This window comes from Musa acuminata, chromosome BXJ3-11 (genome assembly GCF_036884655.1).
Source record: "Musa acuminata AAA Group cultivar baxijiao chromosome BXJ3-11, Cavendish_Baxijiao_AAA, whole genome shotgun sequence".
In the NCBI taxonomy this organism is placed as follows: domain Eukaryota; kingdom Viridiplantae; phylum Streptophyta; class Magnoliopsida; order Zingiberales; family Musaceae; genus Musa; species Musa acuminata.
This window is the reverse complement of record NC_088359.1, coordinates 26,332,506-26,387,500: the sequence shown is the minus strand read 5'-3', so window position 1 is coordinate 26,387,500 and position 54,995 is coordinate 26,332,506. Positions and strand designations below refer to the sequence as shown.

The window sequence follows — 54,995 nt, the reverse complement described above, 5'->3', positions numbered from 1 at the left end:
TATATTTGCATGCGATGTAGATATATATTAAATATGTATATGTGTGACATGTCATATTAGGAGACCAAATCATAGAAACATCTCTCTCGATAATATTAAGTCGGTAAACGTGATGCAATTAGATTGACCCACGTGGCCTTCCATCGTTATAATGAGGAACCGATTCCCGGCGTAGGTTGAGTTGGTCGAGTCCCTCGAGACTCACCTATATCGTGATTCACTATCTTGCTTACGACATAGAGATGTCACCGGTGACTTGAGGACATGGTATGCTTGGTCGAGTCCTTCGAGGGTATATCATCAAATCAGACTCATCTTGTAACGAATGTGTTGACTTAACCGAGCATCATGGTTGGTCGAGTCCCTCGAGACCATGGTGATTCGGAGGCCGAACAGTACGAGAATCACATGGAGTTATGATCGGCAAGAGTTGCCTACCTTTTAGGCTTAGTGTGATTGGTCGAGTCCCTCAAGGTTACACTAAGACGTTGATTGGATCCTGATCCCAACTAGAAGTCTGCCAAAGACTTCCATTTCACATGCTGAGGGTGTCGCATGACTCGCTAGTAAAATAGTGGGAGCATATTAAGATAGAAGTCCATATCTTGATAGTTTATTTCTTATAAAATCTGCATGTTATTCATATTTGCTGCATCTTTATTTTCAGAAAATATCGCTTTCAAATCCCTTACGTGGCATACTTGATGTCAACCGCCTCACTGGTCCAAATTATACGGATTGGCTCCATAACTTGAGAATTGTTCTCACAACGGAGAAAATCGTGTACGTCCTTGATATAGTGATGCCTACACCCGAAGAAGGGGTAAGCGAGGATGAGATCGCTCGCTACGTGTAGTACATTGATGACTCCACTCTTGCTTAGTGCTATATGTTGGGCTCTATGACTCCTGAGTTACAGAGACAATATGAAAAGATGGATGCCGGATCCATTCTCCTATATGTTCGTAAATTGTTTGAGGAACAGGGAAGGACTCAGCGATATGAGATATCCAAGAGTCTCTTCCGTGCTAGGATGACTGAGGGGACACCGGTTCAGAATCATGTCCTAGAGATGATTGAGTGGCTAGAGAAACTCACAGGTCTAAGAATGGTCCTAGAGGATAACTTATGTGTGGATATTGTGCTTCAGTCCCTACCAGATTCCTTTTCACAGTTCATAATGAATTTTAATATGAACAAGCTTGAGATGACTCTCCCAGAGCTCCTCAATATGTTGAGGGAGGTAGAGAGTACTATTAAGAAAGAGAAGCCAGTTCTTTACACTGGTGAGACCAGAAAGAAAAGGAAAGCAGAAAGGTCCCTTAAGAAGGGAAAGGGCAAGGGCAGACCAGGTAAAGCAAAGGTTGCTAAGAAAGACCCAGCAAAGGACAAAGGCCAGTGCTTCCACTGTGGCAAAGATGAGCACTAGAAGAGGAACTGCAAAGAGTACCTTGCAGAAAAGGCGAAACAAAAGCTTGATGAAGCTTCAGGTATATTCATGATCAGTCTTCATTTGTCAAACTCTTATTATAACACATGGGTATTGGATACTGGTAGTGCTTATCATATATGCAATTCGTTGCAGGTTCTGGCAAGTCCTAGGAGACTAGAGAGAGGCGATATGGACCTTAAGATGGGTAATAGAGCAAAAGTTGCTATAGTAGCTGTTGGTGAGGTCGCCCTACATCTGCCTAGTGGAGCTTTTATTGCATTAGATGCATGTTATTTTGTTCCTTCTATTATCAAAAATATTATCTCAATTTCATGTTTGACAGTTAGTAGATATAAATTAGTTTTTGTGAATAATGGTTGTTCGATATTATTAGATGATAATATTATCATGAAAGGAACATTGCATAATGGTTTATTTATGTTAGACACTACTCCACATATCATGAATGTAAATGTATTCAAGAGGAAACGAGATGAGATGAACAGTGCATACTTGTGACATTATAGGCTAGGTCACATCCATGAAAGAGGGATTCAAAAGTTGCTAAATGATTGATATCTAGATCCATTCGACTATGTGTCATATGCAACTTGCGAGCCTTGCCTTCGTGGAAAATTAACCAACTCTCCATTTAGTGGAACTAGAGAGAGAGCCATTGAGCTGTTGGAACTCATACATAGTGATGTATGTGGACCCATGTCAACTCATGCCATTGGTGGACTTCATTACCTTTACTGATGATTTCTCAAGGCATGGATATGTGTACTTAATGAAGTACAAGTCTGAGGCCTTTGAGAAATTTAGAGAGTATAAGAATGAGGTGGAGAACCAGACTGGAAAGAGTATCAAAACTCTTCGATCAGATCGAGGAGGTGAGTACTTAAGTACATAGTTTACTAAGTTCCTCAAGGACCATGGGATATTATCCCAATAGACACCTCCTTATACACCTCAGCTTAATGGTGTCTCTGAAAGGAAAAATCGTACGCTATTAGATATGGTACGGTCCATGATGAGTTTCGCTAACCTACCCATCTCATTCTGGGGATATGCCCTAGAAACCGCAGCTTACCTTCTGAACAGAGTTCCAACTAAGTCGGTAGTGTCTACACCATATGAGATATGGAAAGGAAAGAAGCATGATCTTAAGGTTGTTAAGATTTGGGACTACCCTGCCAACGTTAAAAGACACAACCCCGGTAAGTTAGAATCACGGACAGAGCGATGCAAATTTATGGGATACCCCAAGGAAACTTGTGGGTATTATTTCTATCATCTCGAGGACCAAAAGGTCTTTGCAGTTAAGAGAGCAGTGTTCCTTCAGAAGGAACACATTTTTGGCAGAGATAGTGGGAGAATGATAGAGTTGAGCGAGGTTGGAGAACCAAGCTCAAGCACTACTCTACAACTCGAGTCTGTTCAGATACCTAATACACAAGTTTCAACTTTACGTAGGTCTGATAGAGTATCCCATCCTCCTAAGAGATATGTGGGACATATTAGATGAGAGGATGTTGAGGATATTGATCCTCAGACCTTCGAGGAGGCTATTATGAGTATAGACTCCAGGAAGTGGCAAAAAGCCATGAATTTTGAGATGGATTCGATGTACTCCAACAAGGTTTGGAACGTAGTTGATGCGCCCGAAGGTATTGTACCCATCGGTTGCAAGTGGATCTTTAAGAAAAAGATCAGAGTAGATGGAAAGGTAGAGACCTATAAAGCAAGGCTAGTGGCTAAGGGGTATCGTCAAAGGCAAGGTATTAACTACGACGAAACCTTCTCACCCGTAGCAATACTAAAATCCATCAGAATTCTATTGGCTATTGCAGCACACTATGATTATGAGATTTGACAGATGGGTGTGAAAACTGCATTCCTCAATGGGAACCTCGAGAAGGAGGTGTATATGATGCAACATGAGGGATTCGTGTCCAAGAACTGCCCAAATAAGGTATGTAGGTTGCTTAGATCCATTTATGGACTAAAGCAAGCTTCCCGAAGTTGGAACATAAGATTCGATGAGGCAATAAGATTTTATGACTTCGTTAAGAACGAAGATTATCCTTGTGTGTACAGGAAGGTAAGTGGGAGTGCTATCACCTTTTTGGTGTTATATGTGGATGACATCCTGATCATTGGGAATGACGTAGGAATGCTATCCACAGTAAAGGCTTGGTTATCTAGATACTTCTCCATGAAGGACTTAGGGGAAGCATCCTATATCTTGGGGATTAGAATCTATAGAGATAGATCTAAGAGGATGCTTGGCTTGTGTCAGTCTAGGTACATAGAAACCATTGTCAAAAGGTTTGGCATGGAAAATTCCAAGAGAGGTCTCATACCGATGAGACATGGGATATCGCTTTCTACGAGTATGTCCCCAAAGACTCCAGAAGAAAGGGCGAACATGGATATGATACCTTATGCCTCAACAATAGGGTCTATCATGTATGTCATGCTATGTACTAGGCCTGATATAGCGCATGCTCTGAGTGTCACGAGCAAGTATCAGGCGGATCCAGGCTTGGAGCACTGGAAAGCAGTAAAGTGTATCCTTAAGTACTTGAGAAGAACTAAGGATCTTTTACTAGTATATGGAGATAGTAGCCTTACGGTTGAAGGCTACGCAGACTCATGTTTTCAGTCTGATGTCGATGATAGCAAGTCGAATTCGGGGTACGTGTATACCTTGAATGGAGGAGCAGTGTGTTGGAAGAGTTCCAAGCAAGATACTACTACTAACTCGACCATAGAGGCGGAGTACATTTCTACATCAGATGCAGTAAAGGAGGGAGTCTAGGTGAAGAAGTTCATCATAGATTTGGGAGTCGTGCCGGGTAGCGAGAAGCCGACTTCCTTATATTACGACAACTATGGGGTGATTACTTAAATAACGGAACCCAGATCTCATCAGAAGTATTCTGAGGAGGTTCCAGCTTATCAAAGAGATCGTAACCCGAGGAGATGTAGTAGTGGAAAGAGTTCCATCCGAAGATAACATTGTAGATCCATTGACAAAACCGTTGTCACAAATTATCTTTGAGCATTACAGGGGTCTGATGGGGATCAGACACATAGGTGATTGGCTTTAAGTCAAGTGAGAGATTGCTAGTCATAGGTGCCCAGCAAGCCAATCACGTGAGTGATGGCACGTGTGACTTGATAAATAATCTTTTTGCTTATTATATTTTGGCATATATCACTTTATAACTATTGCACATATATATATATATATATATATATATATATATATATATATATATATATATATATATATATATATATATATATATATATATATATATATATATATATATATATATATAGTGATGTCTTTGGATTTGTGCAATGGGAATCGAATCGTGATGAGATCACAAAAATGAGATCGATTCACCTTTAAACACATATCCTAAATAATCCAGTACAGGTGCTCATTAGAGAATGAGTTCACTTATTTATCCGCTTACGGAATGTTGGATGGTTGATGATGCCTTATTATCAGACAGTGATTCCGTAGTCCTAGCAGTATATCTGGTCCTTAGACTTGAGACACCAAGGATGTCCTGTATGAGTGCTCCACTCTTTGATACCAGACTTATAGGTTTGACTGTCCCAGATCTAGTACAGCTGGTCATTGGGAGTGGTAGTCGACCTTACGAGGGCTATTGAGTGTCGATAGAGGATCATTCACTCTCGACGTCATGAGAGGAATATCCCATGTATTCTTGCTTAGACAAATCCCTAGCCATGGTCATTCGGGTTGAGAGAGAAAGAATTCTCCGGGAGAATCCGATTAGAGCGAGACTCGAGTAGAAACCGTATAGTTCTGACAGCACAATGCTCGATATACGCTCTCTGGGATATTAGATAGATGAGGGACTATAGGTACATGGTAACTGAGGACAGACATGTTCAATGGATTGGATTCCCCTGTATCGTCTGGGGACTACGACGTAGTGGCCTAGTACGTCCGTAGTCGATGAGTCGAGTGAATTATTACAGAGATAATAATTCACTGAGTTAGAAGGAGTTCTGACAGGTATGACTCATGGCCAGCTCGATATTGGGCCTAGGGGGTCACACACATATGATAGGCATTGCAATGAGTAGAGGTTCGGATATGAGATATCCGACGACGCTCTTGTCTTATTGGATATCCAATAAGCCCATGAATTGTTGGATCCCATGGATGAGATCCAATAAGAGCCCATAAGAGATTATTGGATAGAGATCCACTAATCTAAAAGGCTTGGGTTATTGGATGCAGATCTAATACCCACTACGGGAGGATCCATTAAGGTTTGACAGAGGACCTCTATAAATAGGAGGGATTCAGAGCCTCATAGGCTAGAGTCTTTGCTTGCCTCTCCTATTCTCCTTCCCCTCTCCACCTTAGAGTAGGCTTGGAATTTTGAGGAGCGTCATCGCAGCCCTGCTGTGTGGTTCACCGCTAGAGAGGAGGACGCTTGACCTCCTTCACCCTCTCATAAAGATATGCAAGGAAACAAGGATATACGATCTCCCTAGGTAACACAATCTACTATATACGTAGTTTTTTAGTTTCGCGGATTTTGCGCACCAATCTTTGCACGACGATGAACATCTCTTTGGGAATCGGGAATTTTTGTTTTCTTGTTGTGCTGCGTATGTGATGTCGCCCCCAAAGATTTTTCCAACATTTATTTCTTAAGAAAGTTGTTCGAGAAAGATTAATTCAAATTATTAAGCTAAATGTATGGATCAAGTAGGAGAATGTAACTGTTATTATTAAATATCTTATTTAATAATAATATAACCACTCATTAAGATTCATAATTCATTATCATGAATTTCTTCATTTATTATGGTTTAAATGATTTCAGTTTTTTATTCATTATACATGAAATCGTTATTATTAAATTAAATATTTAATATAATTAAAGTGTTTCATTATGGTCCAAATGTTACAAATTTAAATTAATTCTTGAATGTTGTGAGTTGGTGATGATAAATGTTCTTGATGGGAGAACATATATATATATATATATATATATATATATATATATATATATATATATATATATATATATATATATATATATATATATATATATGATGATTTTGGTTCCTGGACTCAATCATCTCTTTGAAACAAAAAGACTTTCCTATATCATCTAAAGCGAGCGTTCTGAGTCGAGAAGTGTCAAAGTTCAAGAAGAAACCTCTATAGAAATTCTTGACAACAATGACTAGAAATATACTATTTCGTTTTCGCATCAGTTTTTATTATATTTTTATTATAATAATTTAAAAACACAAATTGACTTCAATGATTTCTTACCAGAAACTCTTTCGGATCCACCTATCTTACTGTCAACAATGATTTTCTCCTTTCGTTGCCACGAGGGTTGCATTGGATGATCCTGTGCCTTTTGTAGTAGATCGAGCTATGACAAACCTCGGTTGACTGCATATAAGGCAACAACAATAAGAATTCGAACTCCAATGATGGATCATTATTCTTTTAATATTATAAAATAATAAATTTCAATTTTAGTCAGAAGGGAACACTAAAAAAAATTCATGTGACAGAACATAGAGAAGGGGAAGAAGGCAAGCTACTCAAATCCTATCTTGAACTCTCTCTCAGACACTTTTCTATTCTCTCAATCATAGAGCTCACGTAGCTCATGTTTCTCTCGTCAATATATTTTAACTTGAGAATAAAAAGACAATCATAAAAAAATCTCACATGGATGATTTTTCTGATAGTAAAATCGACTTGATCCTTTCTTAGTCGAACAAACGATCAACATATTATCTCATCAACCTTGAGTCTCTATAAGTGGATGAATATATATATATATATATATACAAATTAATGCATGTTTAATTTGTTACACTGTATTTATTACTAGTGAAATCTAAAGAGAAATCATGTTTAGAGAAGTGTTTTATTTTTAGTTTGACTTAAAAAGTAGGATAGTAGGATAGTAGTATTTATTACATATCATCTCTTTCATTCGACGGTAGGATAGTAACTTGTCGACCACTATAGACCTCGAACTGTGATAAGCGGTATAGCTCAGTCGTTGAGGGCAATGGTCTCCGGGTAACTGAGCTGACTTGTGCTTCCCTCTAGTCGGGCCCTACGTGTGATAGCACGTAGGAAAGTCACTCGGTTCGATGTTGGTAGGTGACACTCTTGTTGACACCTTTTGTTGATGGTAGATCGCAAGGGAGTTATATAAGCCAACCGTTCATATACATAAGGCATAGGAGAAGAATGTACGAAAGAGCTGTTTATCAGTCGTGATCACCCTCGGTCTCCCAAATATAAGGGTTGGATCCCTAGTACTTTAGAGCCGAAGATTCATTATCTAACAAATAATAATAATAATTTGATCGTTGAAGGATCAAGTTAAAAAATCTCTCCCAATAACCCGAGGAGATCAGTTTCGGATCTACATCAGCCACCTCGCTCTCAACAATGATATTCTCCTTCCATTGTCATGAGGGTTGGATTGGATGACTCAGTACTTTTTGTATTAGACCGAGCTGTGACAATCCTAAGTTGACTACAACAACAATAGGAATGATGAATCATCAACAACAACAATACGAGGCAACAACAATAGGAATGATGAATCATTATTCTTTTGATATTATAAAATAATAAGTTTCAATTTTAGTCAGAAGGGGAACACTAAAAAAAATTCATGTGACAGAACATAGGGAAAGGGAAGACGGCAAGTTACTGAAATCCTATCTTGAACTCTCTCTCATACACTTTTCTATTCTCTCAATCATTAGAGCTCGCGTAGCTCTTGTTTCTCCCATCAATATCTTTTAACTTGAGAATCAAGAAACAATCATAAAAAACTCTCACATGGATGATTTTTCTGATACTAAAATCGACTCGTTCCTTTCTTTGTCGGACAAACGATCAACATATTATTATCTCATCAACCTTGAGTCTGTATCAATTGGACGAATTTTGAGATCAAATATATATATTAATGCATGTTTAATTTGCTACAATGTATTTATTACAAGTGAAATCTAAAGAGAAATAGAAGTGTTGATTTTTAGTTGACTCAAAAAAGTTGTGGCCGCCGGTAATAACATTGTGACTGATGATGGCAAAATACGGCTGTCTCCGAATAATATATATTGTCGCCACAAGGAAAAAATGCATTCGCATACATCCCAGCTAAGCGGATATTTGGTCAACCCGTTGACATTGACCCGCGCTCTTTCCCGCCGGCTGCACGTAAACGCCAGCTCCCATCGAGCAAGAAGCGGGAACAGCGTTCGCTGTGGGAGCACACGTAGCTGACTCGGCGTCGGGTTACGGCCCACGTATCTGTCGCATAGAAGTGGCATCATACATAGGGATTCCCTGCCATTAAAAGGGACAGGCGGAGGCGGCTCTTATCCATCCCAATCTCCGCCTCTCCTGTCGCGGTTCCCCTTCTCGGCTTCTCCTCGTCTTGTAGAAATTTGGGTGCTTGTTGATCTAATTCGAGCAATGGGCGAAGCTGGAGGCATCGCGAAGGACGTCACCGAAGTAAGCTCTGGGATTCTCTTCCTACCTTCTCTTGTTGTTGGGTGTTGATTTGATGAATCGCTTCGGAACGCATAGTTGATCGGCAAGACTCCGTTGGTCTACCTCAACAAAGTCACCGATGGCTGCGTGGCTCGCGTTGCTGCCAAATTGGAGAGCATGGAGCCCTGCTCCAGTGTCAAGGACAGGTATTAACAAGCTCATCGTCTTTGTGATTATCTCGATTCCTGTAACCGGCAATCTTTTCGCGCAGAATTGGGTATAGTATGATATCTGATGCAGAGGAGCGTGGGGTTATCCAACCCGGCAAGGTTAGAATCAATCTGAGACATCATTGCCTTTGTCATCTAACCTGCCGAGAGATTGAGACAAAAGCTAACACAATATACCTTGTGTCATTTGCTTTCCATGGTTGTCTTTGTCAGAGCATCCTGATTGAACCTACCAGTGGAAACACCGGAATAGGGCTGGCATTCATGGCGGCTGCCAAGGGCTACAAGCTTGTGCTAACCATGCCAGCCTCCATGAGCCTCGAGAGGAGGATCATTCTCAAAGCTTTTGGTGCCGAGTTAGTCCTCACTGATCCCAGCTCGGGCATGAAGGGAGCTGTCAAGAAGGCAGAAGAGTTGGCCGCCAAGACACCAAATTCTTACATCCTCCAACAGTTTGAGAATCCAGCAAACCCGAAGGTATTCTTCTACAGATTCTGCCCATGTAGGCTGACATTGATGCACATTTCATGCTCTTGCAGATTCATTACGAGACAACTGGACCTGAGATATGGAAAGGAACAGGCGGTAAGATTGATGCTCTGGTGTCTGGTATCGGAACTGGGGGTACGATCACTGGAGCTGGGAGGTATCTCAAAGAGAAAAATCCTGATATCAAGGTCAGTTGCAGTATCAACAGGTTCATGACCACAGGCCACTAAGAGTTCACTAATTTTGGATTGGTATGTTGTGTTCTTCATTGTTCCAGCTATATGGTGTAGAACCAGTTGAGAGCGCGGTTTTATGTGGAGGGAAACCTGGTGGTTTATTTATTCTCTTGTTTGTTCTTTTGTACTTTCCTGGTAACCTGCTGAAACTTTGATCCATTTGTGTCTGATAAGAACTGGATTTGTGGCACAGGACCACATAAAATTCAGGGACTTGGAGCTGGCTTTATTCCTGATGTGCTAGATGTGCATCTGATTGATGAAGTTATACAAGTAAGCCTATTTTTTTTTTCTTTCTTTTTTTAGATTTTCTCAGATAGTTAAGTTATATTAGTCAGGCTGGTTGATGACTCACTATGATCACTTGTTAAAAGACAGTTCTAATTTGTGATCATCTACTTGTGTGATTGATTAGGTTTCAAGTGATGAGGCCATTGAGACAGCAAAGCTTCTTGCTCTCAAAGAAGGGCTGCTGGTGAGTCTTGCCAAATGGTTGGTGTTTATGTCAATACTTGTTCTGCTATGAACATGAATTCTGTGTGATGCTTCTTTGTTTGGTCAACCTTTTCGATGCAAATTTGACTCTCATTGTGTGCTCATTGTAGGTTGGAATCTCTTCTGGGGCTGCTGCTGTTGCTGCTGTTAAGCTTGCACAGAGACCAGAGAATGAGGGGAAGCTGATTGTTGTGAGTGTTGAATTCTTTCCTCTCTTTGTGTGTTCTTTGTTCTTGTTTCACCATATACAAGAAAATAAGTCTTGTGATTTAATTCATTTAAACGATCTGTCTCTGCATGACGAATAGCAATTTCACAATTTTCTTCACTTCTGGGAGTATTTGAATCAGAAGTTTAGTGATTGCAGCTTTGATGCATTTCCTTTTAGTGCTTTTAGAATTCATTTCATTGTTTCCGCAACTTTGTCTCAATTTATTTCACTGTGGTAAAAAGAAAAAAGGTAATATGATCCTAATAAATGTATTGGCCACTTGTTCCACAGCAAATGCAAGTTTAACATTGGATTGCCATTTTAACATTGTATCCATCTTTCGGCACATCATATCCATCTTTCGGTCGATAAGCATGTGCAATTTTAACATTGGATTGCCATTTGTTGCAGTTCCTTTCCATCTCACTAATATCTTAGATTTCTCAACTTTTGTTTTTTCTCTTGATTCCTTCAAATTGATGAGACTTAAAATTTCGTTGTCGTCTTCTTCGATCATGAGGATTCAAGTTGCTGATTAACCATCGCTGCTGGTGCAGGTTGTCTTCCCAAGTTTCGGAGAGCGTTATCTTTCCTCTGTGCTTTTCCAATCGATCAAAAAAGAAGCTGAATGCATGGTTGTGGAGCCCTGAGAATTATGCTTTCTTTATGTTGGGAAGTAAAATCTTCGCACGAATAAGTGTTTGATTGCCGAGTGTGGCAATGATGGCTTTCTTGGATTGAAAAACTTGCTATCTCATTGTTCATGTCCTTCGTCTCATACTACAACCATTTCAGCTATCAATTCTCAGGCGGGACCGAGTAGTGTGCCAGCCTGAAGTTGATTTAGATGCATCAAATAAACTGCAGATTCCCTTTAACTAGTTCGATTTGCAATGCACGTTTGAATCCTACCAAGATATTCATTCAATGGTATTGTTCTTCTGGTTTTAAGTTACTTCGTTACTCCTCAAAATTGTCAGTGCTGTAGAACAAATGTTTGCATGTCAATTTCAAATTTGGTGCATAATAGTTGGGAGTTATTATGCCAAGGATTTGTAATACATACCCAATATTTATTGGTCCGATAATTTGATCATGGTAAATCAGATGATACAAATATGAAAATCCAAAAATACATTTGAGTTTTCTTAATAAGCTTTGTAATGTTAGAACGCAAAGCTTGCTGGAGCCCATGTTCGATCGCCATTAGCTCAAAAAGATGAAGTAGTCTTCGTCTACACATAAATAAGCACTAGCTAGCATCAATCCTCATTAGAAAATATCAGTGTAAATCTTAATTCTACCACACTATACATTTTGTTACTTTGCAATTCTTTTTAGCTCTGCCATGGCATGTTGTTGCTCGCTTTTATCGTATTAGATCTTAGAACCATGGCTCCCACTCATGCCAAATGCATAAAGAAACTATCATTCGAGCTCAAGATATTACAAGTGGTTAGCATGATCTCACGTTTGCATCAATGAGAAGAAGAAAAAACCTTACACCCCGCTAATATCAGCCAATTCATCACACGCCATCTAATCAAATCACAGTATCGAAAATCTTAGTATCTCATATTACCACCAACTGTTTGATGAAGTCTTAATATCGAAACTAAATACCAGACTCCCTTAAAGCCAATAATAAGCCAATTATAGATGACCAAGGCATCCAGAAATTGCTGCAAATTGAAGTAAATGGTACGCGAGTTCATCTGGATTCCTACACAATCATGTTTAGAAAGGTTGAGAGCACCAGAAGTATATAATAAAGCTACATAATGAAAATACAAATTACACTGAAGATCCATACTTCATTTTAACGAAGGAAGAAAACATAATCAGAAGAGTAGTAGCATACATGAATGAATCTGCAGAAGCTTAATCTACTCTTCTTGGTTAGCTAACCCGTTTCTCCTGAAACATCACTGTGAACAAAACTCCAGCTCTTGTATAGGTTTGTATCGATGCCTGTTGATGACAATCCTCTTGACTCAAAGCACCAAACACGCAGTTTGGTGCGATGCCGTCGTTCATATTTTACTGAAAGAACCAAAGAATGGGCATCGGCAGGTCCCCAAGCTACAGCTCCCAGAGCATGAGAGCCGAAGCAAACAGGAGCAGGGCCAGTCTCAGTACACCAACTCCACTGCTCCTCGACGCCCAATTCGCAGGAATCAGATCTGGTATCGAGCATTCCTCCCCGTTGAAGTACACTTTCGAGGGGTAGCCACCACCCCCGATGATATCGATCCCGGGCGTCTTCGTCTTTGTGAACGAGATCACGGACTGCTGCTTTCCGGGCACCCTGGGATCGGTGTCTGGGTTCGTGCCGTTCACTTCCCCGTTGAGGTAGTTCAGCCCAGGGAGGCCCTGCATGAAGATCGTGTTGTCCCCCATGGCCGTCCCGTTGAATGAGTACATCTGTTCGTATCCCCGATAGGCCGTGTCCATCTTCACGGCCAGGAACCAGTCGGCGAACTGGTCCTCGCGCCAGTTGAACAGCGTCACCCGGGCGCTCCACCCCTTGTCGTAGTTGGTGAGAACGTGCCAGTTGATGCTCACGCCACAGTTGTCGCCGCAGGGCAGCGGGGAAGGAACGCTGTAGTGCTTGATGTCCGCCCAGGCGACGGCCTTGGCGGTCCGGTTGTCGAACGGCACGAGGAGGGCCTCCGGCGGAAGGAGCATCGCCTGCGCCTTGGCGTTGCAGGTCCGGCCGCGGTTGCTGGCGGGGCAGCCGCAGGCGCAGGTCTTGCAGGGGATGACAGAGTCGTTGTAGAAGGCGGAGAACGAGACGCAGCACTTGGGGCTGGCGCCCTTGGGGCGAGAGATGTTGCAGACCACCTGCCAGCTGGCGAGCGCGAGGCTGTCCGAAGAGAGACCGCTCGGATCGGGGAAGGCGGTGGGGCTGACGCGGATGGGCTGGCCGCACTGGAAGTCCGGGTTGAGGGTGCCGGAGATGTTCCAGTTGATCGGGGGAAAGAGGACGGAGCGGTTAAGGTCGGGAGGCATCTTGTACACCTGGATCTGGAAGGCGGAGACGGCCTGATCCGGGTCCATCTCCGGCGGCAGGATGGTGCCATTGCGGCAGCAATGGGGGATGCGGCCAAGGTCGGTGTCGTTGTAGCGCCACGGGGTGAGGTCGACGATGGTAGGGTTGCGCTTGCAGCTGAGCACCTTGGAGAAGTCCAGGCTCTGGTAGTACTGGCCCTGCTTGCCGAAGATGCAGTCGGAGGAGTCGACGACGGAGGGGTAGGCGCCTTTCATGGAGGAGATGAACTCGCCGCGCGCCCACTCCCAGGAGAGCTGCCAGTGATCGAGGCGACCGAGGGGGCTGTGGTTCTCGAGGGTGACGAGGGCGAGGTAGCTGCTGCCGTAGGACTGGAGCACGTCGTAGGAGATGGTGAGGTCTCCGGAGCGGCGCGGGAGGAAGCCGGTGGCGTTGGTTGCTTCGGGGACGTAGTCGGGATCGGGGACGCAGCAGGTGTCAACGATGTTCGAATCGTTGTAGGCGGTGGGCCGCGGGCAGCTGTAGGAGGGGTCGTCGAGAGCGAGGAACTGCGGGAGAGGCACGGCGGGGGGCGGCGAGCCGAAGAGGGTACCGACGAGGGTTATCTTGGCCTCGATCTGCGACCGATCGTTGGCAGTCTCGATTGCGGTCTTCAGGTCGGTGTTAGGATAGCCGGAGAAGCCGGTGGCCTTGGCGTCAAGGGTGGTGTTGTAGGGGAAGACGGAGCCGTTGGTGAGGACGCCTCCGCCAACGGAGACGATCAGCTCGCGGTGACGGAAGGGGATGAGGAGGGTCCATGAGAGGAGGTCGGCGGCGCCGTGGTTGAGGACAGTGGCGGTGGCACTGAAGGCGTAGGGCTGGTCCGCCGGGTCGGAGGTGAATGGGTGGATCTTCTCCCGGCGCTCGAGGACGTAGGAGAGATAGATGCCGTTGCAGAAGGAATCCGGCGAGGGCGCGGGGGCTGGGGACGGGACCGGTACGGAAGCCGGAGCCGGGGGCGTTGCGGCCCCCGCCGCCGGAGTTCTTTGCGACCGGGAGCCGCCCACGGAAAGCGAGATCACAACCAGAAGAAGCGCAAAAGAGAGACGAGAACACCAACCCATCTGTCACACCTCTCTTTCTTTTCCTACTACGGCCACTTCGAGTCACACACGCACCTGCACTCCTGTATCTAAACCTCTCTGCAAGGGAGAAAGAGATGAACGAGGCAGGAGAGAGAGAGGGAAGACAGGAAGAAGAAGGCTGTGAGAGTCGGAAGGCAGAAGGAAAGCGGAAGGGCGGAGACAGCTGTAGGTGGTGGGGATGGCTTTGTGGAACGGGGGCTCTTTGGCCAACCAGATCTAGTATTAATATAAATGGAAAGAGAAGAGCAGCAGGCGGGCATAGGAAAGGGTAGAAGGATTTGGAAACGGGGACGGCAAAAGGGCAAAACTAAGCCTGATAAGATACGTGATTTCTTTTGATTTTGCATTCAATTTTGGAATTCATCTGAATCCTCCATCTCTTTTATTAACATTTTGGATCCATGGTTAATCATTGGATTCAATATTATATGCACTCAAATTCATTAAAATTAATTGAGATTTTAGGATTTTATGGTCAGATGAACAGCAGAACGTATCTTCCAATCTGAACACCACTTTAAGCTTCGTAGAAACATATTCAAATTTGTATTCAATAATTTGTACCGAGTAGAGCCGTCCTCCTTCACTCGCAAGTTGGGTGGGTAATCCCAAAATAATAGAAAACCTATGTATCCGTTGAGAAAGACGTGTCCGCGTTGCTTGATTCAAACTTCGGACAGGAAATAACAAGTGCGGTCGTTGTGGGCCCGGATATGCTCAAACCCGTTGTCGGTGGGGCCCGTCATCACATGTTACGTTCTTTTTGAATCCACTGTACCATTATTTCTCTAGCTTTGAATCCTTCGCCCGGATTGCTTACCTGCCCCCACGTTTGTGGGAAGGGGGGGTCCCAAACTCCCTCGTGGCAGTATCGACGAAGAGTCGCGGACGTGGGTAGGAAACGTGTGGCTCCTCCCTCTCCCTGAATTGACATCGAAAAGGAAGGCACGTTATCATCGCCATGATTCGCGACGTATACTTAAAAGTCTCCCAACGCGGCAGGCTATATATTCTAATAAGATTGAGAGCGTATGGAGGTTCTAATGAAAAAGATCGATAATTGTGAGTCTGACCGTTGGCTTTGTAGCGTTCATTTCAATATGTGGTCTACCATGATTAATATGAGTGGCAATTTGCCATACCCTTGATTCAGCTCATAACCAGTAATAGGTGAGATATATCTATAATTTGAAATGTTTTCATGATGAAATTTTGAATAAAAGTTTAAGCATATATCTTTGTAAGTACATCTATAATAGTTATTTTATAGGTGTTACATAATATGAAAAATTTATATTGAGAGTTCTATAGTTTTGAAAGTGAAAAAAAATTCGATTTGTCTTTGATGAAAATTGATAGAAAACACACCACTGATATCAAGTATTTGATTGACATGAAAGTGATTGTGTAAAATGGCATTTTCAATATCCTTTTTGTTTTCAACGATGAGTGACTTGGTCAACGTGTCATTGGTCATGAGAGATGAGCTATATGGGGTTGGAGACCATTCGACTGAAGATGATCTCCATAGAGGAGGTGATGACAAGGACGACGAAGGTGAAGGCTTTCATGAAGAGGGGAGGCCTACTTGCTTGCCACCTGGACTCTCACTATGTAGTTGATATGCTTATGGTGTGGTCATCGTCCTGCTTGGTTCCTAGCGTAATGAGAATAACCGTCAGTAGGATGCTCAGAGCATCGTCATTATCCTGCGTAGTTCTTAGTGTAGCAAGAGTAAACACCGTGGGATACTCATGACATGGTTATCATTGTCATTATCACTAAAGTCATCCTCCTTATGCTCCTCCTTATTTATAATCACGAGAGCCAAGAAAAGAGGAAGAGGCCTAGCACTTGCTAACAAAAGGGAGAGAGCTTTTGTAGCAATTTAAGGTAGCGAGCCATGGGAGTAACATTGTGTAAGGGGACAAACAAAGGGAAGTCGAAAGGACGAGAAATATAGGTTAGTTGTTGATCCAAATCTCGATGCCAAACCAACCATAGTTGACAAGTGCATGGAGGAGGATGACAAGGGTGCTGCAAACGTCGAAGGTGGCGCAAGTAAGTACCGGGAACGAGATGTCATAGTGATTGCTGGGCTGCACAGCTACGAGGAGGGCTCGGGAAGGATTACTTTGGTGGTGACGATGATGACAACCATGCCCTGAACATCCCAGAAGTGGTCGCTCTCGCTACATCAGGAACTAAGTGGGATGACAACCACACCCTAAGTATCCCAACTACAATCGCTCTCGCTATACCAGGAGTTAAATGGGATAACAACCACACCCTAAGCATCCTAGTTGTGGTCGCTCTCGTTACACTATGAGCCCGGTGAGATGACAACTACGCCAAGCATCTTGATGACAAAGTAAGAGACAGACCAAGTGATAAAACAATTAGGCTTGCCCCTCATCATAAGAGCCTTTGCATTTATTGGTCTCGATGTCACCTCCTCCATAGAGGTCATCTTTGGTCGGGTGATCTCTAACCCCATTCAATTCCTTTCCATGATTGACGACACACTCATCGAGTTGTTCACCATTAGAAATAGAAAGAACATTCAAATTATTTTTTTACTTATTACTTTCATACTAATTTAGCACTTGATGTTATGTTATGTTTTTCGTTAATGTAATTGGCAACGTTAGATAAATAAGATTATTTATTTTATTTTCATAATTTAACTATAAGGATCTCAATTTAAATACTTTTAAAAATAAGGATTACGATGCTAATATAGTTCGAGGATAATATGTAATTATCTCGTATTTCATCCATATAAAATAACCATGGTATGATCAAAATAAATATAAGATTGAAATTACACTTATCGCTTTAATCTTATGAAATTATGTTTCATTAGGAGATTAATATATTAATTATACTATCTCTATTGAGGTATCTGATCAGTTAGTATACTATTATATGAGTAATACGTCTAAAATTCGAATTCATCTGTTAATATATATAAAAAATTATTTTATTAAAAAATATAATCGGAATACAAATGTAAAACCGCTTTGAGACTTATTTGAGAAAACAAACTTTCTTTAATTCATATAGCAATATAAAAAATTATGGTGTCATAATGTAACCTTCCATTATGACGCCTCTCTTCACGCTGAAAGTTCGTTTTGCGTACACGCTTTCGTAGACGGTGCCGCTGCTCTTCCCCCTCCAAAACCCCGATCACTGGCTTCCTAACCAAACCCTAACCTCTGATCCCTCGCTGAGCTCTAACCCTAGCCTTTGAAAGCGGAAGGGAGGTAAGAGGGGGCGAGAGGCGAAGCAATGGAGGATCGTTTAGGGCAGAAGCAAGGCCCGCAGGTGTTTCCCTCCATCACTCTCTCCCACCTCTCGTCCTCTGCTCCCTCCTCCTCCGCCGCTTCCGCCTTCTTCTCCGACGACCGCTCCGGCTGCTCTCGTCTTCGGTTCCACCAGCCGTGCTCGCCCGTCCCTGTTTTTGACCTCGATCTTCAGAAGATTCAGGTTCGATGCCTTTCTGCCTTTCTTTGTTTTATGGTGCTGGGTACTGGAGAATGTGGGTGATGTTTTGTTACCATTGTCTTTGTCTTCGGATCGTCTGTTGTCCAGATCTTCAAGTTAGGTCTGCTGGAGTTGCTGTGCGTGACCAATGAGACGGGAGACGATGACTCCGAAGAGGTTTTTACTTGAATCATCCACTTGATTTACTGATATTTACAGTTTTACCTTTAAATGATGGTTGATTCTCATTCTCGTTGATGTTTTGTCATAATGTATTTTTCGGTTGCACATAGTTGGTTCAGTAGAATTTATTATTTCGTTTAACAAGTTCCTTCTCCGCGTTACACAGTTTGCTTGTCAAATTTGATAATACCCTTATCATGGAATAGATTATAAGACCGTAAAAGAGTTTTATGTAAATTTAATTTCTTTTTGGCAGAAATTGCTGTTACAAAAGAGGAAACAATTTGATTGAACAAAAAAGTGAATATGAGGAGATATGTAGAACTTGTTAAAGCTGCTGATGATTCATGTCGACTTGTTTATCAAGGTGTGAAATTGAATAGTCTTAGATGTTGTTAAAACTTATGAATATTTCGGGCCCATTCTTCAAATTTTTGAGCTTTTTGGAATGACTAGAAATCCACTTAAAACCTTTATCATAGTATCAAAGTAGGTCATGAGTTCAAAGACCGTGTATGTTCATTTTTCTCAGTGTTTAATTAAAAACATACCGATTCTTCATTTGGGCCTGCACCATAAACATGGATTTCGTTTACACTTCAACCCTAGACTGGCTTTCATATGAGAGGGAATTCTAAAGTTGGACCCTCTCCTAAAAGCTTAATCTTTTGGGATTCCTGGGTATCTCAATTAAGAAACTTTATCAGATGTTCTGCATATGCTAGTCTGATAAGGAATGGGTAATGTACATAAATGATTGTGTTACAACAATAGCTACTGCCAAGAAGTGTTAAAATATTTCAGAATTTCTATAAGATGTAATTGTTAAAATGCTTTTCTACTCAAGAAAGTACAATAGAATCTTATAAGAGTACATAATTTAAACATTGATAAGATTTTATGGGTAAATTTGATTGGATAATGACTCTATAAGAGCTTCTTAAAGGTGAAAAGAGAGAAAATAATAAGTTGTTAAACTAATTTGGTAATTACAGACATCTCTATTTATAGGAGTTATGGGATAAAAGCTAATCTCGTAATCTCACAAAGGGTTACTGAAATAGGGATCTGGAGTTTTGAAAATATGGTTTCTAGACGATAAGGTAACCTTGAACGCTTCATGTGCAGATTAGACAATAGGGTAAGTAGGAAGAAGGTCAGTTAAATTTAGACAGTTGGGTGGTTGGGCTGGGTTTCATTTTTTGTAAAACATAACTTGTTGTAACAGGTTATAACTAGTTAATAACTAACTCTAACCAATCATAATTAACTTGTACTCTATTGAATTAAATAAAACGTGAAATACTTAACAAATTGCAACTTGGCTTATTCAAACATGACTAAATCTGAAACTCAATTAGTTCATGAGGTTTAACTATGTCGGGTGGTTTTGTTGAATTCTATGGTCATATGATCCAAATTTAACATAAACTTTCGGATTGGAAATATCAAGTCATGTCCGTTGTTGTTTTTAATCTTTACTTACACTAGTGTGAACAATAACTTTTGAGAAGCTTATTGTAAACTAGACACTGATAGTTTTTCCAAAAATATTTGGCATCTGTGCTAAACTGCATTGCACATATTAGTCTATTTCACTTTGGTTGTGTTACTCTTTTGTTGTATATGCTTTTTAACTGTTAATGGGTTGTGAAAATTATAGCTGTGTGCCTTTTTAGATTGATACAGTCTAACTCTTCCCTGTCTCATAATCAAATCCATTAACTGCATTTGCTTTTTCTAATATTTCTGATGCAGAAATATTTTTCGAGAGTATTTAAGATAGGTTTCAATACAAAGGATGAAACCAAAGCTTTTCATTTGGCCTTTGAACAGTGGAAGCTTGGAGTGGTTGTTGCAAAAACTGGTATCATTTATTTGAAATTGCTACAATGTCTTTATGATACTATTTTAAGATCTTTGCTCTTAGTGGAAAATGCATATATCCTTTTTTTTGTTTGATCTTTTTAAGGTTAAGTAAACTCAAAAAGAGGATATTGGAAGCTAACATTTTTGTGTTTTTTAGTGCTTAAATGAAATTTGATTTCCAAGTGGATGACCTGTGACTTTAGAGGTTATGCAGCAAGCTCTGACATGTGGTATTAATTTTCTTTGGTCTGAAGTCATTGAAAAAGATTTTGAAAAACCGTACTTTGTGTTGCAAATGCAATTTGAGGGTTCTAGACTTAGGGGCCTTTCATGTGTTACTGTTTTTTAATTCGTTACAAAGTTATAATTTGGATGAATTACTAGGCATTACTTGGCTTGGTTTCTTTTACTGAATATTGACATTGACAATTTCTTGGAGTGATGGATTGCTGTTTTAATCATATGACACTCAGTACACTTACACATCATGTTTGCGTACGTGGCTGTTATTTGCCGATCTGACCATGTACCAGTGTCAAAACATAAAGATTGATACTGGTAAACACCTTGTTATTGCATTTTATGATACCATGCAGCACAAATCGGTATACCACCCAGTACTAACATCATAAGGGTCCAAAGGTTAGCAAAACCATTAGCAAAACCAGTATTGGTCCATGATACGGATCCTTGATTCCTTCGTGATGCTATGTTCTTGTTCCAAGTTGTATTATGACATTTTGTTTGAAAGACACTTTGATCATCTGATGTCTACCTTTTATAAATTCATAGGGCTATCAAACATCTTTGTAACCTAAGAAATTGTAAGTCGACATCTCTAATTCATAGCAAATCACAATTTTCAACATATACTTGGACATTGATTTTAGCGTGAGCCATGCAACCAAGGTGTTTGACACATGTCCGTGACACATTTTGGTATTGTTTTTCCATTGTGGTGTACTGTCATGGATGCAGCTAGGTGTTTGACACATCTTTGCATTTTGGTTTTACTTTCTGGGATTATGTTATTTCATCTTCTGTCCATTTGAAAATGTAATGAATTTTGTCAATGTCTAGATCAAACTTTCTAAAAGTGGAAGTGGTATGCAGTGGTCATGTTGCTGCATATGGTGCATCTGTAGCATGCAGTTGCATTGGTGCATGCGTACACACATATACAGGTTCCATTTTAAGAAATTTACAAAATTAATTTCAGAAAAGTATTAAAATAGTGAATATAAACTTTCTCATGCGATGTAATCACACTATATGGTTAGTTGACAATATATCTTTTCATTCAAGCATGGTAAGGCAAGTTACATGTAGATATACAAATTATAAAAAAGAACTACTAGATTTCTGTTGGATTCACTGTTTTACCACATAACTCATACAAGATAAATGTTTAAATCCTATAATCACAATCTAATGTATTATACACAAGCTTGACAAAACTCTCTAATATTAAGTTATACAGGTTCCACACATATATGTGTGTACGCATATACAGGTTCCACACCTGTATATGCGTACACACATATACAGGTTCCATTTTAAGAAATTTACAAAATTAATTTCAGAAAAGTATTAAAATAGTGAATATAAACTTTCTCATGCAATGTAATCACACTATATGGTTAGTTGACAATATATCTTTTCATTCAAGCATGGTAAGGCAAGTTACATGTAGATATACAAATTATAAAAAAGAACTACTAGATTTCTGTTGGATTCACTGTTTTACCACATAACTCATACAAGATAAATGTTTAAATCCTATAATCACAATCTAATGTATTATACACAAGCTTGACAAAACTCTCTAATATTAAGTTAAAGGCTGAAAGTTTCAAATATTTTCTAATAGAAATATGAAAATCCGACCATATTTTGAATCATTAACTGTTATGCGGTCTTACATGGTCTTATGCAGTATGCAGTCTTATGTTGCCGCATATGTGGCTTTATACGACCTCAAATGTTGTATGTAGTTCACTAATTTGAATTCCTGAAAACTGTTGTACTTAACTTTGACAATAAAATTAGGATAATATACATAACAATACTTTTGTCAGTTGTGACAAAATAGTGTTTCTTCATTTTGACTAAGCAAGTCGTTGTTTCATTAAATTGATAGTAACTTGTTTAATCATGGTCCTTTTTTTTCTTTCAGGTGGACCTTTAGAGAATGGATCACTAACAACTCCTAAAAGCAAATTTGATAATAAAATAGATGCCACTTCTGCCAAGATGTACTTCCATTATTATGGACAGTTGCTACATCAGCAAAATATGCTACAAGACTATGTGAGGACAGGTTTGTACAATAAGGATATCTATCAGTCATCATCTGTTGGTCTTGTATTATGTTATTAGGTTATAGAAGGAACAAACTCTTGCTTTTAACACACTAATCAAGTCATCTTACCTCTACTTTTAGTTTTCTCATTTATGAATATTGCCATGAAATCTTTTATTTATATTTTTATACTTCTTTGGTATTTCAGGAACCTATTATGCTGCAGTGATTGAGAACCGTATAGATTTCTCTGGTCGTATTGTGCTTGATGTTGGTGCTGGTAGCGGCATTCTTTCACTGTTTGCTGCTCAGGTATGTTTAAACTTATGGATAAACTTTTTAATTCATTTGAGAACAAAGTAATTATCCTGTTCATTATATTCAGGCAGGTGCCAAACACGTTTATGCTGTAGAAGCATCTGAGATGGCAGAATATGCACGTAGGCTTATTGCTGGAAATCCATCACTTGGACAGCGCATCACGGTTTGATCTTACTAGAGTTAATCACTGAAGTTGACATGTCGGACTTTTCTATAGTAATTAACGTTAGAACTCTACTCATTTTATGATCATCTGGTTCATGATGATCAGGTTATCAAAGGTAAAATTGAGGAAGTGGATCTACCTGAGAAAGCAGATATACTTATTTCTGAGCCAATGGGTGGGTGCTTTTCTCTTTGTTTCTAATGTTGTTATTGACTTTTAGCTTTTCTCTTCCTTGGTGTTATCTGTACTAAAAACCAAGTGGACTGATCCGTAACAATGTGTATCTACCGGTCCAATTTGAAAGTGGGACATGGACCGGCAGATTTTCCCCTGTCTGTTCTGAATCAGGAGTTACTGCTCGATAATCCACCCGAACTGGGCTTTTCTGCTTGGTTTTAATGGATAAAACTGGGGGGTACCAGGTGTTAAGGCTACTGTCTGGCACCTGTATCCTATGTTTTCAAATATTTTACAGCTGACAGCTATTATTTATTTATTTATTTTCTTTTTTCATCTCTGATCCCCCTTTCTCTTTCTCCCTTTCTCTTTTATCATTTTCCCCTCCCCTCGTCTCTGACTGTTGCCACCTAGCCTCACTGTTGCCACACCACTTTGATAAGATCCTAGGGTTTTATCATGGAAGAAAGGGGGGAATGATCACTTCGAGGGGATCGGCCTCCTTGATCACTTTGAGGGGATCGACCTTCTAAGGTTTGTCAAAAGACTTAATAATATTTCATTGTCTGTCAAAAGAAACGATTACATCACTATTTATAGAGTTCCACCTAGAGTCCACAAGGACTTGGACTCTTAATAATAAATAAATATTAAATAAATCTTTACCCGACTCTAACTGAACTAAACAGACTCAATAAATATTATTCAAAAGCTTAAAAAATAAAGGGATCCTAAGGAATCCTAACACATTTCTCCTCCACCTCCATTTCCTACTCCTCTACCTCCATTTCCTACTCCTCTTCCTCCCTATGCCCCTCCTTCCTCTTGTCATTCTCCTTCTCATTTTCCTCCTCCACTTCTCCTCTTCTTCCACCACCTCCTCATGCACCCTTTCTTGTTCCTCCTCTGCCTTCTCCTCCTCTTGTTTTCGTGATGCTGTATCTGTCCCAACTTGTACGTTTAAAATTTTGTGGGTGAAAATCTTGAATGTACTCAAAACAAACTTTTTTGATGTGGATGGTGCCCGTATATTGTCTCAAGCTATAGCCCAAACCTTTTGTAGGAATAAGCTGGCTATTACATAAGCAATGTTGGATGATCTAACAATGAATTCATCTATTATCTCAAGCAATGTTGTATGCTAAAACATGAACTTTTCGATTTAGTGTGGAGCATGAGGCTTGCAGGATGGAGGGGGATTGAAAGGGAGGTGCAGGAGCACAAATGAGCTGTATCAGTCATTTCAGCTCTAGTATTAGCTTAAGTCAGTCGATGGTAGGCAGATGGTGGCAGCGATTTATTGAGCCCTTTTAAATCAGTTGACACTAGTTGATTTTAGCTATTGGTGAAAATGTCCATGTCCAAGAAATCAGCCAAATATGAGACAGCTTTAATGGATTCTGACTAGTAATGATGGTAATGCCATCATATGTTCAATAAATTAGGAGAGAGCATTATACTTTTGTATTTGAAACAAATGGGAATACATAAAAATGAAATGTGTTTAGGAATTTGGACATTCATGTATTTGGAAGGATAACATAATCTTCTTTATACAAATTTTAATATTCTGGAAAAATCATGGTATGCTATTGTTAGCTAGGATTTCAATACATGTTGTGGATACAGGAAGAGAGATTTATTCCTTATTTGTTTGTTATGAAATTTTGAATGAAAGCTTTAATCATAATGTTTGGCTTTAGTATAAGGTGCATTTGGAAGATTAACTATGCAGCTCTGATCATTTCATGTGATATGGTGTGTGCTGGATGCCCTCATCTGGGACTGAAATTCTACAATCAATCATGCAATATTTTTATTACTAAAACAATTTAACCATCATGAGATCTGCATGAAATAATTATTGGGATTAAAATATTTAAAATTTACTTAAAATATATTAGTTTAAGTAGAACTATTTAAAAGTGGAGATATAAGTAGATTATATGGTCTGTTTCAAAAAGAAAAAAATCTAAGAAAAAAATATATAAGAGTTTAAGAATTTTTGAATGTGATGTTATGCCTTGATGCAGCATGTACTTGGGCACAACTATTTTTCATACTCTGTGGGTGTGCTTTGCTTCATAGAACAATTGCTTTGTGCAGAATTATGATTAAACATTTTTGTTTTCTTATTTTTAATTGATGACTCGGGTAGTTTTTTTGTATTATATTGCTGTTGTGTTTGTGCATTGGGTTTAGGCTTTGCTTTTATTCATATGAATTTAATTATGAAAAAAATTCAATTGATTTGTATAATTGGGTTGATTAAACATGCATATTGGTCAGTTTCTGTGGGATGTTTTGACTTTTCTGCAAAAGGAATTAGCTTCCAACTCATTGAACCATTACATGGAACAAGCCATCAGAAGCTTATCTTCTCTGATGTTAATAATACAAGTTGCTTACAAACAATGACCTTTCTTGGTTTATGTTATCATTGATCTTCTTTAAAAAATTTCAGGCACCCTATTAGTAAATGAAAGGATGTTAGAGACATATGTAATTGCAAGGGATCGATTCCTTATCCCTGATGGGAAGATGTTTCCATCCTTAGGAAGGTACTTGAAACTGTTTATCATTCCTATGCTTATGCAAGGAACTTAAATTTTTAGCAATGCTTGATACATACAGGTTGCTGACCATATTTTCATACCTTATCTAGTGCTGCTTTTTCTAGTGCTGACCTCTTTCCCGACTGGTTGTAATAGTTTGAGAAGAAAATTTACGTACATCAAGGTCTGGTGCATCTAGATTAATTGAGATCTGCCGTAGATTTTAAAAGTTCTTGTTTTTTCAGATTGGGTGGATCAAATCATGGGGTCTTTCTTTTTTTTCCTTTGGTTGCTATTGGACGCTGTGGGGTGAAAGTCTATGTGCAAAATAACTGTAGTCAGTATTATCAGATATGATTTGATGCAAGTCATCGTGGGTATCAGAGAGAAGTGAAAAAGAAAGAATATTTAGGTGGAGATGAGATATCTAGGTCAAAGACTCCAAAAAACTTACTCATTAAATCATCTGACTAACTCATAACAAACACTATACAGAAGAGAATCCCTTATTTACAATTTAGAGCATAGTTATCAATTCTGTACCAACCGACCCTCCAGTCACTGGGTCACTGGTTTAACCAGTGGGTCAACTGGTCAGACTGTATGTTTGATTAAATAATATTTTAAAAATATTTACGATAATAAAAACACAAAAAATGGAAAAGCAACCATAGCTACTAAATACTAAAGTAGAAGCGAAATAAAAATTATTATTACTAATAATATAAAAAAATCAGTCATTAAGCATGAGTTGTTAACTAATACAATTAAACTTTTGTTATCAATTTTCAACTAATTACGATGAACATAGCAATATTTTTTATATTTTATTTTATTAAATGAAATAAATTTCTAATTAAATAATCTTTAAAGTATTATACACAAACATGCATTGTGAAGACACAGATTATGTGGAATGTAATAAATTTAGAGATAAAGAGTAGATTATACATTAGATTCAACAAGATCACAAACAAAACTCAGCTTGAAGAGGGGAGGAGATTATCCATTACATGAAGCAAGATCACAAACAAAATTCAAGTGGAAAAAGAAACATGCATGTGAAAGATTACTCAGATTTGATCACGCCATCCCGGCAGCCACATCAACATCTAGAATTGATCATGTCAGACTTTCGATTGACTCGAAATGATTTATGCTTTTCTTGCAAAAACATGTCTTTATGCCTGAATTATCATACATGGGATAATACATGGGTCTGAAGGTGTTAACGGGTAAAGATGTAGTCAATCATCACAAGGTGTTGAGATCAAAACCTGCTTTCACCACTTATCCTTTTGCAAAATAAAAAAATAAAAAATAAAACTCAGTACCTTAAAGTAGAACACTGTACTTCTAAAAAAAATAAACATAAATCAACTTACAGATGTCCAAAACAGTCCTGTGAAATATCTTAAATAATGGATGATGATGCAAATTTTGTTCCTAAAAAATATTACAATATTGAGAAAGCAAAACACCTCAAGGTGTTACACCCGATAACACCAAAGCATTTTTTTATATTCAAAAGAAGGAGCAACTCCTAAAAAGTATTTATTGTTCCCTATGATATTTCAATCTGATTCAAGACTAAAAACCACATCGCTGTTAAAGATGGAGGTCTGTACATGATCCAGATGTCAAGAAGCTTCCAAATGACAATCAGACAACAGTAAACACCAAATAAAATAATATGGAGACTTGGGGGAAATTATTGATGATTGGTCATATACATTGGTAAGATGCAATCGAGTATTATTTATAGATTTAGCTCATATTCTGAAGGAGCAAAGTAGACGTGAAATAGTTTAGATCTTTATTATTATGCCAATGTGTCACTTCAGTTTAATTCTATAATTTGCAACGGAAAGTAGTATGAGTTGTTGGTTCTTCTTAGCTTGTTAGCCATTTATAATACAGGTTGAAACTGTGTAGAAAGTAGAAACTTAGTTTAGTGCTCAAACTCATGATATCGCACGTAGCTGACCATCTTTAGCAAACTTGGAACATGATTTCTGGAATTTTCTTCTGTTGAAAGAGTCTGTATCACATTGTCTCTCTCTAAAAGTCCATAAAACTACGTTTTTACAAAAAAATGGATATTTGATTTCTTTTATTTGTTTGTCCCATAATTTTGTTAACATTATCATCTGACTGCTGACCTTTTCGATTCCTGACTTTGCAGGATACACTTGGCACCATTTAGCGATGAATATCTTTATGTTGAAATTGCAAATAAGGTACTTGTTGGTTAAATGTATTTTTTTCTGTTCCAATCATGCGGATATTCTATGCTTGCATAGGTGTGTCTGAAGTTATTTTTTTATGCTTTTGAAGATATGCTGATTCAGAACCAGTTCCATTCTGTTTATAACTTAATCACAGTGGCTGAGTGATATATCTAGTATACTGTAATTTACTTGCAGCTGAATTTGAATTCTTTCAAAAATTTGTGAACATCTTATTTTGCATGGCTAATCAGATCTGACATGGATATGGTCTTCATAGCTTGTAAATTTTTTTTTCCTGTTGTGCATAACTTTGTTAAGAAATAGGCTTTTCCTGCAATTATCTGTTTGGTGCTTTGTAAATCTATTTACAATATTAAAGTTCAAGTTGCTAGTAGAAAATCTTTGTTTAATTAATGGTGGAAAATTAAGTAGCATAAAACAAGGAAGGCAGCCCATGTAACATAACTGTGGGTTCTGTAAATACGTGCACTTTTGGTTAGTGTAATGCACTAGTATCAACTTCTTTAAAATTGAGTCCTTACTGTGAACAGTCTCAACATGGTGACATTTAAGTTCCAGAATAGATAATGAGATCCTTGTCTGTAGAGATAGGGGTCTTCCAATGTTGCTCTCCGGTCATCAAATGCTAGTTTTTAGTATCATTCTAGTACATAGCTTGCATGAGAACCTCATTGAAAGGAATCGTTTAAGAGTGTCAATTAATGGTTTAAAACGTGCCCTGGTAGGAAGCTACATTGTTCAGGCACACTTAAGCTATGCTAATGGATCTGGACATCATATTGGTTAAATTGGATATGAAATTATTATTATTTTTTGACTCAAGTTCAACATGGAGAAAGCTTGTGCTTAAGCTTTTATCCTTTAATATACTGGTGCAATAGTTTCAGCCTTTCAGGGAAGTTGCTTGTCTATGCAGGCCTTGAAACATTATGCCAGCTCTTTTGAATTCTGGTGATCATGACCCTCTTAAGAGAATATTAATTTGGGGAAATGTTACAAGGCAGTGTTTTTGCTATATGAGTTTTAGACATTTGACACAAAGATTTTTATCAAATCATCTTGCAAGTCAGGATTCATTTGCAATATACTACCTGGTGATAATCACACTGATTGATGTGTCATACACTTTGTTACTACAGGCTAACTTGTGACCTGTGTATCGAAGATTATATATTAGGATAACCTGTCTTTCAAGGCTTGTTTGGATAAATTAATTATATTTCAGTACATATCAGTCTTATCAAAAGTGACCCAGATCATAAATTGAGTTTCCTTTTTATCCCTTTGAAATATTTAATATCTCTTTGCCACTTATGCTTCAGGATCATCAATTTTATCTGGTATAATTTCTTTGAAGATCAATTTGTGCTATTCCTGACTGATCCGAGTTTGATGGAGTCTAGTCTGCTTTCTATTTGAGCTTTTTTTGATCTTTGACGCTGCAGCAATAATGTTGAAGAGATCCAGATACATGTTTATAGACAAGATGCTGTTCAAGGTTTTATAGTTAACTTGTATAGTTTCGAGAACCCAATCCAATGCTGGTTTGCCCTTGAGGTGATTTGGGTATTCTGGTACTTGTTTCATACAGCCTGCTTCTTCAGTGGTTAAAGAAGAGGCATTAAAGCCTCTAAAACATTAGTTAACTTGTAAAGTTTCCAACCACCCCGTTTCAATGCTGGTCTGCCCTTGAGGTGATTTGGGTATTCTGGTACTTGTTTCATTAAGTCTGCTTCTTCAGTGATTAAAGATAGAGGCATTAAAGCCTCATATTAGCTGACTTGTAAAGTTTCCAACCACCACATTCCAATGCTGGTCTGCCCTTGAGGTGATTTTGGTATTCTGGTACTTGTGTCATAAAGCCGCCTTCTTCATTGATTAAAGAAAGAGGCATTAAAGCCTCTAATACATTAGATAATGTAGTTGTTTAATTTCTATAACTCGATGAGCTTTCATTTAGTTTGGTTGCTTTTTCATGCATTGGAATTACTCTTGTGTCGTGCATTTTCGGTTACAATTTTTTCGTTGTTTATTTTGAGTATTTGGTCTGTTTTGTTTGGCTTTGTCATTAGTGATATTTTTCATTAAAAAGTGCCATTATGCTCAGCCCTGATATGTACATAACATTCTCTAATTGTGATTATGTAGGCCCTATTTTGGCAGCAGCACAACTATTATGGGGTTGATCTTACTTCTTTATATGGATCTGCTTTCCAGGGATATTTCTCTCAGGTTTAGTTTGCTACTTCTTTGTGTAACTTATTTTCTGCTTATATGCATATCCAGGCTTTGTTCTTTTATTGATGTGTGTACTGGTCTACATTTATTACATAAAAATAATCGAGTTCTCAGAGCTGACTCAAGGTCTACATGTATTCTAATTTTTCTTGATTGTATTTATCTTACATTTTAATTCTTTCTTCTTATACATGGGGGCTTATAGAATGACAGAAAGGAACATAAATAGGAACATTAAAGAATGAATGCAATTTCTTTTTCCTATTGAAGATTGAATGCAATTTCTTTTCTAAATATGCATGATTGGTGTGAGGTCACATTCATTCTCCTGGGGTGAGCTTAAAGACTCAGCATGAGCCCAAGATTTTTATTTATTAACTTTCCACTACCCATTATCTTATTTATCCTCTTTAATCATTGCATAAGCAGTAAAGCCCTAGAAATCTATCAGTATCCTTGTTATGCTATACATTGCCTTACACCAATCCACCGAGACCATGACCTGCTGACTGGTCTTTTTTTAATAGAGCAGCAACAGGTTCTACTGTACTCTAGAAGTGGAGCAACCTCAATAACTTAAGGGAATCAATCTCGAAGGGCTGCATTTAGTATCTATCCCTTTAAGTTCTAGTATTTGTTTGAACATGCTCTACTTGTATCCTACATTGCTAAAATTATTTTTATCAAATCAAGTGTGCTTTGATTGAAATCCTCTTCTGTGTTTCTCTCTTCTCCCACTTTCTTTTTTCAATCTTCCTGAACCCTACTACTGCTCTTATTGATTGTCCTATGTTGCCACACTCCAATCAAGATCAAAGGCATGGTGGACAAGGACTACAATAAAATCAATGCTGGCATAGGCAAAGGAGTTACATACTGAGAACCAGAGTAGTTGTTGCAATGGGCTGTTGCCAAGAAGGATATATTGGGAATGCCTTATAGATGGGTGCTTGAAAAGATAATATGGGACACTGTTACTGCAAAGGAGTACTAAAGTAAGTTTCTTGAAGACATTACTACAAGAATGTATCCAAAAGATTAGTTGATATCTTTGTTGCTGCAGGAGGGTACTCAAACATTCCTATACTGATCAGACCTGCATAATATGTATGCAGGTGGCAATAGAGATGGAGTAGAAATTGTTGGGTTGTCAATTGAGAGCAAGTGCATTGGAAATATGCCACTTTGTAAATATGCCCATATGAACATGGTGTGATGGTTGTGGTTGGGTTAGGTAACAGTTTAGAAGTGTTAAGGGGTGTTGGTTGGTATTGGAGCATGTAAGAAATTGTGTAGTTGATATTGTAAACTGTCATAGAACCAGGAGGAAAATGGTAATGCGTAGTAGATATCGTATAGGAACCTGTACGAATTATAAGGTAATCCATAATATGTATAGCAGGTGGCAATAGAGATGGAGTAGAAATTGTTGGGTTGTCAATTGAGAGCAAGTGCATTGGAAATATGCCACTTTGTAAATATGCCCATATGAACATGGTGTGATGGTTGTGGTTGGGTTAGGTAACAGTTTAGAAGTGTTAAGGGGTGTTGGTTGGTATTGGAGCATGTAAGAAATTGTGTAGTTGATATTGTAAACTGTCATAGAACCAGGAGGAAAATGGTAATGCGTAGTAGATATCCATGAGAGTTTCTGAAGATGATCATGTGAGATGGTCATTGTCGTTAGGAAGGTTAGACTTCAGAGCATGAAGATAATTGAGACCTGACTGGTTTTGGTACCAAATTGATAGGAGATAATCCTCCTATCAGGGGTTTTTCCAATTTGAGGGAAAAAAGATGTCCTGAAGATAAAACATAGAGAAGATGTGATTATTTACTCTAAACTAATCATATTTTATTTCATGAAGAAAAATAACAAATTCTCAAGCATGTTGATGATTACTCTCATGGATATACTTCTAAGAGGTCTTACAGAAAAAAATTCTAAGTTTTTGGTCGTATTTGGTTAAACAAGAACTTAATTATCATCTGAATCTGAATTCTAATAGCTAAGCAATTTGCGTTAAAATACCATAGTTATACTAGGAATTTTGGGCATTGGTGAATTCAAAATCAATTACTTAAATACCTCTGAAAAGAATTAATAAATACAAAATATCCTTTTCTAACTTGATTAGGAGTGGATTAAGAAGTCTCCAGTTGTTTCTTAACATTAAGTTAAATGTTCTTCCGAGGTGCATAGATCTTGAAATATTACTTATGAGCTGTTGCAATTATTACAATAACAAAGTTGTAATATCCCAACTGTTTGTGGTTGGTTACATGGATCTTTTACCCTCTTGTAAAAAAACATATTTTTAGTTAAAATCATATTATGAAGAATAGTAGGTTAAAATGTTTTTTTTAATACTTATGTAGTTGAGGTTTAGAAGAGGTGGAAACAATCTTTGGATATTTTCCTTAGATTTGGTGAGCATTTGGAGTAATTAAATTAATTACAACTCTTCTGCTTTGGCACTCTTTTGTATTGTTAGTGCATCTTGCCAGTTGGTCTTGTTGTCATGAAGCCACCCAAAAAATGATTTGGCTTACAAGATTTCCTTGTTCAATTGTCACATGTTGGAGTTACTAGGACTTGCTTATCCTTAGGTGGGATGCCCAGTTTACTGTATCTTTTAGAGCCATTAGCAATTTTCTTAACACTAGTGCCAATCCTGAAGAGAGTATAATTTGCAAATTGTCATTATCAATTTTTAGCTATGTTGCCCTATTCCAGTTATGATGTGTTTTACCATCTTCTGTTGAGGGCATGCTGTAGTATTTCTGATGCTCTGTTAGGTAGGGCTTGCTTTTTCTTAGGTGGGATATCAAATTTACTTATCTTTTAACCATTAAAAATTCTCGACAGTTGCGTTAATCCTAAAAAGAGAACAATAAGCAGATTCAATTATTCTTTTGTCCATATTGTCACTTTAATCGATTCCAGTTACAATGTGTTTTACCATCTTTTGTTGAGGGCATTGTACTACTGCTGATGCTATGTTAATTATGTTATAAACTATATAGTTGATGCTTGTTGAATATATAAAATTAATGGAAATATACCTCTAATTGAATTTCTGTTGCATTAAACAGCCTGTGGTTGATGCATTTGATCCGAGGCTACTGATCTCTCAGCCTATTGTGCACACACTAGATTTTACTTGCATGAAGGTAAAAAATTTTGGATGCATATATATTTTCTTGGTTCTTGGCATTATATTTCTTAACATATTTAGCAGTCCTTATATTTGATAATGCGAAATTGAAGTTTTTTAAGATCAGAAAATTTATTTACCTGAAATATCATGTTAATTTCCGTTTCTTAATGTCATATGCCAAATGGTGTTTCATTTTTTCGGTTAAATCAATTCATTTTAATGGTTAACTTATATTGGCTTCTTGAAATCCCAAAAACTAGCTAGTTGTTGGGCACTGTTAATGTCATATGCTAAATGGTGTTTCTTTTTTTTTGGTTAAATTGTGTTATTTTGATGGTTAACTTTTATGGGCTTCTTGAAATCCCAAAAACTAATTAGTTTTTAGGCACTGTTAATGTCATATTCCAAATGGTGTATTGTTTTTTTGGTTAAATCATATTATTTTAATGGTTAACTTATATTGGCTTCTTGAAATCCCAAAAACTAATTAGTTTTTTTATCCATGACTCTTAATCATCCAGGAAGAGGATCTCTATGAGATTGATATTCCTCTAAATTTTGTTTCGTCTGTTGGTACACGGGTTCATGGCCTCGCTTGCTGGTTTGATGTTTTGTTCAATGGGAGGTAATTATACACTTATGCTATCTCTTCTTCAGAGACTTACATTGGCTGCTCTCTTTTTTATTTGTAAACAATGAGTACAATGTATGAAGACTTCACTGATAGATAATATTTGGTACACATTTTTTTCGTGAACATATTGTTTATCTTCATTTCAGGCCATATGATAATATTTTACTGCATTGTTAAGTACTGTTTTTTCACCTTTGCGAATATCTGATGATGCTTTTCAACTGGGCTAAGTCAACTGTATAAAATCCTAGAATAGCATGAACAAAATGTAAATGTTTGCTTAGCCTGCAATTATCAGATCATCGATCATTCTTGACATGAAAAGAATTTTGAGCAACAGTGATCAAGAAATAAATCACATGTATAATTATAAAGTGAAGAACAAAAGGGGAAGGAGATTGGGTATTAGAGCTAATTTTGGCCAACTGAAAAGGGCCTCTTTATCCATTTTCTTAATTGTGTTGTTGAACCTAATATTTGACGGTGATGAATATAAATTTTGATCTGCTAATAATTGTTTTGAAGAAGTTTAATTGTAGGCAACCATGCCTAATTTTTATTTATGTTTGTTTATTATTTCTAAACCAAGCTATGAACAAAGAAAAAGACAACTCTCTCCTCCCCTCATGCTGATATGGGTGCACTTTCAAGAAAGAGAGGAGAGAGCATTGATCACTTGCAAGAACTAATTTAATTTAAATTCAAGGAACTATGTATAATCAGACACTTGAGTGATTTACAATCTACACCTGCAATCTGAGATTGCAGTTATATTGCTGATATACCTTATTAGATATGGTCCATTATATTCAACCCCTTGGAATAGTAAATCACATGGGTGTTATCTACAAAATGGTCTATCTACTAAAGCCTCGGGATTCTCGAGAATATATCGGTACCTGGCTCGCCAAGCAATCATAAAACAGGGAGTTATAATGACCCCTGACAAAATTCTTGATTATAATCATCACAACTCATGAGGAGTCACATCCCCACTGATCCCTTGTTTAAAAAAAAGCCATTATATATATGGAAGTGGACCTGGCCGCCCGGTTTGGCCTGGTTTGTGTACCAGTCGGTTGTCGGATCAGTAAATATTGGCTGAGCCATGGCGAACTGGCCGGTTTAGCAAACCATGGTTCAATCTTCATAACTTTTTTACAGAACTCGCAACATTGTTGTTTTTGTTGCCTCCAGTAAGATTTGATGAGAATATTAAATTATTAGTGTGATATATGCAAATTTTTTTCATAAAACTATAATATGTTCTAGTCCGGTAACACATCATCTAACCAACACTTGAGGTTTTTTTTTTTAGTTGTAGTTGCTAATGATCTTCAGAACATCATCCATGAAATTGATGTTATTTCATCCTGTAGTTCTGTTCAAAGATGGCTTACCACAGCTCCAGGTGCTCCTACAACTCATTGGTACCAGCTACGGTGTGTCCTTGCCCAACCAATATATGTCATGGCCGGGCAAGAGATAACTGGACGGTTTCACCTGGTGTCTCACAATGCTCAGAGCTATACGATTTACTTGACTCTGTCAGGTTGGCCAATATATGTGATTCTTGCAACTTTGTTGTGCTTATCCTAGTAAATATGTATTAGAAATTCTGATATGGTTTCTGCAATATTTCATAAGCTAAAACATGGGGAGCTGGTGCTGATCAAGGTGGAATATTGCAGACTTTTTCCTGTAAACTTGATCTTAAGGAACCATACTATCGGCTGTCTCAACCACTACCTTATGTGTTACAGCAGGATCAGCAGTCAAACACAGAGCTTATGCAATCACAGGTAATATACTGAGATTTTATTCATATAGTGAGAAAATGTAATATACTGAGTTTATTCATATAGTGTTGCACCAGGCCTTTTGAGCCATTCAAAAGGAATCATGGATTTAAATACCACCCAGAACACTTGTACGGATTGATATTTATTTATCTGAGTGCCAATCCAATATACTGAGAGAAAATATAATATACTGAGAGTTTATTCATATAGTGTTGCGCCAGGCCTTTTGAGCCATTCAAAAGGAATCATGGATTTAAATACCACCCAGAACACTTGTACGGATTGGTATTTATTTATCTTAGTGCCAATCCAATCCAATTCGCTCAGTTCGTTCAGATATGAACTATATGAACAACACTCACCATTAGCTCCTTATACTGGGGGTCTCTGATGGTAAGCAGCCCACAAATAGTGCCTCTTTTTTCTAAGTTTTTAACAGTTGTCACATAGCGTTTGCTGCCTCCTCACTGTCATGTTGCCACCATCTCCTATTGGTACATATCAACATCCAACTTTCCCTCCTCTTTCACATTTACGTTATTTTTGTTTCTCCTCTCTTCTTTGGTCCGATTGGTACCGACTCTCATTTTGTGAATTTGTACTGATAGTGAAGCGATCACTTTTTCTTCCTTGAAATTATGTCCTCCTGTATTACTTGACAAATTTTTGTGTGAATTTTCTATTGGGACAGGAACTTTCCCCACAAATTCAGGATGGGACTGGTCCCAGTCTAGCAATAATACCGTCACAGATTTCTGAGGCATCAGAGCAACAACACAAACATGGTTCCTGCTCAGGTTCATAAAATGACATTCTTGTTACCAGATTCGCTGCATCAATCCTGACATCACAGGTTGTCTATCTAGCGAGCTGACTACTGAATCAGGGCAGGAAGTCTGCTGCGTTCTGCTGAAGCTTACTTGTGCAAATTATAATTAATTTATTAATTCATGCTGATTGGAACAATTTGAAAATTCAAGCTTTTCTGAACTAATGTTCTGGAAATTGATGTGTAGACAACTGGAGCTTTTAATGAGTGGATGGTTTCCTTTTTCATCCAAATGGTTTGCCTTTTTGTAATGTGGCGGTGTTTGGTGTATTATTCTCAATTAATGACGAATTTTCGCTATAGTGCGGCATAATCACGTTGGACAAAATTCTGTGTGTGCCGCCGGATAAGTTGTGTACTTCCAGATACTCTTTTTCTGGATGCAAACGTATTCATCCTATTGCTTTTGCATGTTGCATTGTTATATTTATATTTATATTTATATTTATATTAGGATCTTTCACATCATTAATATTCATATATATATATATATATTTATATTTATATTAAGATCTTTCATGTCATCAATATCCATGAAAAAAATAAGGTTACTACGATTTATGTTCGATATTTTTTATATAAGTATATAAATCAGAAATCTAAAAGACACTATCACAAAGAGCTTCTAAATGACATTAGTTTAGATTTGAATTGTAGCTAACAGTCAAATAATATTTTATCTCAAATATATGCTAAATTTAGTCTTCGAGTTAATGTAAAAATCACTAACTCTGTAAGGGGCATATGCGTATTTTGAAAACATAAAAAATAATTCTATAATATAAATATGATATTCTAAAGTATTTTCTTCGTTTCTCTTGCCAGATTGTCTGGCCAATAATAAAGCGGGTAGGGTAAAGAGGACGGACTTTCGGGATATTTCTTTTTCATCCATACTACCAACTACGTTAGACGGCTACGATATAAGACTCGCATCTTAAAGCGAACAGTTCCCTAGGTAGGGAAACCATCTTCCGACCCTAATCTGTTCCCCACCTCCTTCGGAAGCCTGAAGCCCTCGAAGCCGACCCACCAATCGGAGCCATCTCCTCCAACGCCAAGGAGAGGTTCGAATCTCTCATTTCTTTTGTTCTTTTCTCTTCTCTATCTAGTGCGATTGCTTCTTCTAATCCATCTCCTCGTGTTGTCTGCGTTTTGGTCTTACGGGTAAAATTCCGATAATGTGTTGGTGGTGTTGTGAGGTTTCCATCAATGATTTCATCCGATCTCTTACTGTGTTTATTAGTATATAAATGAATAAAGAGTCTTGTTTTGTTTTTGTTTTTTGTCGATATGAGGGATTTCTTCTTTGTCGTTTGGTTCGATTTTTGATTTTTTTTGCTTCCTTTTGTTAGATTCTTTTTTCTGACTTGGATGCAGGAAATATGAGTAGGCGATACAGTCGAACCATCTACGTCGGCAATCTCCCTGGTGACATTCGTGAAAGGGAGGTCGAAGATTTGTTCAACAAGGTTTGCGAGCTTTTTAGTGATTACATCACCCTTTCTTTTTAAAGAACCTTTTTTTGCCTCCTAGAAATTACTAATACGTTGCTTATACTATACCTAAGGTAACAAGCGGTTCTGTTCAGACCTCCCTCTCTTTTCTAGTAAGCTAGTTTTATTATCAATATATTTCATTTATGGTCTTAATGATACTTTTCTGGAGGGCATGTGGTTGTGCAATGCATCATGTTCATTGCATATGAATCCTGAATATGTCCCCATCATGTTTGAAACCATATCTGGTTGTGTAATGCATCATGTTCATTGCATATGCAAGGAGTAGCTTTTATTATCAGCATCATGTTTATTCCTTAATTAAACCTCCATCTATTTTTATTCTAATATGCCACGTAAACAAAAAAAGGGGGTTGAAAGATTTGAAGTTTTCAAAAAGGTACTTCCATATATTGATTAAAGCATGTTTTTGATTTGCAAGGTAAATTTTAAGCTCATGTAAATCAATGTCTCTAGATCTGAGCTGCAAATTAAAGCTAATCACTGGTACTGCATTTCAAAGCATGTTTAGGTTTCTATTCTATTGTGCAATTTGTTTAAAAATTTGAGGAATCTTTTGTTTGAGGTGTAAAGAATGGATCAAGTGTTTTGACACCAAGTTGTTGGGTTGACAATTAATGTGTCATACATTGCTGAAGCAAAAATTCTTAGCCCATCATAACAAGTCTATCATTGTCATGTGGAACAAAAATTATCTTGTCAGCAATTCACTCATCAAGGGATCTTACATGTCTTTTTGCCAGAATTGATTTTTATCAACTAGATAATGAGTGATCAACCGATCCCCTTCCTGAATAGCACAAGCAGGATTGAAACTGGGTGGATTAGGAACCAGAGGGGTTTCACAGACATCAGAGCTTAAGCTTATTTTGCTAGATCCTAGTCAATTTCATGAATCTTGAATGTTTTCTAATTAATTTTTTTTGGATGATCTAAATCCTCCCAGTTTGTGCCAAAGACTTTGTTGACATTAGGTTGATTCTGTCACATCCCTGGTTATTCTGGTGGATGACAGCTGAATTTATCAGAACATGGTTAATTCTTGACTTTTACTTATTGGTCCCAGGTTAGCTATGTCTTGATAATTTGAATCGCTTTATCTCACTGGTTATGCTCCCAAAGTTCAGCGCCAATTAAGTTTACAATTGATCACCTTGCTATATAAAGATACAACTGTTTTTTCTCCTTCTGGATATGTTAAAATTGAATTTCTACTGTTGCAATTGATAGGTTTTTAAATTAGTCATAGTAAAGTTAATACATGCTGGAGCAAGTCTCAAATGGTTGCATATATTTTTGATTAATAACATCAGAAGGTACTGTTCCTCAGTTTGTTTGATTTTGATTTTTTGGAATAATGATGGTCTCATTTTGGCAGACAATTGTCAACAATGCATTTTCTTGTGAATTTATCGTTCAGAAATAGATTTTGGTCATGATATGGTCATATTTTTTAAATGATTTTAAACATTTTGCAAGTTCTATATTCCAAGTCCATTAAGGGAAGAATAACTACAAGGTGTTTCCTTTTTCTTGCCTCTCATAAACTCTTCTAACGGATGTTATAGTGATGCATTAAAAGTTAAGTCCTACTAATAATGATGTGATCTTTTAATGCTTGCTCTTTCTTAATTTGTTAGTATTTACTGGATTGAGAAGCACAAATGCTGCCACTTAAGGCTAAAAGAAAACTTTGTTTACATATTTTTAAATTTTCATTTCCAAATTAGAATGTAAGGTTCCTGGGCTGGTAAATTAAACACTGCAGAATGTCAGGTGATAACTTAGTATATCTTAAAATGAGCAGTGAACAAAAACTAAATCCAGAGCACATGAGTCTAAACTAGGGTTTTTAATTTTGAATGATACCGCCCGTATCGGGCGGTACGTACCGGTCCGCCAGCAGACCGGTATGCGGACTGTCCACTACCTGGTAGTATCGTCGATTGGGGCTGTTTCCGCCCTGTTACCATCCGAAATCGAACGGTGACGGTTGATTTCGACCATTGCTGCCCGCTATCGGACGGTATTAGCCGAGGGAGAAGGAAGAAGAGGGAGAAGAAAAGGGAGAACCTGAAGATCCGACGTCGCTCTCCTTCGACGATACCGATCTGTCGCCGCCCGCTATCGGGCGATATTAGCCGAGGGAGAATGAAGAAGAGGGAGAAGAAAAGGGAGAACCTGAAGATCCGACGTCGCTCTCCTTCGACGATCCCGATCTGTCACTGCCCTCCCTTGCCGGACGTCGCAGATGAGATGTCGCCTCCTTCTCGTCTGAGGTGACGAGGCCTCGGCGTCGTTGGCGACTTCTCCTAATCCACGTGAAGAGAAAAGTCCTTGGCGTGGGGAGAAGAAACCTCGGCGACGTCACCACTTTTTTTTTTAACTTTTATTTTGTAACATTTTATTTTATATATATATATATATATATATATATATATATATATATATATATATATATATATATATATATATATATATATATATCTTGAGCGGTCCATCAGAGTGTATCGCTCGGTATACACGTAATGTACCATACCGAGCTGAACTCGATACTCCGGTACGGTATGAAATTACGAACCTTGGACTCTAAACCATTGTATTTTTCAAGTTCTCCTACTTATTTGTGCGTATTATATATCATGTTGTTGCCATTCTTTTTAAAGATTTGAGTAGTGAGGACTCCATATATTTGTCGTTTCTCTTGTTTGTTAAATATTAATTAGTGGATGCTCGGTCACTTTTTTGATGAAAGTGTGACTTTTTATGTTTCACTTAAAATCTTCAGTTATTCTATCTTGATTTAGTATTGATGGGGCTTATGTACATTCCCTTTCTGAGTTCTTAGAATTTTGATATGGCTTATGAAAAATAGGATTGGGAATTTCTTCTCTAGTCTTAAAATCTTCTAAATACTACTTGTTGCAAATGATAGCTGTGAGGAAAAATTATATTTGGGTAATTTGGGTATTTAAAAGCAGGAGATAATGCTCTAGCATTTTCTGATGACTTATGCAGTATGGACCCATCATTGATATTGATTTGAAGATTCCTCCAAGGCCTCCAGGTTATGCATTCATTGAGGTAATGTATTTATGGCTGTCATTTTGAACAACTAATCTCCTTTAGAAAAAGAGTGATTTCTACTTCAAGTGTTCTTGTTGTCAAGTATGCTATTTTTTACTATGCCTTATAGTAAGAGATATTTATGGTCAATTAGCTGGAATTTGGACAAGATAGACAAGCGTATGCCTTGTTAGGTGTTGGATATTAAACGACCCATTCCCTTTGCAGTTTGAAGATCCTCGTGATGCTGATGATGCTATTCGTGGTCGTGATGGGTATAATTTTGATGGTCACAGATTACGGGTATGCATATTGACGCCGACTCATCTATTGTTTCTGATGTTATTTTTAATAATTATCCTGTGCTTATTGTCTGATGCAGGTGGAACTTGCTCATGGTGGAAGAGGCCAATCTTCGTCATTTGATCGTCACAGTAGTTACAGCAGCGGGGGTCGACGTGGTGGAGTTTCTAGACGCTCAGAATATCGTGGTGTGTGCTTGGTAATCTGTAACTTTGCATCATTAAAGTCATGAGTGGTACTAATTTTGGTTCAAAATTTTATTATTTGTGATTTTGTGTAGTCATGGTCACTGGTTTGCCTTCATCTGCTTCCTGGCAAGACTTAAAGGTTTGTTTGCATGATCCTAATCTTTGTTTTAGTTTTTGATAACATTTGAATGAAATTTTGAAAATTTACCTTTAAGGATCATATGCGCCGAGCTGGTGATGTCTGCTTCTCTGAAGTTTTTCGCGATGGTGGTGGTGAGTTGCTCTCAGCTTTATATTCTTTGCTCTTGCATTTTGTCTTGGTTTCTTGTGACTTGTGAGGCATATGAAGTTGCACAGAAGTACATCAGTTGCTCTTTATGCTGCAGGAGTTTCATGTGCAGGATGTGAAGGTTGAACTTTTATATGCTTTCATGTTAACATTGATCCTCCTCAAAATGTGCATTGGTGGAGCCTTGTGTGGTGGGCTTCCCACTATCCTCTATGATATTAGCAACTAATCATAACTAGCATGATTGCGTAGGAATTACGAATTACTATTTTTGGTAATTAAAAAAAGGGTGAAAGAATGTAGAGGATTAGAAACAAGAAATTAAGAATGACACAGACTTAGAATGCTGTTTCAATCATTGCATTTCAACTGTTGGAACTAGTTGTCATGCTATTTTGGTTTGCATGACCATTGTGCAATTTGAACATTAATGCTCCATTTGGAAATATTTGGCATTTTAGGCGACATCATATTGGCAAATTTGGCAAGGATTCTCACCACTATCTCTAATTCCTGCCCTCTGCTAAGGCTTTGATCTTATTTTATATAGGCTAATCTATTAGTGGCAAGGATTCTCACCACTACACTTGGAAGTTCTGTCTGTACATGTATGATGAGAGAAACTACTCAAGTGTGATGACTTTTAAACAGGATGGATCATGTTACCCTAGCCCACTATTCAGTGCGTGGCAGATGCTGATACTGTATTCCTTGCGCTAGACGAGCTATTTTGGTTAGCTAGCTTTTATGTTTTCTTTAATATTTCATCCCAAATCATCAGTAAATAAAAAAAAATTTCACCGATAAAGGAAATTTGTCCGTTTTGGTTCTCTTTTTTTTCATTCCTTTTTCAGACATACCCTTAACCTTACTTAAACATAAAACAGAACTTTTTCTTCTGAACTTTCTTTAGGCTTGCGTCAATCCATTACGAGGTCTCCTTGTAAATGAATTTTCATGATCTGGTTGCACAGAAAAGTTCAAGGCTGGTTTTATTGAAGAAAAGCTATTTTTTCGTTTGCTTGGTTGGTAGAGAACTAGCTTTTTCAAGATTTCCACTCATTGCTTTTCTGGTCACCTTCTCAAAAGAGAATAACTTTCACTTTTCCACATCCAGGCATGAGTCTCGGAAAAGGAGAAGTTGTCTTCATTTCCTTTTGCTGCACTATTGTTTTTCTTAAAATCGAACAAACTGTATTATCCAATTAGGCTGTTTGTTTCTTTGGGTTCGAGCCATCCATCTCAGTTCCTGGTTTTGTCCATGTTAATTGATCTGGTCATTGTTCAGTGATCTTTCTCCTTAGTGACCTGCAGGTTTCTGGCTCCCAAGGTTCTCTTAGATCTCTGAGTAGGATCAGCTCTTTCCTTTTTCCTCTTCCCTTGGCTGTCGCTGACAGAAACCTTTGAGGTTGGTGATGGCATCAGAGCCCTAGAGTTAAGCTGATGCTGGTAGAGAAGAGATGTGGAGAACGGTAAACAAGAAGGAATAAAAGATAGGGAACGGACTCTATCCCATTGGTCAACATGTAGCTTTTACACGACTAACAACAGGAGAACAAGAGTTGAGATAGGAGAGAGGTGATGAAAGGTCCAAAAGGGAAAATAGGATTATAAATGTAATTTATCCTTTGATTTTGTTTCTTTTTATGACCATTTATTTTTTCGTTTGAAGTGCTGATACTGATATATGCATCCTTAATTATCTAATCATCACTTATTCACTGTTGAGTGGTCGATTCCCATCACAATCTTGCTTTTCTTTTGCTTTTTTATCTTGGTTTTCAATTATCCTTCCTAGTTCCTTGAATTGAATGGATCTTTCAAATTTGGTGTAGGATCATGATTGCGTTAGCGCATGTCTAATATTCAATTAAACAAAGTTTGATTTGATTGTAAATATCTTTTCTTTAAGCTGTAAGTTGTTAAAGTTGTCTGATATCTGTTTGGGCTTAACTTGACCAAGATGGGTATTCTTGAAAGCAAGGTCTGCCATACCGAAGCATACCGTCCGTACCGGGCGGTATGTACCGGTCTGACAAGTTACCGGTATGCGGACCGCTCGGTATCGCTACAGTACTACAGTACTATACTGTAGCACTGCTACAGTATAAAAAGTATAAAATTATTCGGTACACCCCGATGTACCATCCGGTACACCGGTACCATACCATACCGAGCCCGGGTCAAAATGCCGGTACGATATAGTACAGCGAACCTTGCTTGAAAGGCTTTCTAATATACAACTGAATTGAAATGATTTACTCACCTTAAAATCTTTATCCATGACACAAGCTATTTGAATTTACTAGGTAATGGGAATGCAATAATTCACTGTTGGCTGAGACAGACAAAGAGTTCTTGGTTGACCCTATGGGCATCACATAATGCTTGCATGATTTGACTTGTAATTCTTTTTTGGGAGTTCGCTCGTTTCTGTTTAGTATGTATTTTGACTAATTATCCACATATTTAACAAATTTCCCATTATGCTCATACTGATTATTTGTTTCTGTATCATTCATTTGGCAATGTCTTTCTTAACCTATTTTGTGTTTGACCAATTTTAAGGTGAAAGTCTTTAACTGTTTACACAAGTACAAGCTGATTGTCATTTCCATATACATTTTCAGCTGTTCACTTGGTTTTTTTTTAAGATGCAAATACCATAATCTAAGTACTCATTGGTGTTGCAGGTACTATCGGAATTGTAGATTACACGAATTATGATGATATGAAATATGCAGTAAGTGCTTTACTAAGTTAATAATTGTTGGCCTTATCATATATCACCTTCTTGTGTTAGTTCTCCAATTTCGGTGATTGATTTGCTTTTATGTGAATATGGCCTTTAGATGCTGATGGTGAATTATTGTGTTTAAAATGTTTAGCATTTGGATTTAAATTGACATCTGAACATTTCCAACAATTTCTCATCCTTTGCAGATAAGGAAGCTTGATGACTCTGAGTTTCGCAATGCATTTTCACGAGCATACATAAGAGTATCGAACATCATCAATAGCTTCTTTTGGTAATTTTTCATGTTAAAAGAACTATTTATAGAAGTTTCCTCTCATTTCTTCGTAGGTGAAGGAATATGATTCAAAGAGAAGCTTGTCTAGGAGCCGAAGTCGTAGTCGTTCTTATTCAAGAAGCCCTACTCCACCCCGCAGTAGAAGCCGGAGCCGAAGGTCTGATAAGTGTTCTAATTGTTATGATTGCGATAAACATGTGATAGACTTTGATACATATTAAATATGTTGAGCAGCAAGTCTCCGAGGGCAAAGCCATCACGCCATTCCTTGTCAAGATCTCGATCAAGATCTGCATCTTCTCATTCAAGATCAGCATCCAAAGGACGTTCTTTGTCAAGGTACAACAAGAAAAAGTCAGTTTCTTGGTAGAATTTGAGTAATTTTTATGTTTTCTTTTCACTTGAATCACATTGAACTGCCCACCTCTCCTCCTCCCCCTCCCTTCTGACCTTTGTCATTAATGCGACACCTAAGTAGTTATTTACATGGTAATACTTTCTTTGTTTGATATAATCATGTGCACACATAAATTTATGTATGTTACATTAAAAAGTTGCCCTTATTCCAGCGTGATGTCTGTTAGTTACTAGATTAAGAATTGTGGAAAAAACTATGATGTTTTTTCCTGTGCAGTGTTCAGATATGTAGAGGAGAGAAGATGAGAAAGTAGAATAAATTCCTTCTATTATGTTTCTCCGATAATTTCATAGATTGGATCAAAGCATTATAATAGTTATCATTTCGTCTGTGATCCATTTACCTTGCAATATATCAAACGATGAGAAATAGAATTTGGTGCCCTTCATTGAGTTTTGAGGCCCCATTCAGGCTTAGGTTTCATACTTTTATGCTGCCCCACAACTAAACACACCCTTGGTATCTTCAGTTAGGTTAGACAATGTGCAACCTCTAGTTTAAGGTATCTGGTCATAAAATTTAGCTATGAAAACATTTGGAGTTGCTAGCATGTTGGACATCATTTGGGAACTTTGAAAACCACCATGATGATCCACTCAATGATAGTTCACATTTTGTTCTCACAATTCACAACAGCGTAATTTCTTCACCTGCAACTGGTTTATATTATTATTTGTGGCAGAACAAGATGGTTTGCCTTCATCCGTTTTCTTGTTTTAGCTCATGGTTGTGGTTCAGTAAGGTTTTCAATTTTCTAATCTAGTCCATCATGTATGTCATCCTTTTGTCTCTCTTGTGGAAATTCTGGAGCTTCTATTTCTTATTTTTCATTACAGTGAGCAATCCTGTGTATGGTTGTCATCCAGGGATGAAAATAGTTTGCTCCTTCCTTCTGCATCGTGAAAATGACCATTGATTTGGTGCTTTCTTGTAGAAAATCACCTCATTTTTCTTTCTGGCAATCATCTTTTTCCGTATTACGCTTGTTAAGATTTGTAGGGGAAAAATAAGGTTGGATGTGACTTTAAATTATCTTCATTAGGTAGAGGCGAATCTTGGGTGCTGGAGTGAAATATCTTAAAATATGGTTCATGTTATCTTAAAATATCTCTGATACTTCTGTCTTGGTGATCCTTTACATATTGATATTTGGGTGGTCATGATTCTTGATATTTGCAGTAAGAAATTGTTTGTACCTGTGGCTGTTTGATGTATTAAGTATATGCTTTCATTTCAATGATGATGGCTGCTTCAATGATCACTATCTACTTTCGTAGTTCGGAAGACTGTTTGTACCTCTGTATCTTGTATCTTTTATGTAAAGACGAATATTTACATAACAATATCTTGATATTTGCTATATTGGTTCATCGTTTTTGTGCTTTTGTCCCCTTTTTAGTCGGTGGTCATGACAAGTCTATATCATCTTCCATTTGAAAGTTAACTTTTCTCTTTTTTTTAGATTTGGGCTTAAGCGGGGACCTCTGGATTGCATGTTAGGATCTGAATTGGATATGGTGGCAATGCTTGCAACCTTTTTGGTATTGTGAGGTATGCTGTTTCATAGACGAGCAGTTTATGAAACCTGCAGAAAATCTTGATGTTTACCTTTAATGGCCTTTTCTGATGGGCCTTCTCGGGGACAGAAAGGATTGGTTGCAATGACAAAGCTGGATTACTCTAAGGCAAATGGAAATGGGCGTCACTGGACGAGTCCTAGGGAGAAGTTTTGCCATTCCTTCAACATTTTCCCAGTACTATAAGTTGCATTCAGGGTCCTGGATATAGCTTTCCTGGGTACAATGAACAGCCCTCAAGATAGATTAGGATTTTTGTGGCGTGGGTTTTTCACAGCTTGCCCGATGCAATTTATACTCTGCCATATCCATGTTTGCAAGTCTATGCTGATCCCACTTGAATTCTCTTTTTTTTCTTAAGATTCAAACACTTGCATATTATACATGGCCATGAGTTTTTTTAATAAGAATTAAATGCTTTTAAAATATTTTGAGCTCTTTGTTCTGCCTTTCCATATGATTCTCACCTGGGAGAGGCTTCAAGGATTTGGATCAAACTGTTAACCAGCGATGTGGATATTGAACTCAGTTTTCTGGAACTTTTTGCAGATCACAATCGAGATCGAGATCTCCTGTAACCTCCGTAAGTCCTATATTACAGGGTTATTGATCTTTTTAAATTATTCAACTAAATTGTATTGCATGCAGCCCCTACGTGGGAGCAAAAGTCCTAGTAAGCCTAGTCCCAACAGGAGCAGAAGCTTATCGCGATCTCGATCACCTATGGTATGACTCAAAAAAGGATTGCTAATTGCTCTTACCTTTTCGGATGGGTAGTTTTCTTGTTTCTGATGCATTTGTTGCTTCTCACAGGCAAAATCTGAATAGAGCAATCTTTTGCTGCTGAAGATGGTTGATATGGGATGAATTGGCTGTCATGGCTAAAGCATGGAACACAGACTGGCAATTTAGTATTGTCGTTGGGTTGCGATGAATGCCTAGACTTCTGGTTGATCCGCCCGGACTTAATCTTGCTGTTGAACTTTGTTAAAGATATTTATGGTCTGTGGTGACCCGATATTAAGACAACAAACACACATAACCTTTGATGCTGGCTTTGTTTATAGCGTAATCTAGTGCTTGCTGGTTAACGTTAATGTTGTTTTTATACATCACTAACTACAACGTTGATGCATTGAGAAGAAATTAAAAAGCAATTATATATGTAATATAATTTTATTCGCTTTTGGAAATAATGCAGAGGGACTCGTTAACACCTCTAGAAATATAACATTTAGAGGAGAGAAGATGAGAAAGTAGAATATATTCCTTCTATTATGTTTCTCCGATAATTTCAAAGATTGGATCAAAGCATTATAATGTTTATCATTTCGTCTTTGACCCATTTACCTTGCAATATATCAAACGATGAGAAATAGAATTTGGTGCTTCATTCAGCACCGTTTTAAGGGTACGGGTGGCAGATTGCATGGATGACTGCGACGGTATACATACGATGCAAATCCAGTACAATCGAGACCACAATATTGGCTTTAGTATCATTACTTAGTTGTCATAAAGCGACGTAGGGTTAATTATAGATTAATTAATGTAGTTAGACCTTTTTATTAATATCCATGTCCTTAGACTTAAAAGTTCAAGCGAAATATCTGGTTCTACTTATCCTAACATTGTCAGCTTTATCGATGGAAATATGAAAAGAAAGAGTAAAAATATAATTTTAATGTTTTAGTTGGTGGTGGCTGTCACGGACAAACTTCTAAACAAGATGTTCGATGTAATGCTTATGTGTGTCCGTGTCTTTTGGCATGTTCATGCCTTGTACAGCATATAGAGGGGCGGCCGAAGGCTTCAAAGTCCTATTTGAGTTAGGTTGGTGGCCTCTTTAGGCTTGTAAATAAAGGTTGTGTCATGTGGACACGTTCGAGAGCTTTTCGGTCTGTAATGGACCATTTTACCCTTTGTTGTGCCACTGTTCAGAGCTTGTAAAGTCTGTTTGTAATTTGCATTGTCTATGAAGTATTTTACGGAGATGTTTGCTTGTGGATCCCGATTGAGGCGTTCTCTCTAACCCGTTCTCTCTTTTGGTGGTCCTAAGGGACAATGGGAGGCTTCGGGGAGGCTGACCTTTGCGGACGGACACGCAAGGGTGCCGCACGACTTAGGCAAAACCAGCTAAGTCCATGTCATATGGTATCAGAGCGGGACAAGCACTCATAGAAACACTTAGCATGCAAACGTGGGGGACCTAGCGGGGCTGCGTTAAGGGCAGTCAGCACACGCGCGACCGTTTGGGGGAAAAACAGACATGGAGATATAGGGAAAAGGAGTCGCTCAGAGGAGCGGGTATCTGAGATTGGCATTCAGAGGAATGGCCAACCCTTCGCGCAAGAGGCACCACGAGAACAGGCAAGCTTGGAAGAATGTGGAGCGCACAAAGGTTGGGATGGCTAAGTTTGAGCTACGGCTCAACGTTGACAACTATACTTGATGGTGCTCTAGGCAAGCGAGGCGCTTGGCAAGAATGAGACCATCCAAGGTGGAATGAGTTGCTCAACGACCAAAAGAGTTATGCAAAGCTCACAGAGGTGAGGGGAATTGCTAACTCGAAGAATTTGGTACTCATGCATGGGCTTGTATGCGGATGATAGAATGTTCATGGCCATCCCAAGGCGACCGAAACTCGGCGCCATGGAGCATTGAAACTTTCTCTTCGGCATGTGAAGGATACGTCCGTAGGAGGCTGAAGTGTGCAATGAGTTCAGCATGTTGCTAGGCCTTGAGGGGTGCAGCGGGGGCTGTATTGACGGGGAGTCGCAATCTAGCAAGTGTGTTTGCAGGAGGCAGAACAATGCACAGTTTGTTCAGCAGATCGGAGTAGTCCAAGGGGATGGTGGTCTCCGAAACGAAGAGAGATGTTGCTCCAATGGGACAGTTATCCAGGAGGGATAAGTCCCGGCTCTCTAGAGGGAGAATCATGTGAGACGGACCTCACAAGTTGAGGAGGAGTACCTCAACAAACAACAACTCCACGAAGCTCGATGGACTGAGCAAGCGGCAAGGAGTTGTCGCATGATCTCGCTCGAGAGAATGCATTGGTGGATGCATTGCGAGATCAAGTGGGGGAGCGACCTGAAGCAACTTAAATGAAGGCACACTTGGAGTCGATGTGGAGATCGGACTCAAGGGAGGGCTGACCCATGGAATGGTGGGAGCGAGGGCCACCATCGACTCAATGCGAAAACGAGGAGCGGAGCAACTTGGGTGTAACTTGGCGAAGTTCCCAAGCCGCATGAAGGGAGCCAGCAGAGAAGTTAGAACATGGAGCAGAGGCACAGTGCTTTTCTTAGACAGAGGTCAAGGACATGAGCTCTTGTAGAGGCAAGAGTAGGATCATGTTGTTCCATGGGTCCTTCATTCTGACGGAGTGGACTCATCTTGCATGGTGCCAAAGACAAAGGGAGCTTCTGGGCACATGCACCTTATCTCGGAGGAGCATTTGATGGAGGAACTAAGGCGACTCAATTTGCGGAGGCGAAGTTGGGTTCAGAAGGCCTTAGCACGGGGCAAGAGGACGCAGAGGCGGGTACTCTTGAAGAATATGCCACAGTGTTGCCATTCGAGTTGCTAGGAAGGAAGCGGTGCGCAGCGGAGATTGTGCTGGTAGGGGCAGAGGCCCAGGATCCAGACAATGGTGCACAAATTACAGTGAAGTCGGTGGACTTCGGGAGCTACTAGGCGACGGACTGTCCTAGAGCGGTGCTTCATCTAGGTGTGACCCAGGAGTGGGTGGATGAAGGTCGATTGCCAGAGGAGCGAACAAAATCGAAGGTGGAAGGGACCCTGCGATGTATTGGCAGAGGCCACACATGGAGGGTTCACAATTCGAGTTTATTCCACAAGGATCAGAATGCAATGGAGATGTCACCAGGAGGCGACATGGTGCAGCGGATCGTGGTGGAATAGTTCGTGGCAATGCGATACACACAATCAGTCCCGTGAGGGATGAGATCATATGGAGGTATGATCGGGAGCTACTGGGAGCTCCACTTCGGTGAACAACACGACGGCAAGAAGGGCTATGGATTCAAGGAGTGAAGGCCATGGTACTGCAGAGGCGGGTCTTCCGTGCGTGCATCGAATTTTGCATCAGATGAAAACCTTGGTCATCAGCATATGGGGGCTGGGTTCCACCAAGGGAAAAGTTCGAATGCAAGTACCAGTGAGTTACATGGGAGGAACTTGATCATGCAGAGGTGTGATCGAAGCAGCTGGAGAGTTGGACTGCTCCAGAGCTCATATTCGCTTAAGGGAGCCCGACAATTCAGAGGACAAGGTCGAGTAAGCGGACGTTGCTACCAAGGAAGCTAAGGAGAACAGAATCGGTGCAAACCCTACAACGTGATGGCAGAGGCCATGCATGGGAGTTGCAGTCTGTCTTTTCATCGACCAAACAGACTGCTTGGAGAACACGGAGGTGTTGGAGCAGGGGGTCGAAAGGGGCGAGGAAGCAACGACGAGTCCAGAGGGACTTAGCTACCCAAAGTCAAGCAATCAGTTAGAATGGAGGTGGACTCAGAGGAGTGCCACGGAGACATCTCAAGAAGGGCTATGGATTCAAGGAGTGAAGGCCATGGTACTGCAGAGGCGGGTCTTCCGTGCGTGCATCGAATTTTGCATCAGATGAAAACCTTGGTCATCAGCATATGGGGGCTGGGTTCCACCAAGGGAAAAGTTCGAATGCAAGTACCAGTGAGTTACATGGGAGGAACTTGATCATGCAGAGGTGTGATCGAAGCAGCTGGAGAGTTGGACTGCTCCAGAGCTCATATTCGCTTAAGGGAGCCCGACAATTCAGAGGACAAGGTCGAGTAAGCGGACGTTGCTACCAAGGAAGCTAAGGAGAACAGAATCGGTGCAAACCCTACAACGTGATGGCAGAGGCCATGCATGGGAGTTGCAGTCTGTCTTTTCATCGACCAAACAGACTGCTTGGAGAACACGGAGGTGTTGGAGCAGGGGGTCGAAAGGGGCGAGGAAGCAACGACGAGTCCAGAGGGACTTAGCTACCCAAAGTCAAGCAATCAGTTAGAATGGAGGTGGACTCAGAGGAGTGCCACGGAGACATCTCTACTGATCGTGAAGAAAAGGGATTCAGATGCGAGGCGACGGATAGTAGGGCCATGGGCATGGCAGCGCCATGGTACCGCAGAGGCGGGACTTCTGTGAAAGTCATTGATCCCTTGCTCTCATGGAGGGAGAGCGCTTGGTCGTGAAAGGGGCCGAGGAGGTGGAGCATGCAGAGGCAATCTCCAAGTACCGAGATAAGGCTGAAGGGCAGAGGCCAAGAAACTTCGTAAGACCGGTGTCAACAAGTTTCTCATCAAGATAGCCGTAAGTGAAGGACTTCTGGTCATGCAAGAGTGCACGACCAAGGAACGAAGCAAGCAGTACGCGGTGCTGTATCTTTGCTACTCAGTGGAGTAGGCGGCAGGGTTGATGGAGAAGACGGTACAATCCCAGAGGCGACCTCATCTATCCGAGAATTACTCCAAGTTGGGGTGAAAACTTCCCGCATTCCAGAAGTTCGATGGCATTGAGAAGGTGAATCACAGTAGCTAACTCAACGCAAGGAGTGCAAACACTTCAAGTGCTTCAAAAGTGTGAGCAAAGAGCAGGCGAAGGCCATTAACCAACTCGATGCATGAAGTACAACCTCGAGGAGGCGGGCGAAGTCAAGTAACCTTTGCCTTCTCAACTCTTAAGAGGATGGGTGAAACCGAGTACCCCAATTCTCTTATCTATCCAGCAGAGGAGCTCTGCACAAGTTCAAAGACCCTTCGAAGATAATGGAAGACAATAGTTGTCAAATCCTCACCAACGGTGATCAGTGCTACTGAGAGTAGATTGTCCGCTTCATTTCCCAACGAAATGCCAATCAAAAGCGGAAGTGATGCGAACCTACTTGGATGTGACAACTAACTGAAAGAAGAGTCAATGAGCAGATTTTGTGGAGGAAGGACCCAAAACTTCAGAAGTTTGCGAGACGATGCTCGTTAAAGCTCCAACAAGCATCCAACCAGTTCAAGCAGCATGAGGAATCTTGGGGAGAATGGCGTAGTAAGGATGGTTTTTTCCTTCATTTTAGTGGATCCGCAGGAATCAACGAGGATCATTACAACTCAGCCAACCCCACACTAGAGTCAGAGTCATTGGCGAGTTGAAGCAGCATGGCGGATCAAAGGTTCGACTACTCAAAAACAGCAGCGGAGAGCAGCCGAGAGCTAGGAGGCGCATTGCAGCTGGAGCAGAAGATTGAAGACTCAGCAAAGGCGAAGAGTTGCAGTGTTCACAAAGGCTTCGACGAGGACGTCGAAGGGATAAGTGGGGGAGAATGTCATGGACAAACTTCTAAACAAGATGTTCGATGTAATGCTTATGTGTGTCCGTGTCTTTTGGCATGTTCATGCCTTGTACAGTATATAGAGGGGCGGCCGAAGACTTCAAAGTCCCATTTGAGTTAGGTTGGTGGCCTCTTTAGGCTTGTAAATAAAGGTTGTGTCATGTGGACACGTGCGAGAGCTTTTCGGTCTGTAATGGACCATTTTACCCTTTGTTGTGCCACTGTTCAGAGCTTGTAAAGTCTGTTTGTAATTTGCATTGTCTATGAAGTGTTTTTCGGAGATGTTTGCTTGTGGATCCCGATTGAGGCGTTCTCTCTAACCCGTTCTCTCTTTTGGTGGTCCTAAGGGACAATGGGAGACTTCGGGGAGGCTGACCTTTGCGGACGGACACGCAAGGGTGCCGCACGACTTAGGCAAAACCAGCTAAGTCCGTGTCAGGACGGTGTCGGTGGTGACAGATAACGACGTCGTTGGGGTCCACGTGTGATTATTGTGGATGAGGAGAACGGTAGTGAGATGCGAGGGCTGCTTTGCATTTGCGTCAACATTGACACAGTTGTCGAGTTGCCCTTTCGATGCTTTACACCTGCATCATCAATAGCACTTTGCATCTACGTTAACGCCGATGCAGATGCAAAGCGACGACGCTCGACATTTGCATCGATAGCCCTTTTGTCACTTGGCATCTGCGTCGATACTGATGCATATGCAGAGCGACGAAAGGATCACTCAGCAATTGCGTTAGTGTCGACGTAGATGCAGAGTGACCCTAACATTTTGTCGTCATTCTCCTCATCCACAATAGTCACCCAAATGGCTCTTTCATCGTTTTGCATCTACGTCAGCATCAATCCAAGAGCCATTGATGCAGATGTCAAGCGATCATTTCGTTGCTTGGTGACTACATCGACGCTAAAGCAGATGTATAGTGACGAAAGGGTCGCTCAACATTTGCATCGGTGCTGATGTAGATGCAAAGTGGTGTCGCTTTGCATTTACGTCAGTTTTGACATAGTTGTCAAGCGGTGCCGCTCGATAATTGCATCAATACCGATACAAATTCAGAGAAGCAAAAGGATCGCTTGACAACTGCATCAGCGTCAATATAGATGCAAAGCGATCCTCACCTTTCATCATCGGTTTTCTCATTCACAACAACCACCGACTACCACTACCAACACCGTCTGTTACCATAAATTAAAATATTAAAATTATTTTTTATTTTATCAATAAAATTAATGATATTAGAATAGATGAAATTATAGGTTTTCTTGCATGACTATAAAGATCCAAATATAATTTTTTTGAGGAGGGATATGAAATTATATAATTTTTATAAAATTATAAAGATCCAAAAATAAATTTTTAGGAATATTTTACGGTGGTAAAAAGAGTATCCCTCATAGCACGGAATTTACGGTCGTAACAAGCAATCGCCAACAACGATATTACTTACGAAGAAGGTTTCTCTTCGCGACCC

At 39.2% G+C, this 54,995-nt stretch overlaps 4 protein-coding genes across 7 annotated transcripts; 3 read left to right on the top strand and 1 right to left on the bottom strand.

The window, feature by feature from the left end:
- The first annotated feature begins 8,720 nt into the window (after positions 1-8,720).
- Positions 8,721-11,526, top strand: LOC135652781 (cysteine synthase). The gene is made up of 10 exons (XM_065174017.1): positions 8,721-9,005; positions 9,081-9,190; positions 9,256-9,313; positions 9,428-9,691; positions 9,754-9,891; positions 9,981-10,032; positions 10,133-10,212; positions 10,355-10,414; positions 10,545-10,625; positions 11,203-11,526. The coding sequence occupies exons 1-10, from the start codon at positions 8,967-8,969 to the stop codon at positions 11,293-11,295; spliced, it is 975 nt and encodes a 324-aa protein (XP_065030089.1). The 5' UTR covers positions 8,721-8,966; the 3' UTR covers positions 11,296-11,526.
- An 881-nt stretch (positions 11,527-12,407) lies between these two features.
- Positions 12,408-14,965, bottom strand: LOC103971569 (COBRA-like protein 7). Its single transcript, XM_009385627.3, has one exon. The coding sequence runs from the start codon at positions 14,756-14,758 to the stop codon at positions 12,728-12,730; it is 2,031 nt and encodes a 676-aa protein (XP_009383902.2). The 5' UTR covers positions 14,759-14,965; the 3' UTR covers positions 12,408-12,727.
- A 2,950-nt stretch (positions 14,966-17,915) lies between these two features.
- LOC103971567 (probable histone-arginine methyltransferase CARM1) lies at positions 17,916-36,987 on the top strand. Its single transcript, XM_009385626.3, has 15 exons — positions 17,916-18,271; positions 18,377-18,445; positions 20,210-20,318; positions 22,497-22,640; positions 22,831-22,934; positions 23,008-23,106; positions 23,215-23,284; positions 25,751-25,847; positions 28,027-28,081; positions 30,242-30,325; positions 33,428-33,505; positions 34,014-34,117; positions 35,506-35,678; positions 35,774-35,928; positions 36,620-36,987. Exons 1-15 carry the CDS (start codon positions 18,074-18,076, stop codon positions 36,731-36,733), a joined length of 1,653 nt encoding a protein of 550 aa, XP_009383901.2. The 5' UTR covers positions 17,916-18,073; the 3' UTR covers positions 36,734-36,987.
- A 685-nt stretch (positions 36,988-37,672) lies between these two features.
- On the top strand, positions 37,673-48,247 carry LOC135583721 (serine/arginine-rich-splicing factor SR34-like). Of its 4 annotated transcripts, XR_010502195.1 has the most exons (15): positions 37,673-37,824; positions 38,138-38,229; positions 41,296-41,361; positions 41,572-41,646; positions 41,726-41,834; positions 41,927-41,973; positions 42,050-42,107; positions 44,817-44,866; positions 45,067-45,123; positions 45,209-45,312; positions 45,390-45,494; positions 47,036-47,124; positions 47,220-47,733; positions 47,799-47,876; positions 47,964-48,247. XR_010502195.1 is itself a non-coding variant. In XM_065174009.1 (14 exons), exons 2-14 carry the CDS (start codon positions 38,143-38,145, stop codon positions 47,976-47,978), a joined length of 885 nt encoding a protein of 294 aa, XP_065030081.1. In that variant the 5' UTR covers positions 37,673-37,824; positions 38,138-38,142; the 3' UTR covers positions 47,979-48,247. The 4 variants fall into 4 exon arrangements, 2 of the variants coding, with proteins under 2 accessions (XP_065030081.1, XP_065030082.1); XR_010502196.1 differs by having other exon boundaries at positions 47,036-47,733; XM_065174009.1 differs by lacking the exon at positions 47,036-47,124 and having other exon boundaries at positions 47,700-47,733.
- The last annotated feature ends 6,748 nt before the right edge of the window (positions 48,248-54,995 follow it).

Coding starts and splice junctions, on each gene's coding strand:
- LOC135652781 (XM_065174017.1), top strand. CDS start 8,967: ATGGGCGAAGCTGGAGGCATCGCGAAGGACGTCACCGAA. Junction 10,213..10,354: donor TGATTGATGAAGTTATACAA/GTAAGCCTATTT, acceptor GTGATTGATTAG/GTTTCAAGTGATGAGGCCAT. Junction 10,626..11,202: donor ATGAGGGGAAGCTGATTGTT/GTGAGTGTTGAA, acceptor CTGCTGGTGCAG/GTTGTCTTCCCAAGTTTCGG.
- LOC103971569 (XM_009385627.3), bottom strand. CDS start 14,758: ATGGGTTGGTGTTCTCGTCTCTCTTTTGCGCTTCTTCTGGTTGTGATC.
- LOC103971567 (XM_009385626.3), top strand. CDS start 18,074: ATGGAGGATCGTTTAGGGCAGAAGCAAGGCCCGCAGGTGTTTCCCTCC. Junction 23,285..25,750: donor ACTTATTTCTGAGCCAATGG/GTGGGTGCTTTT, acceptor AAAAAATTTCAG/GCACCCTATTAGTAAATGAA. Junction 30,326..33,427: donor TCCAGGGATATTTCTCTCAG/GTTTAGTTTGCT, acceptor TGCATTAAACAG/CCTGTGGTTGATGCATTTGA.
- LOC135583721 (XM_065174009.1), top strand. CDS start 38,143: ATGAGTAGGCGATACAGTCGAACCATCTACGTCGGCAATCTCCCTGGT. Junction 41,647..41,725: donor TTGATGGTCACAGATTACGG/GTATGCATATTG, acceptor TGTCTGATGCAG/GTGGAACTTGCTCATGGTGG. Junction 45,313..45,389: donor AGTAGAAGCCGGAGCCGAAG/GTCTGATAAGTG, acceptor TATGTTGAGCAG/CAAGTCTCCGAGGGCAAAGC.